General features: G+C 41.2%; 1 protein-coding gene across 1 annotated transcript; it reads right to left on the bottom strand.

Annotated features, from left to right (window-relative positions):
* Window positions 1-23,595: 23,595 nt before the first annotated feature.
* On the bottom strand, window positions 23,596-61,510 carry ism2a (isthmin 2a). The gene is made up of 6 exons (XM_070979483.1): window positions 60,982-61,510; window positions 42,057-42,305; window positions 32,954-33,254; window positions 28,016-28,150; window positions 26,073-26,141; window positions 23,596-24,782 (listed from the first exon to the last, which is right to left on the bottom strand). Exons 1-6 carry the CDS (start codon window positions 61,108-61,110, stop codon window positions 24,265-24,267), a joined length of 1,401 nt encoding a protein of 466 aa, XP_070835584.1. The 5' UTR covers window positions 61,111-61,510; the 3' UTR covers window positions 23,596-24,264.
* Window positions 61,511-70,156: the final 8,646 nt, after the last annotated feature.

The raw sequence follows: 70,156 nt of genomic DNA, 5'->3' as shown, positions 1-70,156 counted from the left end.
TGTAGTGTAACTGCTGCTGCGCAGCCCTGTCCCCTGTCGAAATGACATTTATATACAAATAATTTGAAATACCAAATACAAAGTCCATTCCAAAAAAGTTGAGATGCTGTGTGAAACCGAACCGAACTGAAAACAGAATGCAATAACTTGCAAATGAACTGAGTTCACAAACAAGTTTTGTGTTGTGTTCCTGAGCCTATGTAGTCATATCTTTTATCCAATCATGTGTTCACAAAGTGGTGAACCTCGCTCCATCCTTGCTTGTGAACACCTGAGCCTCATGATACTATCACCTGTTACCAATGAACCTGTTTACCTGTTTACAGGTGTTTTCATTCTTTAACTTTCCCAGTCTTTTGTTGCTCCTGTCCCAGCTTGTTTGAAATGTGTTACTGCATTAAATTTAGAATAAGCAGATATTTACAAAAATCTATGAAGTTGATAAGGTAAAACTTTAAATGTATTGTCTTTGTACTATTTTCAACAACATTAAATATGGCTAGTCTCCAAGATTATGTTCCCCAGCTCCTCCCACCCCCTACATCCACACACAGGCAGCAGGTTGGGGGTGGTCAAGAACTCATTACTTACATTTCCTGATGATTATAGATTTGTTTTATTTCTCTCTTAGAAAGATTCAGAACAAGAAAAAACAAACAAACAAAAAAAAAACATTCCCGGCTACAGCCCCAAAAGTCAACGGTGATCCTGTGTACAATCTGTTATTGTTAAAATCTTAGCCAGCAAACCCAAGTTCCTGTATTGCAGAACAAGGCTTTTCTAGGCTTTTTGTGTCATCATTGGCACAGTCTCATTTAGATTATGAATGTTCTGCTTGTACAGTGTTTGACAGCTAAACTTAGATACAAACTGCAGGTGGTCAAAATAATGTTATTTGGCATTTATTAAATGCGTCCTCTCGAATTGTTGGTAGTGATGAATTCAGAGGGATAAGACTGCTGTCAGCATAGCTCAGAGTAGAACAGAAGCTGCATCATATGTACCAAGGTTAATTGGTTAACTACCAGGAACATTTTTGACCAGTTATGCATGTTGGTCTACAGGCTAATTTGCATACACACACAGTGTGAAGAACTCAGGTCTGAGGCCATCACACAGCTGTGTGGGACTCCTGCACTTGTTCAGGGCCCTCCTCGTGCTTGACACCTGGACCAAAGTGGTGATCCAAAAGAGACTTGAGTGGGGCTGCTTCACTGCCTCATGGCCCTGTCTGACGACCCTCTGGCCCACCCAGCTGATGCTCCTGTGACTCCAAGTTGTCCTGGCTTGGGGGTTCTGGTGGGTCACCATTCCACTGCAAAGTCAAATCAGTGGCCTTCATGCCAGATAGCAACCTTCTCCCCATCTCTGCTGTGCTCGCTCCCGTCCTCTACCATTCAAGAGATTGTCCTTATTGGGACAAATAATTCAGCTCATCAGCAGTCTGAACCGACCCAAAAGGAGTTTAATGACCTTCTTAATTTCTTCAGTTCTTGTGTAAAGTCTGTTTTCATCTCTGGTCCAGTTCTCTCTCCGGCCTGAACAGCAGAGGTGACCAGGTGACCACCCTGAATCCTTCTACTATCTCTGTTCCCATAGAAGTGGGAATCACAGTGCATTAGCCCTGACCACTGAACGTCGTCGACTCTCCTCTCACCTTGAAGAAGTCTCTGACTGTCACAGGTATTCTCCATTCATAAGCAGGCCACCCTGACTGGATGAACTGCCTCACTACCTGGAGCTGGAGGTCTGTGGCTGTGGCCTCTTATCTCGTGCATCCTCTATGGTGTAGCTGGGAGGTGGCCCAGGACTGAGTCTAAATGTGCAGCCGCATCACTGATCATCTCGTTCCCAAAATTCTGCATTAAAGTGGACTGTGCATTTACTGTTCATTAAGGGTACCAGGGCTTTGTTGTCAGTGATCAATTTAAAGCTGTCAAGTCCAAACAGGTATTTCTGTCTGAGGTGTTCTGTTTGAGTACACTGTCTCCACAGCATCTGACCTCTTTTCTTTTAGGCTTTAGGACCAGAATCATAACGGCACACCGCTCTATGGGCCGTGACAGCTTCTCAGTGACGCTCTCCTCTTGTAACAACAGCAGCTCCTTTGTTACTAGATGTGTGATTGGCAGTGGTACGCATCGACAAGGGTAAACTGCTTATGACTGGACATTTTCCTTAAGAATCATTTTAATAGGTTCAATATTTTATTAGACCCATTTGAGCTGCTTCTGGGTGACTGAGCAAAATGCTCAATGTTCTCACTTGTTGCACTTTTTCCATGTACTACTAAGAGCACGGCATTTCTTTTTATCAAAGTCTTGGGTGTCACACCCACCACAGGATTCTGGATGTTTTTTTAGGAAAGCTTGTTGCTTCTTGTTCTGTGATTCCTTTCCTGTGTTGCTCCCTTTGCTATCTCCCACTGTTAACATTAGCCACATGCTGCTCTGGTGGGCTGTACTGGAGGCTAATTAGTTTAGCAGCCTCCTCAGACTGGCGCAGTCACTGGATAACCCACAACTTGTCAATCACAGATGTGTTCATCCCTGTTGTCTTCAAACTCACAGTTCTCCAGTAGCTTGTACAAAGCCCTTATATATGCTTCTGCTTTTTCACTGGTTAGTTAGGGCTACCTGCACCACTTCTGACACCATGTATTGTTTTCTTACCATCTAACAAGTTACAGTGGCGTTTAATACTGATATGCACAGAACGTGTTTAAAACGTTTAAAACGTGTCACAATAGTCTCCTCCTAGTCTTTCTGCACTAACATTTCACAAGCTTAAGTATGAGATGTGCTGATGCCTTCATGGCACCGTTACCGTCATAGGAAACCCCCATCATTACTACAACCAAGTAGTTTTATTGCCTAAATTTTACCAAGTATTTTTGGTGTCTGAACCTAAGCAAACTGTGACCTTTTCACAACATTAACGGTGTGGACAAAGGTCCCGTGCCATGACGGTCTGCCTCCAGTGGTGATATATGTTGTTTTGAGAGTCATTGGTAATCAACCTGTTCAGTACTTTATTAATTTTTTTGGTTCTGTAAATAAGCAGCTGCTTGCCAATACATTCAATTTTCTCAAAGATGATGTGTCAATATTGTGTTTACAGCTTATTCTGCTGCCCTCTCACAAAATGTTTGTGCCTAAAAAAAATGTAAAAAAAAAAAAAAACATTTGGCAAAATGAAAACCATCATAATGCAGAATATTTCTTTCATTTTCAACCCAAACTTAAACCCATATCTAGACTCACAGGTGAAGTGGGTGCTCATACACAAACACGTTCCTATCTGCCTTCTCAGCAGACATTCGTACAGCCCTGTTTGGACTGGTACAATACAGGTTCCCTGAGGCACAGATCTCCCCGTCTGGCAGCTGATATCCATGGTCCTCACTCTGTGGACTATACACACATCTGTCCCGTGAAGCCCTTCCTCCCTGCACACATCGTGTGGCTCAAATGTGGTATACATGTGTTTGGCCATATTTTCCCCTTCTAACTCCCATTTGGGCTGAGTCACTTATAAATTATTAATTGCTTCACCATGTCTGGCTATTAGGGTCTCAAGCTTTATATATCAAGAGCTGTCACGCAGAAAGCCAGATGGCCAGCGTCATGCTCAGTTATTTGTCAGACATTTAGATGACCCTCCAGGCCACATCAGTCATGAATTTGTGATGAAGTCATCTTGAGATGAGCTTAGGATATATTTTACACCTCAAAATTAAGTAAGCAAGTAAACCTTTGTTTCTATAGCACTTTGTAAAACACACACAAAGTGCTTTCCACACAAAAAAGATAAAAATGAATAAAGAAATACTCTAAAAATACATTATATTTGTGAATATACATAAAACAGCACAATGTAAGACAGACCACTCAAAAAAAAAAATGTTTAAAGATAAAATAAATCATATCTGTCCTTTTTTCACAACATGATATCTGGCTTCTGAAATACTATTCAAAGTTTGCTTTTCAATGACGTTTGTGTCTATTTGAGAGGTTCTCAAACAAACAGACAGACAGTTCAGACAGACAGTGGATTGTTCAGTGCCATCCATTTTATGCAGCAAAAAGGGCCACTCACTGCCTCACAAAATGTATCTTGTGTGGAAATGTATTTTTCATTTGTAATTTGAAAATTAATCAAGATTTGGCAACACCATAAGGGAAAGCTTGCCTTAAATTATTTAAGGAAAACAAATTTGATTTGACTGTTTTGATGAAATAAGAGAAGGTTGCATGCAATGCATTAAGTTTTCCCATTACAGTCAGATTCAACCCTGTCTGCCAAACTTGACTTCTGTCTTTTGAGGTTTGTGATATTTCCACTTCTCTCTGCTCTTCATAGGTTACATTTTACAAGTGTAGTCTAAATTTCTCTAAATCTCTTTTTTTAATGAGGAAATGTTTTTAATTTCTGAACATGTGCAAAGTCACAAAATGTCCACATTAAATGTATCTGCATTCAATGATATATTTTATTTGTTTTGTCAAAAATATTTGCTTATGGCAAAATATGAAGGATGATTAATATTTTTAAGCACTTAAGGTTAGGGAAAGATCATGTTCTTATTTTAATATCAAAAGAGTCAACAGCACCTTGAAGCACAAGACAACCAAGACCATGATCTTTCCCTTTTCTTACCTTGACCAAAGTGCTTTATTTGCTCAAACCTAACTGTGGACTCAGGTACCACAGATCAGTGAACCAATCATCAACAAGGAGCTGTGAGCTGTCAGCATAACCACAGAACTTCACATTTCTAGAGGCATGCGCCAGGTCCATGTACATACAATTATGTAATTGTCAGGGTTTCCAACAAGAACAAGACAAGAGCAGTGCAGTGGATCTTACTCCTTGTTCACATTGAACAATTCTGCAACACATGATTTTCCTCCAATACCACTGCTCAGTGCCAGTACAGGACGCAGTGTGTTCTTGACACCAGCACTGGAGGCCAGGTCTCCCACCAATAGTAAGTGTTGCTTCTCTTCATCGTCTGACCACCATGATGATCTTACCTGAGCTGATGGGCTTGAGTTGTTTGAGTTGCTAAGTTTCTATGTTTTTGAGAAAGCCCAAGCAGCATGCATTCAGGTTCAACAATCCTTTCACACAAGCAAACCAATAGGAGGGAGTAAGATCAGGCCAAATCGCTGTCAAAGGAAGGCTGTAGAATTTATTAGGAATATTCATTCCTTCTTGAAATTGTAAGGAACAAACTGGTGAGTTTTAAGGTATGCGGACGAGCAAAAGGCAAGTCGAGAACCCAAAGATGCAGACTTGACAAAAAGGCTGAGCGGAAACAGCTCAAGTGATTTATTTAACAAAATATAAGGGCAACAAATTCCACTCAGGACAAAATTCAAAAACAAAAGGTAATTCCAGAAGGACACACACAGACTTAAATAGACAGGGAACTAATCAGACTCAGGTGAACACAACCACACAATCACAGGGGTGGGAAAAATACAGGAAGTAAAGTAAAGTAAGACACATGAGGGATGGCTATCAAAATAAAACAGGAACTAACAAAATAATCTAGATCCTAACAGTGAGTGGTTTGTACGGAAAGCTGGTCAAGGGGAAAGCCATGAGAGGACATTCCCAAAGTTGAGAAATGCAACTGAAATATTGAAAACATCTGTAAACTGACCTCAGCTTGGCCCTTTTACTATTTCTACTTCTATTAATGCACACTTAATCCTCGGCTTCTTCTGGATCTCCAACAAAGATGGCAGATAGCTCGCACTGTTCACATTACGTGTGGCACTCTCAGATTCCATTTAATCCCGGAATGAACCTGGCCTTGAACGGGTTTTTACAGGTCCCCTGACAGCTATCAGCTGACATTTAAGAGTAACACGCAGTTATCGCACTGTGCCAGGATACCTTTGGCACTGTAAACAGCAGCTGAAGTGACTGAGAGGGACTTCACTGCTTGAGCTGTGCAAACTCTCTCTCCCAGCCACCGCACCTCTATTAAGACCCCTCAACTGCTCGAAATACTTTTAAAATATTTACTTACAGAAGTCTTGACATCTGTCAAGGCATTCAGGTTGGATCCAAAGACACAGACGCAGTTTTGTTCAAAGCTCTGGTTTCACACCCTGCCTTCATTCGCTAGAGTTTACTCTGGCCAAAAAGTTTGGCAAGACAGACATTAAATTAGATAAGTTCTGGGAAGTGGCTCAGGAGTAAACACATCTCAGCGGCACTAATGGCATAGTTCACACACTGATCTGCACTTGAATGAGAGGGAGCTGTGTTTTTGGCAGCTCACGCACACACTTGCATACTGGCTCAATCAAGAAGAGAAGATTAAGTATCAAACTGATTCCTAAAAACTGTTTGAAACCTGTGAGAGATCAGTGTGTGTGTGTGTGTGTGTGTGTGTGTGTGTGTGTGTGTGTGTGTGTGTGTGTGTGTGTGTGTGTGTGTGTGCCTGTGTGTGTGTGTTGTGAGATCAGACATCTGGTCTTACGGCCTCTATGCTCTCTATCCACACAGCACAACAAGCCAATATTTACTGCCCCTCCAACGGCCATAAACCACGCATGCCTGAGTATGTGTGTGTGTGTGTGTGTGTGTGTGTGTGTGTGTGTGTGTGTGTGTGTGTGTGTGTGTGTGTGTGTGTGTGTGATGATTTCTGCCTTCCTTTCTCTTTCTTTTCCCTCTCTGCTTACTTTTTTTTTTCTCCAGAGCCAAATTTCTAAAGTTTTTATCGCTGGGGAAAATTGGAGAACTCCCGCTCTTTCTCTCTCTCTTTATTCACTTCTCTCCATCTTCCTCCTTCCTCTTGTTTGCTCTTTCAACATCAGTCCCCTGAGAGTTCCTTCAAAAAGATATCCTGAAGTGCTTTTCAAGTCCTGTGAAGACTACAACAGCATTCAGAGACAGAGGTTTCAGCAGGAACCCAGCAGGAATAAATCAGTGAGAAATGTACTGGATAAGTGGCCTTTCAATCCACTCACATGTGCATTATCTTCCATGTGCTGTAATTGGCTAAACATCACTTGCCTGGCTCCGTCTAAAGTTCTAAATCTGCTTACAAGCACTACTAAAGCTCATCATGCTGCATCTTATTCAACTATATTTATACTTAAATTATTCTTCAGTCATTTTTGTCTTTTGTCCTCGAACTGTATGTCCATTTTTCCCCCTATGCAAGTACATTGTATTCCTGCACTGTATTGCATCGTCTGAGAGCATTGCACGATGGCTTGTGATTTTGTCAGGCTTGCTCTGGATGCTTGACTGTGTGACGCAGTGTAGCACTGGGTGGGGGTGCTTGGTGCTGCAGCAAAATGTTGGACAGGAAACGAGTTGCCAATAGATGGAGCTGAGCGCTTCCTGCTGTTTGATGAAACTCTCCAACTAGCTGTGCAAAAGTTTTAAGTCACCACTCACAGCTAAATGTCAACACTTTCACAATCATTTTTCATCATTATTCCACAGTGTTTGTCCAACGAACTAAGTGGTAACAGATGTTTAAGGAGTGCATTTAGTGCATTTGTGCATTCTCCATAAACGCAAACTGGTCAATACCACTGAAAATGGTGGAAGAGTAATCAGTGGTTTTGCCTTTCACATGCAGTATACAATTCCCCGCAGGTCAGTTTTCAGTTCTGACAGGGAAGGCAGTGTATATTTTTAGATTTTTAGATTTTTATTCAGTATTGTTCAGTATTCAGTTTTATTCTTAGGCTTCTATCTATTCATTGTGTCTCTACACTTCTATTTTGTTTGTTTTATAGATCTTTATTCAAGGAGTTTCTGACTTATTAGAAAAACCTGTCATTCTTCTAAGTGATTTGTAAAGTAAAGTAATCAGTCAGGAAATGGAAACTGTCATACTTTTACACTGATACTGATACTGTCAGTAATTGCTTCAGCAGATGGTGTTCAGCATGTCTATCTGATACATACAATAACAGTGGGATTGCTGTAGCTTCCACTTGATCGGCAATGAAGAAGACGATCACTTTTTCAGCCATTGTGTCGAGTCGAGTAAATTCTGAGCTGTCATGTGTCAGGTTTGATACATTCCCTGACTGCAATCGGTTAATCGTGGCTACTTTTGAGGCAAGCTGCAACTCATCTCAAACAAGCCCAGTGTCTCCAGCTGAACCTCAGGTCCCCAGATTTAGTACAGGCAATATGCTAACAAAGCTGGGAACCTCACAGCAAGACTCCAGGAAGCTGTGCTTGTTTGACAAAAAAATGTTCTTGAACATAACTTCCCTTAAAAAACACAAATTGTTAGTTTTACTTTTCTCTTTTGGATGTGAATAAACAACATACAACATGATCATTGGAGACCTTTAGAGGTGTTGGTAGGCACTTTGTTGCCCCGGCTTCCAATCTTTATGAAACCATACTCTATGAAAGCAACATGATCATTCATATAGAGTGCTGCTTGTGTCCAGCTGATGAATTAAGTGCAGTATTCATTCTCTTTTTAACTTGACCAGCTCCAGAGGGAAATGTGTGACTCCATAGCTGCTCACTGATTCCCCTATGTTTACCAGTTTATCTCTAACTATGTCTTGTACTGCGCAGGTAGTGTACAGTGGGACTATAGCGCTTTTCTTGGTGAGGAAATCTACCTGCTGTGGCCCAAAACACTATGAGAGTGGTGAGAGTGAACCAGGATAATAAAGTGACCTCCAAACAATGAGCTGAAACTCACTCTAAAGCTCCGTATATCTGAGGGAAGCAGCAGATTCAGCTGTAGGTTCATCAGTTACAGAGGCACACAACACTGTCACATTTTACACACTGCTGTCGTAAAGGAGGCCTGGCTCTTAGAAGTTACATTTATATAGAACTAATGTTTGTTTACTGACAATATATTTGATTTGTTTTCTGACAAGCTTGTAATGCAAGATCCACTCTTAGTGATGTCTTTGTGGTTCTGTTTAGGCACTGAGAGCACTGGGTTGATGTTGGGGAAAGATCATGGTCTGTTTTCATACTGAAAAAGTCAGCAGCAATCTTTCCCCAAAGTGCTACCTAAACCTGACCACAGTCTGGATGTGAACTTTGGATTCTGGTGTCACAGTTCTGTACTTTGTACAGCCACCATCCACCCAACCACCTCCCTGTGACTCCAGTGTGTTACATAAATACAACATAATCCAGGCGTTAGTTGGTCGGCACAACATAATTTTGAATGCAAATTAGTTGGATATAAACAGAATTCCTAGGTGATGTATAAAAACATCCATTATACAGATGTATGTGTGTAGTAGTTTAGGAGTTTTTCATTTCCCTTTGAGTCCATTATACGCATTATTTTGGGTTATTTTTTTAAACTTTCCCTTTAACTTTGAAATTGAAGTAGCTAAAATGAAGCAAAACAGCAGTAATTCATCTTCCTCAGAACACACAAACATGAACCTGGTTCTTAATGTCTTTGTTTTACTGTTTTTATGAGCTGATCTCTTGTTACTTAACCCCACTGACCAATTCTCACCGCTTTGTTTTTATTTTATCTCCCGGCAGGAAGTAAAGCAAATGCCTCTGGCCCAACCCCTGCTTGTGTTCCCACAATGCCTTGTTTTCAGTCCAAACAGATGCCCATCAAGGTATCATTATCTTGGACCCACATCCTCCCCTCTGCAGACTTTTAAGTCAACATCAGAGGTGTAAAACATTGACACTGTGGTTATCCTCTTTTTGAACCCAGTGGTGGATGTCACCTCTGTTGTGGAGGGTGCTCATGTTGCAATGGAAGAATGTTGTGCTTCACATAAAACTGACAAAAGGCTGAAGACTTTACAGAGGATGCTTTCCTCACCCACAGAACTAAATGTGAGATATACAATCACTTCAACTAATATTATAGGTCAAATTAATTAGGAACTAGTTACACTAAATAACTATTTTACATATAAAAATAAAATCTTCGCAGATGCCACCAGTCTGCATCTCTGCAAGCAGTGAAGTAACATCCACAGCTGGAATAAAATCACCAGATCTAACTGAAATTTCATTTTCTGGCACACACAACACAAAACAAAAGTGTCTGAAACTGACAATCCAACAAACATGCCCCAAACATGTCTACTGTCTACTTTCATGTGTACAACCAAGAGCACACTGTCTGAAGGTGTTCAAGGTTCACACTTCATCTCATCCGCTGCCTCAGTAAGGCCGGCTGTGGCTCAGGTGGTTCGGTCATCTACCGATCAGGAGGTTGTCCTTGGCAGTCCACATGGGCAGTGTCTTGCCCAAGGATGCTGCGCTGAATTGTGAATTGTGTGAATTTGTATGTAATGTATTTTTTGGATAAAAGTGTCTGCCAAATGACTAACTAAGATAAGGTATTGCAGCAGCAATAGTGGATAGCAAACATAGAGGGCATCAGTAAAAAGTAAAAATGACATTAAATATCAAACCAAACAATATAAACAAGGAATAATGAAATATGAACAAACAATACTGATACTGCACATTGATATGACTGATATGATTGCACATTGATATGAGTATGAACAATCAGTACTGACATTGCACATTGAATGACAGTACTCCTGACTGGAGTATCAATCAACCAATCAATCAAACTTTATTCCTATAGCACCTTTCATACATAAAAATGCAGCACAAGGTGCTTGACAAAAGATAAAAACATAACATAGCAATATAAAAGCAACTACCCCTCCCAACACACCCGCAGACATACGTCATGCACACACCCACCTGCACACAACCACACACATACACATACACATACACATACATATACATATACACATACCCACACACACCCACCCCAACGAAAATGGCAGGGCACTGAGGCATCATGAGAGGAAAAAGGAAAAGAAAATCACCTACGGGGAGCTCATCTGCACTGCGAAGGATCACCGGCTGTGGCCACAGGGAGCGCCGCCGCACAGAGACCCCCAACCCAGACAAACCGGGGTGGACTCCACATGCAGTGCAGAGCCAGTCCTCTGGGCCCGAGGGGTCCCCAGGACAACGCCCCGGTGGGCAGACCAGACACCCCTCCCAGTGCAGAGGCCCCCCATGAGGAAGCACTGGAGCTAAAACCTAAAAGACAATAGAATTAAAAGACCTAGAACCTAAAAGACAATAGAATAAAGGACCTAAAACCTAAAATTGAATAAAATAAAATCACCTAAGAGCTAAAAGACAAAGTACTCGGATAAAACATGTCTGAGTTAAAAGAGTATAAGAAATCAATTGAAAGCTAAACTAAAAAGGTGAGTCTTGAGCCTTCTTTTAAAAACATCAACGGTCTCTGCGGTCCTGATGCACTCTGGCAGGCTGTTCCAAAGCTTTGGACCATAGCGGCTGAATGCTGCCTCCCCGTGGGCTTTGGTCCGAACCCTTGGAACAATCAAAAGGCCGGTGCCGGAGGACCTCAGGATCCGCGAGGGCTGATATGATAAAAACAGGTCAGATAAATAAGATGGCCCAAGACCGTTAAGACACTTAAAAACTAATAAAAGCACCTTAAATTCGATCCTGAAACAGATCTAAAGCGATTCTAAAACCGGTGTAATGTGCTCCCGCCCTCTGGTCCTCGTCAGCACACGTGCGGCTGAGTTCTGGAGTAATTGTAAGTTATAGATAGTCTTTTTGGGAAGACCAGAGAGCAGGGCATTACAATAATCTAGACGGCAGGAGATAAAAGCATGCATCAGCGCCTCCGTGTTAGCCTGAGAGAGAAACGGGCGGAATCTGGCTATATTTTTAAGATGGTAAAAACCAATCTTTGTTATATTTTTAATATGAGGAATAAAACTAAGCTCAGAGTCAAAAATGACGCCCAGGTTCTTAACAGATTCTAAGGGTGTAAAACCTTGTAGTTTTGGTAAAAGTGTCTCTCTCTTGCCTTCAGGACCAATAACTAAAACCTCTGTTTTATCCTGGTTGAGCTGTAGGAAGTTTTCTGCCATCCATGACTTAATGTCTAAAATACAGTTTAAAAGGTTATCAATAGGCCCCATGTCATCAGGAGACACAGCAATGTAAAGCTGTGTATCATCAGCGTAGCTATGGAAGCTGATGCCGTGTCTCCTGATGACATCCCCAAAGGGAAGCATGTAAAGATTAAAAAGTACTGGACCTAAAATTGACCCTTGGGGTACCCCACATTTCATTTCATTTGATAATGAATAGGTTTCTGTATTGCACTGAGTCAAGGGGGCGTCCCAGAACAGAGCTGGCCTTCTTGATCAGTTTGTCAAGTCTCTTCCTGTCAGCCGTCGAGATGCTGCTCCCCCAGCAGACCACTCCATAAAAGATGGCTGATGCCACCACAGTGTCATAAAAGGTCTTCAGGAGTGCCCCCTACACTCCAAATGACATCAGCCTCCTGAGCAGATAAAGACTGCTCTGGCCTTTCTTGTAAAGTGCGGTTGTGTTGTGAGTCCAGTCCAATTTATTGTTCAGGTGAACACCCAGCTACTTATAAGATGTCACTATCTCAATGTCCGTTCCCTGGATGTTCACCGGTGTCAGGGGGCAGAGCGGTCGTCTGCGGAAATCCACCACCAGTTCTTTGGTTTTCCCTGCGTTGATCTAGAGGCAGTTCCACTGGCACCAGTCTACGAAGTGGACACACAGTCCCGGGTCCTCACGTACTGTGGACGGTTGGTGAGATAGTCCAGAATCCAGTGTGTGAGGTGATGGTTCACCCCGGTGTGCTTCAGCTTGTCACTCAGAAGTGCAGGCTGAATGGTATTGAAAGCACTGGAGAAATCAAAAATACATGATTCTCACAGTACTTCCAGGTTTCTCCAGGTGAGAGAGAGCTCGGTGTTGGAGGAAGATGACGGCGTCGTCCACCCCGATGCCAGGCTGGTAGGCAAACTGAAGTGGCTCTAGTGATGTGCTCACCAAGATGAACAAGGACCAGCCGCTCCAGGGTCTTCATTAGGTGGGATGTTAGTGCCACTGGCATGTAGCTGCTGAGGTCCTTGGGGTGCGGAGTCTTAGGCACCAGTACCATGCAGGGTGTTTTCCACAGCTGTGGCACTCTCCCCAGCTTCAGGCTCAGATTGAAAATGCGTTCAACAATCCCACACAGCTGATCTGCGGAGGACTTGAGGAGCCTGGAGCTGATGCCATCTGGGCCTGCAGCCTTCCTCGCCTTGATCCTCCGGAGCTGGTTTCTCACCTGTGTTGTTGTGAGGGACAGGTTGGTGCAGGGGGGCTGTGTGCTGGAGGGTGTGGGTGGGGGGGTTGAGTTGATGAGGTGAGCAGTGGGGGGTGGCTGTGAGCTGAGTGTTGCAGAGTGGGAAAGGGGGGGGCTGCAGCATGGAAGACTGGGCTGGGGGAGGGACAGATGACTGATCGAATCTGTTGAAGAATAAGTTCAGGTCATTCACCCACTTTTGGTCCCCTGCAGCTTGAGAGTCAGGTTCCTTGTGGCCAGAAATGGTTTTTAGGCCTCTCCAGACTCCACTGACAGTCCCCAGAGATAAGAAGGAGGGCCTGTGGGTGTTCTGTCTGCAGCCTGCTTGTGACAGAGTGGAGAACATCACAGGCTGCCTCAGTGTTAGCAGAGGGGGGAATATACGCAGCTATCGCGATAACATGCAAGAATTCCCGCAGCAGGTATTATGGCCTCATGCTAACGGATAACAGTTCAATGTCCTTGCAGCAGAGTTATTCTTTAATAGTGATGTGTCCAGTTACACCATCTGTCATTCCCAAACACTGCCACACTACACACTAATTGTACTTGTAATTGTAATTGTCTGTAGGGTCCTGACACAAAGGGGTCTAGCAAAGACAAACAAAACCCATGGTCAGCTAACCAAAAAATAAAAAATAAAAACATTTGCTGTCAACATGCTGCAACACCAATCGACAATGCACAGCACTGGCCAGTCAAATATGCACAGGCTCACATACATTATGTGATTGGACAATGTCGTGATACAGTAAGCCTTCAAAGTAACTGATGTATGACTCAAACTACACCTTCTGTTTCTTATTTCATTTGCTCTCACACCTCCTCAGCCCCATGCAGTTAGAATTTCACTCAATCAACACGACCTCTCAGGCTGAAGGTGCTTGATATAACACATTCATATTAAAATGCATGTAGAAGACAAGAGAACTACCTACAAACATGCTGAACTCTGTTGAATCCAAATGACCTAAACATATCAGACTCTCTGTCTTGCCACAAACACTTTTTCTCTTGTTGTGATTCTGATGCATCATGTAATCCGGAGCTGATAGAGTTCCACTCAAAGCCATTCAGACCATGAGATCTGCAACAATACAAAGGAACACAACCCAACCTGATTATGGCGAGTATAATCTGGAGCAGACTCAGGTCCCACATCAGGTCTTGGTTGATAGGATCCAAGTGGACCAGTGAAGCCCTTGCTTCTGTAGCATGGTATGAATTTCTGCTGTGATTTCAAGCATGCTCCTGATCTGACTGGACAGAAACTGGGTGGGAGGTATCTTTACTTATCTTAACCATTATTCAACATTTTTTCTTTTTTTTAGCCACAGCTGATCCTCATCTCTATAAACTGTACAAAACAAATCCATGCTGTCAAAGCCAAAGATATCATTCTCAGGTCATTTCTCACAATCTCACAGATCCACTGACAGTTTGGTCAAATGTATTTATTATATTTTCACAACACATTTAAGTTACATAGAAGGAAACAGTGTGTGAGAGAGATGCTCAACTACTCTTTAGTGTCAAGGAGTAAATATTAGACAAGCATCTTTTGCCTTAAGCACCTTAGATCATGTTCAAAATTTACACATTATACCTAAAACAAATCAAAGCATATGTTGTTATATAAATCATACTTTACTATCCTTTGAAACTGAATTAAGAAAAAATATTTGCCAACATTTTATGATAAGGGCACAAAACATATGCAAAGTAATGCATGACTCCTGGTCATATAATGCATGGATTAATGCATTTAACAAAACCAGATATTCACTGACGGTGGCTGTAACATATTCATCAGCTTCACTTTCTGTTAAATGTTAAAAAATAACAAGGTATTTCTCAGTAAACAAAATCCTTTGTTCCTGGGCTGTAAAGCTTTGAAAGGTAAACATTCACAAAGCTTGTTACTGAGAAACAGTATTGAGTTAATGCCAAGTCTAAATTGGCAGTGAATTATGGTGCCAGCAGTGTGAGGGAGAACGCATTCTTGTGCAAACAAGTGAACTCTAAAACAGATGTTTTTTTTATGCACCTTTGGTATTAGACAAACATTAACTTTTGTTTGTCTCATTTATATGCTATGCTCTTTTTATATGCTTTTCTCTGGTTTTACATCCCTTTCTGTGCACAGATTGGATTACTCACACTCACTGCTGGGCAAGTGAAAAGACACATTCCTAGTTGTAACCTCTGAGCCCTGGCCTGCAGCACCTCCCTCCACTACACAGGTGCTATATCTTTTAGCAGCTCTGAAAGAGGGGAGCCACATCCATCTGCCGTGTGACGCACATTTCCTTATTTAGACATCATCTCGGAAGACAACGCTAAGCTACAGGCATGCCCGAATGACACTGAAGGGGCTTTCCATAACCTTTTGTTCCCATTCTGCTTTCGCCAAAGTTAGGTTGTCAATAAAAAGGTAATAAATGAAAAGTGCAAAGAAATAATCACCTCTGAAGTTATTTTCTGCACCTAACAACAAAGACCAAAGCTCGGGTGTCTGCATGCACAGTGCTAACTTCTGTCATTCTGTGGCATCATGACTTGGTACAAATGAACATTAATGTCTTTACATTAGCAAAGCTAACCAAAGGAAAATACTGGTATAAAGATTTCAATAGAAATTATTAGAACTTAATTTAGTGTGTAGAGCTGCAGGTTGGAGGTGGCATCTGATCACAGCTTTCCCTTTACATCATAGTATTATTCTATTTGTAAAATGAGAAAATGATAATTGTACAGACCACATGACAAATTGCTGCGGTTACAATAGTAAAACCTGGACTAGATTAGCAACAAGAGCTCAAGATTGTTTTAAACCACCGTTTAGAGATTTGTGGAGCATTTAATTAGCTCAAAAGTTTTCACAAATCTCAAACAGGGTTTAAAAAAGTCTTTGGCTTTCATTATACCTGTTGAACAACTGAGTGTGGGCTAATAACAAAGCTGAGATATATTTCCGTGCAAGTTTCCGTTGAATTGCTGGATCAGAAGCTTTGATTCTGATGCCAGTATGAACAGGCAATAGCCAGTTAGCTACCCAGCAACTCAGGACACTGATTTACACTGGGAGCTATCTGGACTGTAAAGGAGTGTTCAGACAAAATGCAAAGGGAATTCTAGAATTTGATTACATGCAAAGTCCATGCAACAGACTTTGGCTATGAATAGAAACGAACTGACCTGGGGTGGTGCAAACTGGGGCAGAGACCCCTTCATCCCAGTTGAACATTTTTCATTGTGAGTGAAATTTTTTGAGAACTGAGATTAAGAGGAAAACAGAATGAACAAGAGTTCTTGGTGATTTCTGGGATCAGTCACACACACACACACACACACACACACACACACACACACACACACACACACACACACACACACACACACACACCTGTACAGTCATTGGTTATTTGGGGTTCAGCAGCCAAGTTATGTGAATAACATCAGGCCAGTTTTGACGCCATGTTCAGACTCAACATGGTTCTTCTATTGCATGTTTTGCATGCAATTAGCACTACTGTACCAAAATCAGCTGACCACAATAGAAGCAGACACGATGATGATATAATAATAATAATAATAATAATAATAATAATAATAATAATAATAATAATAATAATAATAAAAACAAATTAACTAATTTGAGTCAGCTAAAATGAATAGAAACCAACAGGCTGCCTGGAAGGACAAACTGGCACATATTTAATGAGGGAAGTTATTAGGAATAACTGCTTATTCCTGGAGTCACCTCAGCAGTGCTCTTATGAACAAACATTTAGGTCATTCATTTCAATCCTTGTCCCACCCACTGTGTCAGTTCCGATCGGAGATGCTGCATGAAACCTGAGACTGAGTGGATTATCCGCCGGGTCCTGGACTTGCTAATGCACAGAAATCCCAGGGTTTATTCAGCTGGACCAGCTGGAAGATGACCTACAGCAACACAAGGATCCATTACTCCAATCCAACCTAATAACATACAGACTGTTACCAGTCAGCTGGTCATTGCCGCTGGGGGCCCTCTTCTGTTCAAGGTGAAAGGCTGAGTATTAATTAAAAGTTGCATATTTTGATACTTGGATGAGGACACGATGGATCCAAGAAATTATTTGGCCCCAAGAGAGATGCAGGCATTATATCTTAGGTACTTAATACTGCCAAACAGCAAGGCATTGAACCAGAAACTGCGTGGTTTCATTTCAGAGTTTCATCCCTTCATCTCTCTGGGTTACTATTCCCAATGTTCTGCCATGCACAGGAATGAGATTTTTCAGCACTTGCTTTTTGTCGTCTGGAAATACAAATGTGATGATGATGAACTTAGTCTGACTTGAAGTGTCGCCAGGAGAGTAAACATAAAAAAGAAGACATGGATAAAGCAGTTTGTATGGCAGCATGATTTTAAGGTTCTTTTATCCTGGATGAGATTTCCATTTCTTTCTGTTTGCATTAGATGATTGACAGGAGGCTCAGCACAGAATGCAGCACTGACATAACAATACTGAACTTGGTCAAATGAAAGATGGATCAAACAGAAACTCTGACAAACACAAGTGAACTTCATATTTACTCTGACAGATTCATACCGAGAAATTTTTCATGCTGTGCAAGAATAAATAGCCTCTTCTGAAAGAAGGAAAACAATATTGTAATGCATTGAAGTGTGCAGACAACAACAGGTACAACAGACCAGAGGGACAGCTTAAATTATAACATGAGTTTAACAAACACACATCTTAATGAGCCAGTTCAATGTGTGGTTTGATTGGTATCTTTATTCCACTCTGTTTGGAGTAAGCTAGCTGCTGATCACCATGGAACAACTTGAGATGGCATCAGATAAATAAAGAGAATAGTTTGCACTGCTGATTGGTGTGTGACGAATCATGCTGGTACAAAAAGATCATAAATCTGTGTTGATTCCTGCAGGCATCAGCAAATTTAAGCCGCGACCACAGGAAAACAGGTTCATTGGTAACAGGTGGTAGTGTCATGATTAGGTATGAAAGGGACATCCTGGAAAGGCTCAGTCATTCACAAGCACGGATGGAGGGAGGTTCAACATTTTGTGAACACATGATTGAATAGGTTACTAAATGGGCTCAGGAACACTAAACTGTTTTCAGTAAACAGTTTGTTTGCAAATGATTGCAATGATTTTTATTTACTACACTGCTACTGAAACAGTATGTTTGCATGCACTGAGGTAACCTGGTTACTCAGAGAAATCAGGTTACACAAGCAATTGGACAAACTGTTTATGTGCACTGTAATAACCTGGTTACTGTCAGTCTGTGTAAACATGCAGCAGGTCAGTAATCCGATTGCTACCACTGACCTTATTTTGGAAGCATGGTTTATCTTTGTTATGTGTGTTTATTGACAGAAGATGCTGCTTGTTTCTTTGTTTTTGTCCAACTGTGACCCAGACCCTTAAATGCATCTAAATGCACTGAATGTCCAGTCTAGCATTACAATTGTATAAAAAGGAGGGGTAAAGGGACAATAACTAGAGTAAAATGACATAGTTAATCCAATATTTCCAGTCGCTCAGTGCCAAAACACAACTGCTAGCCTGCTTCTAATACTCTGGGTGCTCCTTGCTACCTGAGATGAGAAGCCATCAACTTGTAACTTTAGTTGCATCCATCAGAGTAAATTGGCATTGGTTTGAGAGAATGACTCACTAATTTGTGTGGACAAGTTATGAGAGACATGTCATCATCCAAGCAGCTCCCACATTTCAATCATGATCTGACATGTAAGTCCAGGCTGAACTGATTCTCTGTGGATGTTATTAGACTCAGACTTCTTAAACTTAAAACTTAAAGACTTAAACTTCCTAAACGTAAAAACCTTAAATCAAGCTCTATAACCTTCTTGCATTCAGCATAACTAGAGTGCTTTCTTTGTTCTGTCTGAACAGAAATGCACAGTTGTTTTACAGTGTTGCTGAACCTTGTTGTGGTTGACACCCTGATAAGCTGTAATCTCTGAAGTCCACTGTAAACAGATATGCCTGGACACATGTTGTGCCTCAATGTACTGCATATGTACATGTGAGAGACAGAAATTATGTAAGTCACTCAAGTCATTTTGCGTGTGTGTGTTCAATGTAATGTGTGATCATCAAAGGCAACCTATTGACATTCACGAGGGAATTCTTGTGTCCTCTCATATATGTGATGAGACAGACTGACAGATGGACAGACAGAACGAGATTAGAACAGGAAACAAAATCAAGACCATCCTCTACATCAAAGCTCACTGTGTTCATTTGTCTCAAACAGACCTCAATATCAATCAAAGCCTGAATAATGTACAACGTTTAAAGCCTTTAAAACAACACACTGTCAGTGTCTTCACCCAGCATAGCCAAGGACAGGCCTCAGCTAGCAGGAGGGAAGGAGTAAGAAGGAAGACGTGTCAAAAAAGAGTCAAGTAAAACAAAAAACAGTGAGTAAGAGGAAAACTGCTTTGATTTTTGTCAACTAAACATCATCTGTTATTCCAGTATTATCCCCCCCCCCTCTCCCACACACACACACACACACACACACACACACACACACACACACACACACACACACACACCAATCAATCTCATTTTCCTCCATCAACAGTCTCACTTTTCACCCTTCCTTTCAAACCAATCTTTCAGAGCTTCTCTCCAAGCGCCAAAGAACACTCCAGGTTTGTGTTTGACAGAACGTAAAGTCCTAGAAGAAAGGAAAATATTTCAATGCCAGTCGGCTCTTCAATGGAACAACTGAGTGCAAATGTCTGTGAAGATTCTCAGTCATCCAGGTCATGGTTATCCAATCAAGAGCAACTGGACTTACTTTTCGCCTCTCATCCAAGTGGCTTCTTCAGTTCTAACTAGTTGTTGCAGGTATTTGAGATGTCAGTCATGCATTTGTTCAATGGATTTTTTTGTGGTGTTTGGTGATTTTGTGTGGTGTTTTTCTCCATTTTATTAGCAGTAACACCTTTATTCATCCGGTGCTTAAAATCTACAATCCAATTTTGTATCGTGTGCAAATCATATGAAGTTTTTTTTTTTTTGCTTTTTTATCTGAATTACTGATATATAGTGAAACATCATCTGCATACAAGGCTATTTTGTGTCCCCTGTTGTTGACCGTGTCATCTCTTATTGCTTGTGCCAAAGGTTCTATGTAAAGTGCCAAAAGGGATGGTGAAAGGGGCTAAAGGGGGTATCCATTTTGCATTTTTCCATTGCTGTTTTATGTTCTCTCGTCATTTTTTTTAAATTAAACTGACAGTTTTAAATATTTGCCACTACCTTGAAATGTTCACCCAAACACAGTGACCTCTTTAGGTAATCTTGATACAAGCGCATACTAGATCACACACTGTAGATGAGTACAGATAATAGTTTGAAAGGAGTTGGGAAAACACATGTACATGTATCAGAAACCACTGACCATCTGATGAGTGGACGACCTGTTCTCCCTGCCAAGCCATAGCTCAGGCCCACTGTTGACAACAACTTCTTGAGTTTACCGTCGACACAGCCTTCATTACACACAGTTATTTAACATGAGAAACAACCAATAAATCCCTGGCTGTCTCAATCTGTGTTTGTTATTAGCCCACTGCAGTTCCAAGGTCCAAGTGTTCATGCATGGTATTGACTGCTTCTGTTAACAAGTTAAAAACTTGGCTTTCACTGGATGGGGTCCTTCCTTTACCAAAGGAAATGATGCCATGTACAACACACACTACTCACAAAAAGGGATATTTGGCTTATGGGTGAAATTTATGGAAAATGTAAAAAAGTTCATGCTACAGTGATATTATATCATGAAAGTAGGGCATTTAAGTAGAAGCATGCAATGGTGATTTCCTCATCTCAAACAATTTATTGAAACAAAAGCCAACAACAGTGGTGGGTATACTACAACAAAAATGTGAATGTCTCAATAATTTGTCATGTGCCCTTGAGCATCAATTACAGTTTGACAATGACGTCTCATGCTGTTCACAAGTCGACTTATTGTTTGCTGAGGCATGGCATCCCACTCTTCTTGAAGGGCGGCCCTCAGGTCATTGAGGTTGAGTTATGAGCCTCTACACAGCGATTCAGCTGATCCCATAAGTTTTCTATGGGATTCAGGTCTGGAGAAAGTGCCATTCCTTAATCATGCGACCTCAATGAGCTGGAGCATTGTTGTCCATGAAGATTAAGTTATTGTTGATTCATGGATCAAACACTTGTGAATTTTGCCCTTCAGCTCTGTGTTGAAGCTGCTGTATGTAAAATTGAGAAGAGAGCAGACTTAGCCTGAAAATTTGAACCAACACAAGTTCCACGTCACTCCCCCTTCCTCTCCGCTGCACTCATGCCCTGCCTCCAAGCCCCTCCTCCCTGTGGCGTCTGCGTGGCTGCCGTGACAACCAGTAACATTAGCCTAACAACAAATCTGCCCAGCCACTACATCACAGTCGCTAACATACCGTACGCGCTGCGGAGTGTTACTGTAACAATCACCATATTAGCTTATTTGTTGTCTTAGCCATATATGCTGTTGTTGGCAGCAGCAGTATAGGCAGTTTTCCTTTGCAGGTGGCTGTTGCTCCGTAGCTTTCACTAGCCTCACAGAGCTGTTTGACTGAGCGGCAGCCGACAGCATGAGTGGAGGGAGGGGGCGATTTGCAGCGTGTGTGAGTAATGATTGACAGATGTCAGACACTCCCTCAGATGCTCCTTTGGCTCTGATTGGTTGTTTTATGTTGGGCGTGGTGGATTCTTACAAATCGTAATAGGAGCAGTAGGTGGGACCAATGTGATTACATGTTTCATGTATGTCTGGGCATAGGGACAATTTTAGCAAATATGACAAAAAATTACTTTTAGAAAAAGTCAAATTAAGTTCACCTGTAAAGGTTATAGTGAATTTTTGGTTCATCCTGAAATTTCACCCGAAAGCCAAATACCCCTAACTTTTTGTGAGTAGTGTACATATAATGTTTAGATGGGGCTACTCACACCTGAAATATTTACTTGGGTTCAAATTTTGGATCCAAAAAACTATACAAACTCTAACAGTTTTGACTCCATTACCTGAAATTTTCCAATCTGAAATCAGATTTAAAAAAAAAGACTAAAATAGTAGAGTTTTTCTTATTTCTTATTCTAAAATAAGACTTTTAGTCAAGTAAAACTTAACTACAAAGAAGGATGAGGCTGACTAAATATGAGAGAAACTAACAAGGACAAAGACAAAAACTAGCAAATAGCTGACAAAATTAAGGAATGTTTAAGTTCCTCTCCAGGCATTGATCACACCCCTAGAAACTAATTTCTGTTCATTAAAATTGCATATTTAGAGGTTATTTCATGCCTTACACTGGCTTAGATGTAACTCTGAACCTTTGCCTTCATGTAGTATCTGTGGATCCGAGTAGTCCCCGACTCTATCTCCAGCTCTCCCTCCGCTGCTCACCTGCAGACACTGTACACTGTACAAAAACGACACTGTACAAAAACACAAACCTCATCGGTACCTTACCTGTCTGACAAACTGTTTTAACGCTTACCTTCCTTGTCAGCACACCCAAGCCATACTATATGTCCTGTCAGCTTTTGACATGAATCATCATGTAACTTGGCAGGTTAACATTGGCTAACATTATGCTGCAGAATTGTTTCGACACTGTCAATGGATAAAATATGAGACAAAAAAAACTTGGTGATAGACCAACTTTGGATCACGCTCGCTGTGTGCCCGGGATAAATGGATGGAACAGTATTGTCTTTGGTAAGTTTCATATATAAATTTCATGGCAAAACAATGCTCTGGAGAAAAGGCTGCTAGATACGTGAAGACTCACCATTACTCCTTTTGCTACTGTGCAATCAAAAACAAAACACATCTCTGCCAAACATTTTGAAAATAGTGAAACTTGCTAAACGCTCATATGTAGCTACTCTTGGCATCTCCTGTGATACACCTTGTTTCACCAAAGCTCCACCCTATGATTTGACAGAACTGGTTGCTTACATGTGTTAATGAATCCACGGCTGTCTGAATCTTTGTTTCCCATTGGTCCACTACAGTTCCAAGGTGGAAGTACTCAGACATGGCCCTGACTGCTTATTTTGCATATGATTTTCTTTTTTTCCCACGTCTTGTAGCAAATTTTAAAAAAGACATAGTAACAAGGTTGAAATCTCGAAAACAACATGAAAACTGTTGAAAAAAATGAAGCCATGTACAACATATATGTCATGTTAAGATGGGGCTACTCACACCTCAGATTTTTACAAATCCTGATGCAAATCACAAATCCTGACAGAAGAAAATTCCACATCATGCTCTGGCAATAATTCTATGCTGTAATAACCCTGTTTTTTGTTTTTTTTTGTTAATATGAACAACTAGACAATTTATAGTCCAAAGGTCTATTTAATAGTATTCCCTGTTTAGCAGCTTGACAGGAATGCCTTTATTGGGACACTATATTTGATTAGTAAATAGTTCAGGGGCTAATAAATAAGCTCATCCTCTGTACACAAACATACACTCAGACACACATACAGTACACACACGCCTCGGCACATCCCAACAGAGTAGCAGCAACATACAGGTACAGGGACAAGCTGACAAGAGTCCAAGTAGAAAATACTTAGCAACACTTCAGCAGTGACTTTCATTGTCCTTTCAATGGTGACACACCAGTGTTATTTCAATTCTGTTGCTGTGAACAAACAGTCTACATATGAGTATAAAAACATTCCAGCAATATTAGTTGTCCATGTCTTCCATTCATATTCACATAATAATTAAAATTATGTCCTTTTACTGAGTTACAGTGTGTCAATTGAGGAGGCCATAAGATCACAATGACCAAAACTCTGAACTACACCAAAGTACTTTAGCTGGCAGGAGCTCACATGCAGTGAATGGACTGCGAGTTCAGTTTTTCTGGAAATTTCTGGTGCAGCAGGCAAGAGAAATGGCAATTTGAACTTCCAACCACCATGTATGTCTCCCTGTTGTCATCACTTCTTGCTGCGACTCGACAACTCCACAGTGTCAGTACTCCCTGGCCTCTTTAAGTTCCATCTGAAACACTTGATCAGGGGGGTTATCTGCACACTCCAGTCCATTATTGGGTGGCCTTACTGAGTGAAACTGACTCCAGTCCCCTTTGCACAAAATCCAAGGTAGTACATCCACCTTGTAATGCAGCTCTGGTGAGAACTCTGTACTGATCAAATTTGGTGCTCCTGCTCCTTTGCCTCGTGTTATCAGTCTCATCTGATTATCGTAGCAGCAATGCTGCGCTGCCAGAGTTGTGCTGTCATATGACAGCATTGAGCGGATGCAGAATCTGGCTGAAGGTTTGTAGATGTCCAGGCGCTCTTTGGGTCCACTGGCATCTCTCCAGCGGTAGGTCTTTCGAAGTCTGGCATCCTGGATGTTGACGACACTGTAAACAGCCTCAGAGGGGTAGGAGCAGGGGCAGCTGGGGAGCTCTGTGAGCACTTGGTGCAGGTACTTCTGTAGGAAGTCATTTTTGCATTTTAGCCACTTCTCACAGCTGTCTACATCTGGATGGAGGGTTGAAAAATTAGAAAAATTAGAACTGATTACAGAAAGTAGCATTACCATTGCTATTATTCAGTTAGTTTTCATTCATTTCATTCGACCTTTTGCTGTGAGGCACACGCACCACCTGCTGCCCCATCGTGCCACCCTCAGTTAGTTTTCTCAAGTCAATTTATTCCTGCGGCTCATTAGTTCCAGATGGATGTGTTATAAAAGTACTGTAATTATTTCCTTTGTGAATTGTCATGTGTATTATGTGATGTTTGGCTGTGCACCAGAAATTAAGACAAAGGCACATTAATTTTGAAGAGTAGAAATATACATTTACAGTATATGTCGTACTAGCATATCATTATCTTGATCTTCATCCTACACCTTTAATCTTAAATGACAGGCTTGGATATTTTGACCTGCTTCCAATTTACTGATTTGGAAAAGAGGAACGGGGAAAACAGGCTGAAAACTGTGTCTTGTCCTCATTCTCCAATGAAGCAAGAATCACTGTCCCCAACAAAACTGTAAAGAGGGGGAAGGTCCTTCGACTTCCCAGTGAAGTTGCACTTGGATTAGCTGATTGTATGATATACCTCATGCAGGTACATTATGGCCACTATACACTTCTATCACTCTGCTAGCAGGCTCATGCTAAGAGGTAATGGTTACGGTCTAAAATATGCAAGACAAAGCCGTAAAATATTTTTGATTTTTTAGCTTGCTTTTATTACCAAAATGGAGAGTGCCTGTTTGAATAAGGGTTCTTTGAAACCCACAGTCCAGTTTGAAAACATTTAAGGGTGATTGTAAGTGTGGCTCAGAAAGAAAAATCAGTTAAAAGGGTCTTTGGTCAAATTAAAAGCCACTCTATATTTGCTTTCTACAGTGGATGTAGGGTTGAGAGGCATAATGTTCGACAGGGGATCGTGTTTTCCTCTCCTTCTGTATCCTTTGTTATGTTTGTAGAGTGAGAAAACCTATCATGTTCTCTGGCTGGTGCATAGCAGCAGGAGAGCAATAAAATGGAAACTAAAAAGCAATTCAAACTTTTCTGGGAGGTGGGGTGGGCGCTTCATCAACACACTCAGCAGAGCAGCTCTCAGCATGCTGTGAAGGGAAATTTCTAAATATCAAAACCAGGCACTCACGGTGTGATTGAGTTCGTAACTCACCACTGAATGGACCATAATGTTTCATATACATGCCAACACCCTCTGAAAACATGGAGTGCAACCTGTTGACTCTTGACTGGATGCATGGAACAATATATGTAATTCACCCACACACTCCATACGTACTCGTGTCCAGGGAGTCTGTGCTGTTGGCCGTCTGGATGGGTGTCAGTTCAGTCACTGAAATCGCAGAATCTACATGTCAGAGGGGGAAAGAAAGGAGCTGTCTAAGAGGTGCTTATTCACAGCATATCTTGATAAACATGAACACAAACACACACTGGGATTTTACATCCACATTAATGAACAAAACAGGAATAATAAGTATGAACAGTATTGGGCAGTAGCAGTGCTAAAAGAAGTGGCGTTACTACTTTGACTACATTTCTCAGTAGCGTGGTGGTAGCATCACTGTTTTCTGAAACAAATAGCTTTTCAGTACACTATTTTATAGTAGTATAGTAGTAGTAGTTCAGTAGCACACACACAAGCTACATTTCCCAAGCATGTGTGAAGCTCAAGTGACTGCTGCTGCTGTCTGAAACAAAACTCTTAAGGATAAGCAAGCGAGATACTACTACTACTTTTTCCAGTTGCTGTAGCTTGCTACATTTCCCTGGGGGGTGGTCTCAGTGTATTGAAGCTCCATTTAATGTGAAATAACTGGTGGCTTAGCTCACTATACTTTCCAAGTAGCTTGCTGTGAAACACTGTGCTTCTGTTTTTCAACTAGGATTTTGGTCTCTTGCACTAAAATGGTTTTTTCCATCACTCATATCTGTGCTCTGAAAAATGTGGATATCTGATTGTCAATCAATCAATCAATCAATCAATCAATCAATCAATCAATCAATCAATCAATCAATCAATCAATCATTCAAAATGCAGTTGTCCAGCAAAAAACTTTACCCTGGCTCTGCTTTTGTTGCAATGCAGTTGGACACCATTCGGAGAGGTGCTGCATTGGTCAATCAAGTACACCGTTTGCCTCGCTATCATCAAGAAGTGTTTACTTTGCGATTGTCAAAATTTCTAATGTAATTAATTTCCAGAGTTGTAAAATCCTGTCTGTGAGTTTTAGAAACCTCTAAAAAAGTGTTTTAGCATCTGATGACCTGTCTCAGTCTATTACTCAAGCTGGACGTCTTGGATTGAATTGGATTGAGACCTGAAGAAACATGACCCCACCCCACCTTGTGCTATTTTAATGCAGGGCATTTTTTCAGTCTGAATACCCACTTAACTTCTCCTGTAAACAAAGCATAGTTGTGTTTACATTTAATATTTCTCACCAAATCCCATTGAATGTATCCTTGAGGTCTAACAAATGTGTTAAATTTGTAAAACATTATGCAAAGCTGATGTTTGAATATTTTAAACCTAAACTGGCATCTCTGGGCCTGGCTCTCACCTGGTTAAAATCTCATCGAGCTGACAGTTTGTTGTGATGTGAAATATGGAGTACCTCAGGGCTCTGTTCGTGGTCCTCTGCTTTTCTCTGTTTAAATTTCACCTCTTGGCCAAATTTAATATCACTGCTACGCTGATGATACTCAGCTGTATATACCTGTAAAAGTGGATGATTATTAGTCTTTACTCTTTTGTATTCTTGTGGTAGTTTTTAGGATGTCTTTCTCAAAGGAATTAATATTTGGCCCAGACATAAATGCTGGTCATGTGGCATGTCAGTCTTAGGATGAGATGAGGGGAGCTCAGTTGGTTGCACTTTACAACCTTGCCACTAGATATCCCTAAATCCGACACACTGAACCTTACAGTTATCCCACTTCTTGTCAGATGTGAAAATATTAGAGAGCTGGTTTTTAGGTGATTGATGACTGATGAGGAAAATAATAATTCATGCTTCAATTGTTATTAAAATCCCTTAAGGAGAAGACAAATTACTTTATTAATCCATGTCTTGCTCCTGGCACCTCAGCAGTGGCCAGGAGATGAACTGGCACCTCTCCAGCTACCAGTCCACAGTCTGTACTGGGGTCTGTGCCTGACTTGAACACACAAGTGAAATTTTTGCAATCTTACTCGATCACAGAGTTTGGGCTTCTTACCAGCACAGCTCTCCAGGTCACATGTGCGTGACTCGGTTGCTGTACATGCGTAGCCGCAGGAGCGGGTACGTTTCTGGGTGCCATGTCCACAGGTGACGCTGCAGGGAGCCCAGTCACTCCACTCCTCCTCATACTCTGAAAATACAGAGAGAAAAGATGGCTGAGGGGGAGACAGCACAGAGGGGAGAAAAGAAAAACTATGGAGTAATATATTAAGAGCAGGCTTTGAAGTTAGCCTTGTGAATTCCTTTCCCAGCTGGTGTATGTGTGTTATGCAATTAAAGAGCGGTTGAAAAGAGCCGGGTAACGACAGTGTGGGACCTCTGAGACGTGGTCCTCTGTATTTAAACAACGCTTGCAGGCGGGAGGGGGAGAACTTCAAAAGACTGAGAAGGAAGGGGAGGAGGAGGAGGGGGAGGACAGGAGCCTGCAGGACTGAAAGTCTTCCTGCAGTGAGAGTGATGACGGCTGTATGATAGCAGCACTCAGCTTTATGAACGGTTTGAACTGAGTCAACTTCCAACATTTTATCAACAACTGGAGCTTAGTACAGGAGCTGAACACATATTTTATTGTAGATTAAATTGTTTCAAAGGTATTTCTGCAGTGTTGACATAGCATTGATAGATTATATGCCAATATGAAAACGCAGCGTATCAAAGACCTGTAAAACACTGTGAAGAGTAAAATGAAGCCTTTTGAAATTGGTCAGTGATACCAAGCTTTCCTACCTGTTCTGATCTTTGGGCTGCAGGCAAACATGCCAGTAAGTTCTGCCTGCCTCAAAGAGCTAGAGCTATTCCCTTCAGATCAGTTTCTACACAGAAGTTAATGATACACTGCAACTAAATGAACATTGCATACTTTTGGGGAAAGTCATAATCGCGCTAATGATCAGGCAGGAAGTATGGCCAGCTGGCATTGTGTGTGTGTGTGTGTGTGTGTGTGTGTGTGTGTGTGTGTGTGTGTGTGTGTGTGTGTGTGTGCGTGCACGTGTGTGCGTGCGTGTGTGTGTGATCAGAGGGCACCATGCAAGTCAGACAGTTGTATGCTCAGACACTTGGAGTGCACTGTCCCACAGACTGTTTGCACTGGCTGAACATCAGTGACTTCTCCTATGACCCTCCTCAACATACACTGGCTTGAATACATCCCCCCACAGACCAAATACAGCATTAGCCAACTGAAGCCAACAGTTTATTTTAATGTCTAAAACACTTAATTCAGAGGTAAATATGAAAATATGTCGACAATAATCCCTTAATGCAACTGTCCACACAGCTACACTACGTGTGGTAGGTAAACTGTGATGGATGTTTTAAATTAGCATCTCCTAAGGAACCACTATGTCCAGCAATAGCACTGCAGCTAGCGAGCTTATCTGCTGGTATGTTCTGCCAGCTGGACAACTTTTTGTTGGCAAGCTATTTTAACAGAAAGAGAGAGAGAGAGAGAGAGAGAGAGTGATTTTATAGACAACGCCGGCTGGGGCTATGCTGAATACATTTCAGCAGTGTCTAATAGTTGTTTTACTGCAGTGGCACTGAGGTGCGTCAGCTGTCCGTTGAGTGGTGGTGACATACTCATGTTTACACTATCCCCTTCCGGGATGAAGACACAGATCCTTCAGAGGAGATTAAACTATGCAAGACACCTGACTGGACTTGATCCGTGGCCGAGGTGTGTGCAGATCAGTTGATTCACTGACATTTTCAACCTGTCACTGCTCCAGTCTGTTTTCAACTCAACTTCATGTACATAGCATCTTTCAAACAGCACAGACTAAAAGGTCAAAAGCCGAGAATAAATTCTATTTTTCGAGACTTTAAAAATCACTGTAAAAAAATCAAATCAAATAATTATTAGTGCAGCTTGAAAATCTTGGCTCATGTGTGATCATTGGCAGAAAAAGCTGGAGCATGCAGAATGTGTGCATGTCACATCATGCAAGTCATGGATATGGATAATGTTCAGCTTTACTGCCTGTTATCATTTCTGTGCAATATTACCTAAAGCAGCATGCACAAACCAACAACAGCCACAGTGAAATGTATGAGGGTGAAATAACAGAAGAATTTGATAGGAGCACATAGACGAGTTCGCCGGCATCAGAGGCTGAGGCCTGCAGAGGGGAGAGCAGAGAGAGAAGGAAAACATATAGGAGGAGAACAGGTTCTACAGAGAAGACCACAAAAAAACACCGAGCAAAGGTGTTAATGACATGCAACACATGTTGGCGTTTATTACAGCAGGCAAATTCCAGGCCCTCATTAATAGAAAGATTCTATTAACACATTTGATTTAACAAATGAAGGTGGTGTCCTGCATCAATACCAGTCACACCAGACGATACCACCACACACACCACCAAGTGATTCCCACTGTTTGTCATCATGGCCACTCATCAATATGAGCAGCATGGCTTCGAACATAATGAGCCTGAAGCTCTGTGTGGGACTTGATCACACATATGTTTTGTGCTATATGCTGCTGTTGTCATGGTTTTAGATTTCAGTTTACTTATTTCATGTGTAATTCTTTTGCTTTATTTCCCATCTTTGTGTGTTTTCCCGCTGTTGTGATTGTTGATTAGTTTCACCTGTCCCTTCCCTCCCTTGTGTATTGAAGTCTGCGTTTTCCCTCACTCAGTGCCAGTTCGTCTTAGTACCTTGTGTATCGAGCGTTCCAGGCCTTCCCAGTGCTTTTGGATCTTCGCTTGTTTTCCTGGACTTTTCTTGTTAATGATTTTTTTGATCTAAGCCTGTGCCCTGTTTGGATTTGTTTACTCGTTTGGTCTGCCATCTTTGGATTTGACCTTTGCCTGCCACACCATCCCATAAACCTTTTGGTAATTGCCATTTTTTTTAAGAAATCATTTGAATGGCACCAACTCTGACTTCAGAGTCTGCATGTGGGTCCTTGCCCTTGTATTCCTTGTTTCCCTGTATGCACACACACTGTCCTCCCTTTTTAAATATATTGCCATAAATTGACTGTATTTTTAACTTCTCTAAAATATGCCATACAGATTTTAGTGAATCACACAGAGGGAAAGGCGACATGAGCCAGCATGACAAACGTGCCAAGCAGAAACATGCTCCACTAATGAATGAATGTAATAAATGTATGGTATGGTATGGGGTATGTGGACAGTGGTTGTGGTGGGGCTGGGGCACAGGTCACCATGACCACACAAAACACATTTTTGGACAAGAATTCATACAGCGATTATGACAAAATTGCACATAAATGTCACTGTCACTGGATAGTATGATGAGGTGATGAAATTTTATATCCAAAAGGTCAAGCGTCATTGTCACTATGACATCATAATGTTGTGCAGAGACACTTTTCTGTCCATTATTTACACCATCACTCAGGAACATTGTGACCATATTTCACATTTGGTCAGATACTGAGTTGGTGACACTAATCTTGGGTGTCCACCTTCAAACTGTGCTGATTGTTTAGATCTTCTGTGCTGCTGTTTTGAAGATGTGTGAAGCATCATGTTTTAGAGTTCGTAGCTTCTTTGCAGCAGCATCTATATTTAAATCATTGTAGTCCAGCTCAAGCTCATTGGTTCAGCTGATATTGAGCTTCAGGTTATTGTTGTTGCACCATGTGATGAAGATCTCTGTCAGTCCTCTGTGCTTCTCTGGAAAAATAGTCTCTAAGTGAAGACAGCATGTTTCTACCTGGACATTATTCACTGGAATCATCAAGTCAATATATTGATAACCTCCATTTCACCAAAGAAATACACTTAATAGCTTTTATTACATTCCTTCAGAGTCTTCACTACATATATTATATGAGTTTGGGCTGATATGGATGAAAACTGCAACTTGACTGATTGTTGGAGGCATGTTGAATTTTGCATGTACAACACTGAACAAAGCCTGTACAATGAGCTGGCTTTGAGTAAAGTATCCTTTGTGACTGTGGGTGCGTGTTTGACATGTTTAACATGACATGCAGTTGGCCTTGAAGGAGCAGACCCTATCATAAATCATGTCATGCTGGACAGACACTGTGTGTACTTGTGTGTGTGTGTGTGTGTGTGTGTGTGTGTGTGTGTACGTGAATGCATGTGGGTGCATGCATATGTGTGTATGTGTGTTCGGAACTAGCTGTATAGTCCCTCATCTGTGAAATGAACAGAACAAAAACATGAGCCCGTGTGCCAGGCCTAATTGACCCCCACCCTTTGGGCACACATGCATGCACGCTTGCACACGCACACACACACACACACACACACACACACACACACACACACACACACACACACACACACACACACACACACACACACACAAAGGAACACACTAGAGGTTGACTGATTAAACCTGGGTGGTTGCTTGTATAAAAATATTTTTAGCAGAAAGCTCTTCAGTGTTCAAGACATCACTCAGAAACCTTCTCTCTCTATTGTCTTGGAGTTGTGGAGGGGTGAGGGTGCAGCCGCTCTCTTCTTCTGTGATGGAAGATACCAAGCAAACCTTCAAGCATCCAGACCTCTGATGTGTAACAGGACTCCACCGACATACACCTCTTATGATCACTTCATGTGGCCATTGGGTTTGCAACCATCTTTACAAAATGAGGAATTGCAACCTAGGTCAATAGGTCATTTCTAAATGTTCGGCATTTTAAAGGTATTTTTTCCACTAATCTACAACTAAGAACAGGTATTAAATACAGTATATAATGTTAGCACTTAAGTGACAAGGTCCATGGGTATGTGGAGGATCAGAACTACTAACTGCACTGATAACATGGAAACAGTTCAAAAGAGGTCAAATGGACCAGTGGTTCTTAAAGTGCATGCCATGATAGCTTTGAGTGCCTTGAGAACAGGCCAAAGGTGCTGCAAGATTTGTCACATGACCCAAAGCTGAAAGACTTAAGTTGGTTTTGAGAGAGCATTCTTACCATAGTTATCCTTTGCATCCCAGTCTTTGTTCCACTGACCACCCCAGTCTCCGCCAACTCCACTCAGGATGGGCTCCTCTGGGTCGTAGTTGTAGTCCTCAGACTGTTCCTCCAAACTGGCTCTTCCCAGCTCGTTCTCCGCCTGCTCTGGGTACTCCCAGAACAGCGGCCAGAACAGTTTCTTGTGGCTGTTGGCCCACTCTGAGGACGACACTGACCAGTCATTACGCTGGCCCTCCTTGGCCAGGTCCATCTCTACCTCCGTCTCAGTCTGCGTGTCATCCACCACCTCGATGGTCACCTGAAGGAAACACAAAATACTTACTGGGGTGTTTATTCTGGAGAGTCCAGTGACTGACATTAATGCAAAGGGCCGACGAATTATTAATCATTAATTCAGTGTCATGGGGTCTATAATGCAGCTACACTCAACAGTCAATGGCCCACAGTTGTTGAACACAAGCTTCTGTTATATGCTGGAGTGTGTGTGTGTGTGTGTGTGTGTGTGTGTGTGTGTATGTGCGTGTGCGGGTGTGTGAGCGTGCACGTGTTGGCATGTGTCGGTTATATGCGAGGGGATGCCGGTGTGAAACTGTAGTGGGGCAAACTGAATGGCAAATGCTAATGTTTCAGCTAGATTGCAAGTATATTTAAAGCAGCAGTTGGAGCGTCAGTCTAAAACGAGTCATGAACAACAGCCTAGCATGCACCTAGCTTACTCGCTGATGTAGCTTGGCATTTAATGACAACAAAACACAGTGTTTTTATGACACATGTCCATCACATTACCATTAAAATTTATTTGTTTTGATATGGCAATTGACACCTTCAGACCACGAGACCAGAAACTTTCTGTAAAGCTGCTTTTTTTAATTCATAGTCTATAATTTATCCAAAGATTTAAATTTAAATGTATGTGAAATAAAGTTTGACTGAAACGACAAAGAACTGGACTAGATGGGCTGAAGTGTTCAGTATATGATATTTTTGTTGACTAAAGCTAACTGCACTGAAATAGTAAGAGTTTTCTTTGATTAAGATGAGACTAAAATGCTCAGTCCTTTAGTCAACTCAAACGTGAGTAAAAAACAGGATGACCAAGTATGATAAAAACTAAAACCAAGCCAGGAAGTCAGCTTGCATGCCAACTAGTGTACCTGACAGTCAGTTTAATCCACACACATATTTATAGCATGAACTTCTGTCTCATAACTGTCTGCCCACCATGCCTGTTTTGTGTTTATACTCCATCAGAACAGCGTTATTTAAGTCCAAAAAAAGTTGGAACAGTATAAATGAAATAAAAAATGATAGTTTGCTAATCTGTTTTGACAAATACTCAACTGAATACAGTGCATAAACAATATATTTCATGTTTTACCTTATCAACTTTATTGAGTTTTGTAAATATGTGCTTATTCTGAATTGAATGATTTAAACACTGCAGACTGGCATGGGACCAGGTAAGAACAGGTTAACATGAAAATGTGTGGTGCATGCACAAAGACAAAGACTGTGAAGCATCGCTTTTGATAACTCAACAGAATGAAGGCTAAAGCATTAGTGTGAACAGTCAGACCTCGCTGCCAATCCTCCTGTCAGACATTCAGTACAGTGACCGAACACAAGAACTCCTCAAAAGTCCACGTAATCCTGCACAGCCTGTGTGAAATCCACAGTGGCAACAGTAAACAGCTCTACCCTGATCTACACATCATGATATCATCTGACTGCTTGCTCTGATTATGACCCACATGATTCCTCTCCAGTGGTGGTGAGGGTTCCTGTTTGCTTTCAGCCCTTATGACTGTTTACCTGTAGAAGCGAGGAAAACCCAGCAGCAAGAATGGAGAAGCAATATGGACTATGTAACAATAAAGAAGCCCCGTTTGTTCATAGATGCATTAAAGCTGCATTCAATAATGTTTCACCAATAGGGGACAGTCCAAAAACAAACACAGGTCTGACATACAGCTAATCCATTTGATGCAGCTTCCATTCATTCATCACCACCTCATCACAGAATTCATCTGAAATATATACAGTGTTTCCTCTACATTCATTTAGGAGTGGCGGGCCACCATTCCTAAATCCTAGCCACCACTCCTTCAAATGTCTTCTTTTTTTTTTTTTTCATTTTTTAAATTATTTATTATTCGCAAAATATTGATGGCCAGCTAACGTTACGTAACATATCGGTAGCTTAAGTTAATTGGGCCCGCTGCCAACTCAGTGTTGCTAACATGAGTAAACTAATTGATAGCATTAAGCTAATATCTACACGCCATGATGTAACTGCTGACTGCATTTTCAGATGAGCTTGTTCAAATATTTGTCTAAGAAGAGAAAGACAGCTGATGAAGATGATGCTAGTCAGTAGTGATGTGTCGGTCACGAACGAAACGGCTCTTAGAGCCGCTCTTTGAAGTGAACAATTGGGGCCGGCTTGGTTGTTTTTGTTTTTTTTCTCGGTGATTGGTCAACACACACACACACACACACACACACACACACACACACACATACACACACACACACACACACACACACACACACACACACACACACACACACACACACACACACACACACACACACATTCAGCCTTTAAAAAGCAGTTTTCAACTGGCCATTCAATAAATAGGTTGTAAAAGTAAAATCTGCAGTCAAGTGTCATTTGCCCCCACTGCTGAAAAAAATCCTAGAGGAAACACTGGTATGTCTGTTCAAACTGATTCATGTTCATTAAATATTGAAATTTCAAATAGATCAATAAAAATGGTGTATAAAAAAAATGGTGTAAAAAAGTCTTCATGTAATACATGACAGCTACATAATATGATAGAAGCTTGCAGACGTGATGAGGGGGGTGATGTCCCTGCTGTTTGGTTGAAGATCAGATTAAAAATGTAATCTCCATTTATGAAAGAAGGTTATTGTGCAGCGGGGGAAGGGACAGAGAAATGGATGAAAAATAAAGTGGGATGGAAAGATGGACTGATAGCTGGTTCTGACTATCTCATTCACATAAACAGACACAGGTCTGGACAAAACCCAGGTTGCTCATGTTTCCAGCAGCACGTCTGTTTGAAGACGGAACAGCAGCTAAGAACAGAGATTCCATCGTGATGCTGACTATCTGAGAACAGAGAGGATAAACTACTGTGCTCTGAAGCTTATTCAGTTCAAGTGATTAGACGTAGGTTTTCCCTGTACTCTGTACACTCTTTTAGTAAGTAAGTAAGTTTATTTATATAGCACCTTTCACAGATAAAATCACAAAGTGCTTTACAGCAATAAAAGCAGAAGGATAAAAACAGAAATGGTGTCAATAAGAATATAAGTATAAGTAAAGATAAGACGGAGTAACAGCGAAGAACAGAACAGCAAAAAACAATAAAATTAATAAAAGTGAATAAAACAGGTACCGGTCAACCAAAGTCCTGTCTGAATAAAAACGTTTTCAGCTGCCTCATAAAAATTTCACTTGAGTCGACCAATCTCAGTGTTAGGGAGCACAGCTTCGGTGCGAGAACTTGAAAAGCATGGTCACCACAGGTTTTCTACTTGGATTGGGGTCCAACAAGTAGTTTTAGTAGGCCTGACCTAAGAGCTCTGTTTGAGGCATACAGGAGAAGGAGATCTGCAGTATACCTGGGTGTTTACCTGGGCAAAGCCTTAAAAGTTAGCACCAATATTTTAAAGTGAACGCGATAAGTGATCGGGAGCCAGTGCAGAGAGGACAGGACGGGGGTGATGTGGGATCTTCAGTTTGTTTCTGTCAAAAGGCGAGCAGCTGCATTTTACATTATTAACAGACTTCATTTGAAACACTGAATCAGTGGCAGTGGAAGCAGTTGAGTTGATGATGTGTTGATTGTTATGTATAGAATATCATACAGGGTCTGTTCAGTGTGAGGCTGTCTCACACAAAAACATACATTTTGGAGCTCATGCTACTCTGTGACTGTGGCCAGCAGTGGAAATGTCTGCGGAGAAGTCACGGCATCAACAACAACACACAGCATGGGGACCTGTCCAGGGATTTTTTGATCAATTGGTATTGACTGGATCATGTCCAATCCATTTCAAACTATTTGCATATATCAGAATATGCCAGCTGCCAAAAATGTTCTATATTCATGAGACTGTGGGTACGAATTGATTGCTGAACCTCTTTTCTTCATCGCTCAGCCTGATGAGCTGGGGATCCATTTGCAGAAGACAGACTGAATATTGCAAAAAACTCTACAGACAACTGTGTCTGAGTGAAATTAATCTCTATTATGGAAAAAAAATCCACAACAGCTCCAAAAGAATGATTTAATCATCCATTTATTCAATGGCCACACGTTGTTACAGCAGAGAATGCCGTGACCATATTTTCCCCCAAATAGCCTTCAATTCTGAATGTTTTCCAGTCCAGAAAACAATTTGTGACCCGGGATCATGACTGAACCACAGCAGTGCTCGCAACTGGGCTCTGAATATTTTGGGAGCCTGTCTTTGTTTGGGCCCTCTGCAGTCCGCTCAGTGGTTAGATTGAAAGGTTTAAAGTGTGATTTGTCGGTCCATGCTATGTTCAGCTGATAGCCGTATCCATTTCCAACAGAGCTAACCCTCGACTAACCTTCTGTTTCTAGTTTCAGTTTTAAGAGTAGCTTTGCTAAAGCAGCACAGCTGTTCATCTCAGCTTGTTCTAGACATTATTGTGCTCTCATCACTGAAACAGGAACCTGTTCCTATTTAACTCTGACTTTGATGCCAAGCTTATAATTTCTTTTGCCAATGAAGCTCAGTCAGTGAAGTTGACATGGCACATTTCAGCACAGGAAATGTTATTGTCTTGTCTGTAATGCTATGCTATGCTATGCTATGCTATGCTATGCTATGCTATGCTATGCTATGCTATAACCTGCACACTGTGAAGCTGACTGGCTGGAGTAAAACTGAACTCTGAAACCTACTGCCTGAGTGTTGTGGTTTAAAACAGTGAGGTGATGTCTCACATTTGTTGTCTGTGTTCAGCTGTCCTGCTGTCGAAGCAGACATTAAAGTGGACCACGTTCCAAAGACAAAGCTGTCCCTGTGCTCTGGGTGGACACTGTGACCTCAAAGCGGACTTGCTCCTGAGAGTCGAGCCTCTGCCAGTTTGAACAGGCGGTCAGTGTAACGATCAGGTTTATAGTTAACGCTAAGTGTAACCAGACAGCATACTACAGTTATCTTCAATCTGATGCATTATTAACACCATACCATAACTAACAACCCTATCATCTTCATGATCTATGAAAAAACTGTCATATATAAAGTTCAATTTCATTTAAATACAAATTACAAAGTTAAATATCCTTTAAATATAAATGATCTGAGGTACACAACGACATTAACTTGACTTCTATACATCGATCTTTGCTCTATGTGATTCCCTTCTCCCTCCCCCACGTCCTCTCTGCCTCTGCTATCCATTAAAGGCAAAAATGCCAAAAAATAATAACATTTCTTTATCATTATAATATAGCAAAGAAACCTTGCTATGTCTATGATGTTTTTAGTAATTCCTCACCGAGAATAAGAAAACCAGGAGCCTTTTTATCAAAGCATGCATAGAATAAGCTTTAAATGTGTGTGTGGGAAGTGTCCGGACGATGACATTTCGTGTGGCTCTATCCTTTTCTTGACTCTCTCTTGCCTGACCAGCAATTGTCATTAACTTTTTATTGATGTCATTAATTCATCCATCTCAATATTAGGAGCCTTCTTCCAAACACTGACCTCTTCACAGCCTGTTCTGTAATGTATAGTCACTGTAATGGAATAACATACAGTATCATCTTTTCCTGAACATGAAACAGATGATGACATGATCTGAAATTGAGAACTATTTTGTTTGGAAGAAATAGAAGAACAATAAACATTTACATAAACATTTCCTTATAGGAGACTTTAAAATACTAAATGTATTTTGTTTACAATTGGCTGTTTTACTGTTTTTTACTGTTTTACTTGAATTCTCTTGATTTCTCCTCTTCCAGTGACAAAACAGACACTTAGCAGAGTTGCTCAAACATCTCTCATCATGTCTGCTGACGTGTTTCTCACTCAGTCAGGATTATTAAGTCAGGGGGCTTTCTGCTTGTTTGACTGATCATTCTGTTATTACAGGATTAAAATCCTACATCTTTCTCCAAGATACATAAGTGTGAGGCAGTGTAATGAGTGATTTTATTCAAGTTATTGATGAACATGCCCCTTGGAAAACACTGAAAATGAAAGGTAAACATTAACCATGGATTAATTCCCATCTGATAAGTCTCTTCAAACTTCGAAATGAGGCCTGGGTGAAATACCAGACAACAAGGGGCCCAGCTGAGTGCCTAAATGTCCATCTGTCTTCCTCCAGATTTTCGTAATTCTAAACAGTTTTGGAACAGGATGAAAAGAATCTGTAGTCCCAGTAAAGGCTCTGTTGTGCAGATGCGCGTCCCTGATTAAGTTGTCCATGACCTTGCCATTATCGTGAAAGCTTTCAGTCGTCACCCCTTCTCATCAGAGAAATGGTGGTGGAGAGAGAATGCTGCAACAGCCACAGATGTGCATTTGAGCGCTGCCTCACATGGAGGCATGCATTGCGCCTGGCATGAAGGATGTAGAATTCTTACGGGCTGTAGCTGACCCTCTACATGCAGACAACAGGGAAGACAACAGTTTGTTGCATGACCATGTGGTACTCTGCATCCAGGTCACAGAGAGGTCATACCAAGCTGCCTTGTCTGACCCATCTCCTGATCGTCAGGGACAGCCGAGGGGTTTCATTCAGCTGAGTACAGGTTACAGCTGCTGTTGCCCTTGTTAAATGTAAATAGTTTGTGTGCTGTGCAATAAACTTTACAAAGATGTTTTTGACAATTTTTTTTATGTCCAAGTTGTTTTATTAAATATCTATGCAACCTCATTATTCATTTTACAAAATGTGTCTTTGAATATTCCGAGTTTCTAATGTCATAAACATAAATATGTGTGTGTGTGTGTGTGTGTGTGTGTGTGTGTGTGTGTGTGTGTGTGTGTGTGTGTGTGTGCGTGCGTGTCTCTGGCCTTGATAACAGCTTGCATTCTTGCTGTCATTGTTTTTATGTACTTTTTGACCTCTTTTGTTACTGAGTTCCAAATAGTTTATAATAGTAAAAATGTATTTCTGTTCCCACAGACTTGCTTTAGATTAAACTTTTGTGTGATCTTTAAATCTACTAAATCCCAAATTTGTTCAATAGGATTCAAATCCGGACTTTGACTTGGCCAGTTCCAGTTCAGTACTCCAGATTCCTTTTTCTTGGTCAAATGGTCTCTGCAGAGCTTTGAAGTATGCTTGGCGTCATTGTTTTGTTGTATATGAATCCACGCCCAATCAGATTCAGTCCAGAAGGGATTCCATGATGCACTAAGATGTTGTGGTAGACGGTCTTGTCCATGATACCGTCGATTTTCACTAATTTGCTAATGCTGTTTCCACAAATGGAACCCCATACCATAATGGACAACCCCAACCGAATCTCCACCGTGTTTCACTGTGGGTGCAATGCATCTGGCATCAAAACGTTCTCCAGCTTTTCTGCGGACATAAACACAACGTTGCTACCAAAGAGTTCAAACTTGGACTTGTCTGTCTAGAGTACCTTCTTCCAGTCATCAACAGTCCAGTGTGGCAAGTCTGAGGTGTTTCCGGATGTTTGCAGGCCTCAATAATGGCTTCTTAGCAGCTATTCTTCCCTTTAAGTCTTGTTCCGTCAGTTGTCTGCTTATAGTCATTCTGGAGACTTTCACAGACTCTGATCTAGAGGCATTCATCTCTGCGTTAAGATCAGCAGTGGTCTTCCTTCTGTCTCTAGTACTTAAAATCTTGAGGTGTCTGACATCTGCTTCAGTTAACTTTCATTTCCTGCCTCTTCCTTGGTGCATTTTGTCAGTACCAGTCTCGGCAACTGACTCTAACGCATACTTGACTACACTGTGGGAACACTTTATGTCTTTCCTTATTTGTCTCAGAGACCATCCAGCATCATGAAGTGCTTTAATACGGACTCTTTTTCGGTGAGCTCTTGATGTTTTACCATTTTGAACAGGAATGAGAAATTTCAAACTGAATTCATCTTTTTATACCCAAACTTGAGCCGGCTCACTGGGTTTCTCTGAGAAGTCAGAAATTAATCAAGCATAACATTCAACCACTGAAACAAATTTTTCCGTTCACGAATGCAAGTAAATTACTATAATTTGACATCAAGAAATAATAATGTGCTTCACTATTTTTTTCAGTTTTTAAATTTGAAAATTTATGGATAACAATAATAATTTTATTTTAGCATTTCAAATGTCATTTCGGTTAAAGAGCTTCTACATATTAGTGTATTAACCATTACAGAAATATAAAAAATTACCATTTACCAATGCTGTTAATTCAGGGCAGCTGTGGCATAAATCTTACTTTGGGTGGTGGTCTAATAAATTTGTTAAGCACTGTTTACACACACACACACACACACACACACACACACACACACACACACACACACACACACACACGTCTCTGTGAAGTTCAGAGTCATTTCTGCTTAAATCCATGCCACAAGTCATAACACCTTCTTAGTAAAGTCCACCAGGATTCAGCTTCACAGTCGCACTAAAAAAGACCCTTCGACCTCTTACATTCGGCTATCATATGTTTTATATTTTCCCTTTTTCCTTTTTTTCTGTTATTTCTCGACACCCTGTGTAGATGTCTGAGGGTCATGGACAAGTTGGAGCGCCCCACTGTTAAAGTGCTGCATACTGTAACTTAAGACACTGTCCTGACTCAAACCAGCTGTACAGTGAGACGGGATGTATGGAGCAGGAGAGAGATACATGGTGTAGAGGACAGAAAGAGAGGAGAGAGCGATGGAAGAGGACTCTGACACGTCTCCACCTCCTCTGATCTCTGGTTTAATCCAGGCACTTCTCTGATGGTATGAACCCTTCGTGATTTCATAATAGTGATCTAAACCTACTTCCACTGATATAATGAGTCAGAGAAATATTTCCTTCTCCCTACATGCATATTGTCTACCTGGATGTTGGGGTTCTGTGAGGTCATGTCCGCATTGGCCAGCTCTGGAAAGTTCCTCAGGTCCAGGATGAAAAGCTCATGGTCCTCCTCGGGCTCCGGCAGGGGCAGAACACCCTGGTGATGATGCTGAGACCAGCGGTGTCTGGACCTGGGGGGAGATGGACCAGAGGGCAGAGTCTGCAGCAGGTTCTCCTCCTGGAGCTCCTGGAGAGTCTGATGATCATCGCCATGACTATGCTCAGCTATCACCTGTGAGATAAGTGACAGTGAAAAGACGTGATTCTGTTGTCTACCACAAGTGATACTGTGCCAATAAAAGACAATAAGGCATAGGACAGGAATGAATGATACAAACACAGTAGTGTTACTTATTGTCCTGTAAGCCATCAAGAGCACAAGGAATCACTACGTCCCTCATGTGTCAAAGTTTGCTTTACTTCCTGTGTTCTCCCATCCTTGTGATTGCTTGATTGTGTTCACCTGTATGTAATTAGTTCTCCTCCCTTGTCTATTTAAGTGAGTGTGTTTCCCATTGTCTTTGTCACATCATCACTTATTGTGAGTACTCCTACTACAGAAGCAACAAACAAACGATGAATGCAACCGGGGTTGACAACGATACTGACGGAGAGAAAACATAAATAACAAAAACATTGCCTTCTGCAGTAAATAGAGCTGAAAATGTGGAAGACTTATTGTTTTTATTTTTTTGTGTTTGGAGACCGGCTGGAGTCTATCCCACTGTGCAAAAACCTCTTTTAAAGTCCCTAAAAAGACTTCCTCCTGTCTGTGAGGAGGCAGAGAAGGATCTGTTTTGATCTCATGACTTTTTCCTGGAACTGCTTTCTTGTTTTGGAATTTGCCTTTATTTTGTTAAATTATCATTGGAACTGCTTCCGTCCTGCCTTTAAGTCTGCATCATTGGTCTCAGGTCCTTTTTTTTTTTTTTTAACCCAGCCACTAATGGTAACAAGAATAAAAGGAGGATATAGATATCTCTATATTCAGTGTGTCCTGCCTCAGCTCACATCGACAAAACATGACTGTATTATACACATGCACAAAGTGTGTTTCTGTCCACACAGGTTATGTTTCATTACAAAACACAAAGCAGAGTAATAGCATGAACAGGCTTTCAGACATAGAAAGATCGCTGTGCATTGTTTTTGCAGCAGTTTAGAGTGGAACACTATGACAGCCATGATTCAATTGAATGGATATATTTGGTGAAACTATGTGCAGGTGAAGTCTGTCTGCCATTCATCTGCCTAGGAGTTAATAATGCCAGTTCAGTCTTGTTGGCCAGACTGTGAAACATGCTGCCACGACAGATTTACATTAAACCTAAGGAGTGAACGTCAAGCCGGATATTATGTTTGCCAGCACATTTAAGTTCTGGTGTATAGATGAGAATGTGAGTGTGTGGCATGTTTCTGACAGCAGAATTGACGTTTCCCCTGTCCCTGTCCCCTTCCTGAAGACACACTTTGCATGGAAACATGTAATGAGTTAGAGACCCTACAAAGTGTGATTTGACACCTAGGGATGGATTCTGATTGCAGTTCTAGAGAAGGAAATGACAGTCACTCCACCACTTCGGTCCAGACTGAATTCTCAACATAGTTAAATGCCTGCACAATTATTGGATGGCTACACAGGTCATTTATAAGGGAAAATGAACAATATGCTGTAACACAAAGCATGCTAGTGAGTGGACTGTGTTTTTTATTTTATTTTATTTTATTTTATTTTATTTTATTTTATTTTATTTTATTTTATTTTATTTTATTTTGAAGTTCAAGACCAGCAGAGAGTCAATTCAGGAAGATTTAACAGTTAACTTTCAGTTTTCATCTTATCAACTTAACAGTTCTGCATCAGGATTTACAGTATTTTGAGTGGCTAATATAAAATAAAGTACAATAATTAGCAGCTTGTTATTCTAACATGATACATTTAATCAACATTTGCTTTTTAGTTTCTTAATTTTATTTTCAGGTTGTGAACAATAATTAGACAACCACTAAAAACTACTGTTGCTTGGCAATGAAAAAAAATGGATGAGCAATAATTTGTTATGTTAAATCAGGACAAAACTGAAATCCTACTAGGCCGCCCCAAAACAAAAAGGGAAATGTTGTTTAACAATCTGGGAAATTAACTTCCTGGATTAAATCTCAGGTTACAAATCTTGCTGTTACCGTAGATCACAGGTCTCAAACTCATTCCACAAAGGGCCGAGTGGCTGAAGGTTTTCTTTCCAACCAAGCAGCAGCACACCAGACTTGACTCATTTCATCAGCTGATCTCAGTCTTCAGACAGCTGATTGGTCAGACTGCGTGCTCTTGATTGGTTGGAGGAAAAACCTGCAGCCACACGGCCCTTTGTGGAATGAGTTTGAGACGCCTGCCGTAGATTCACATCTAGCTTTCATGTTCCACATCAACAAGGTGACAAAAACTTCTTTTCCACCTTAAAAGCATAACGAAAGTATGACCATTTATAAATAAAAAAGGTGCTGGAATTACTGTAATTCACTGTATTTACTGTAATTTACTGGCCTCAAAAAAAACAAACAAACAAAAAAAAAAAACACAGCACATCAGTCCAGTTTTACCTGCTCTGCACTGGCACTACAGGATTGATTTTAAGGTCCCCCTCCTCTTTTACAAAGTCCTTAATGTGCTAGGACCAAGCTACATTGCTTCTTATTAATTGGAATCAAGGTTGTAGAGTTGTGTGGTATTAGCTCTTACTGACATCGCATTTCTCACTGTTTATTCATGTTACTCACATGAGTAAAGCAAATAAACACAAACAATCATCCCTTGTGTTTTTTCACTCCAAACAGCCAGAATACCTGTAAACTAGCAACCATCAGGAGGCACTGACTGTAACTGCAGTTGTGCGTGTGTGTGTGTGTGTGTGTGTGTGTGTGTGTGTGTTTGTCTTTATCACATGGTGGGGTCCAGCACCTGACAGCACAGTCACAGTGTGGGGTCCAAAATCTTTGTGGGGTCCAAAATCCTGGACCCCACAACGATAACAGCTAATTCAGTGAAAAGAAGGTCAAAATAATGCCCTGTAAAGTTTTCAGGCATGACCTCACAATGCACTTTTACCAACACAGTGTGCTTAAGTGTGCTTAGCAGAAGTAACTCAGTATCGGCCTCTAGTGGTCGGGGCCGGTAATGCACAAGCACACTTTTCACACACATTCGGCTTACTGAGCATGCTCAAGCAGCCAAATTACAATTAGTCATCCTCAAACCAGGAAATACACGTGCAAGGCTTGCTCATCTTATCCTGATGTTAATTTCCCTGGGGAAATTTCGAAAGGACCATGGGGGCTACTGCCGGAGTGTGTAAATTATGACAATGCTAAAAGCGGCTAATGCCAAGCTAACATTAGCATGTCAAATAGCATATTGAAAAGATCTCAAACACCATTAGAATGCATTTAAGAATCATTTTACTGTAGGTTAGCATGTTAGCATTAGCATGCTAATCATTAGCATATTAGCACAACAACCTGATATGAAAAGTCAAACCTGTATGCACCAACAAGTTCATAGGACCTCATGTTAGCATTAGCCGCTGTTAGCATTGTGGCTAATGCTAACAGAACAATATCACTCATTACATTACTACCATTTCAAACTCACCAGTAATAGTAAGATAAGATTAGTGGCTCGTTATCAAGCCACTGCAGAGCTTGATGACGAGTTGATCATTTGAATCAGCCACATAGCTGCAGCTGAAGCTACATATGTGTTTGTGAGTGTGGCAGAGGAGTGCTCAGAGAAGGACTGAGGCTCAGAGGTTGCCACAGCAACTTGAGGTGGTTGCCATTGACGATAGGGGCCCCCCAGTCAGATAGACAGGGGCAGACAGAAACGTGGAGGGAAAACAGCCATTTTCTGCCTCTGCACTAGTCTCACATTTGGGCTTATGCTGACTTAACCGTAACTCCTATCAAAACAAGAACATGAACAAGAACATAGATGTAGAAAGCATAAAAGGCTCTCCTACAACAAGCTAAAATAATACTGTTTTTACTTGAAATAAGGCAATAAGAGTTGCTAATGTTACCATCACTTAGGACTGAACAATGTGACAATGGTCTGTAGTTCTGACAATATTCTGATATGGAATGACTGAGCCTGCTTCTGTATTTTACTCAATCCAAATTAGCCACAGTACAACCAAATATATTTAAACACCACATTTAATGCCACCAACATAGCTTGAGGGCCTATGCTATTTATACAATATAAGCAACTACAATATATACCAGACACAGCTTATAAAACAATCAGATACTACACTGAATGGGTTTTTATTCAACATAGTTTCACCTTATTACAGGGTAATTTGCTGCTCATTAGAAGAAAACTGTACTGCAATCTAGGGTGAAGCCATATCACTGTTATTAGAATTATTAGTTATTAGAAGAACAATGCATCTTTATTTTCCATTCTTATACCCTTGTTAGTCTTTCTTAGAGGGTAATTTGCTACACTTTACACAACGCAATGGTACCAAGTTGGAGGTAATGCAGGAATAGCCTTAACTTAAAATACACAAGAGTGTCAGCCATGTCCATCCTCACCTGCTCTACAATGCTGTAGTACTGACTCATACACAACAAAGCCTTTAACTGACCTTTTCTAGCAAGATTAAGCTCATCAACTTAAATCTATTAACCAAAATAACAGTAACCTTAACCAGTGCTTTCCTCGGGTAATGTAGCTACTGCTACATACATTAATAAAGGATATTCAGTCAAAAGTAATGTAACCTCAGAGGGAGAGAGAGAGAGAGCATCATTTAGTTGGCAATTTGAGGGATGATGAGGGGGGATGCCATCCCACTTGTTAACAAAATTACCACAATGCCTCCCCCTTGTAACCTGCCATCTCACCTCTCCGTCCCCTAGTAGTGGGCAGAGTGCAGGGGCAGAGGGGTTGTTTAGTTGAACATGTCAGTCTAGTCTGCTAACTCATCCTTTATCTGACTGAGTTTTGTGCAAGTTAGAATCTATGACCCTGACCATGGCTCTGGAAGATCAGTAGCCTACCTGTGCTGTGTATTGATAAATCCATGGCCCTGTAGTAGTAGACGGATTTGTGATTGCGCCCTTTTCTCTCAGTTCGGCCGTTCTGTTCATCTCGGATCTATAATATTCTCTAAATTAGCCTATGTACTATAAATACTTAAGTCTATACTATATTGTAGTCTATATAGTCTATCCTAGTGTCACCTTCATCCTGAAAATGACAAATAGCAACATGTATTTGCAGAAGAGTGAGAGGATCATTTACACACTGCTTCCTGTAGTATTCCTATAATATTGCTATAATATAGTGTTTGTTCTGCAATACACCAACAGGCCAAGCCACCTCTGTAACAAAATCCCACTGGACCATCCCCCCTGTTAAAAACTAACAAATCAACACCCCTCTTATGGTCAGCTTATAAATACAAAATAGCTTCCAATATTTTCTGTCATTTGATTAATTTTTTAATTAACCCTTATTATTTTTTACTATGGACATGTTTTTTGAAAACATTAACTAATACTGCAACATTGACTGTGGTGCCAAAGTGTGTTGCTAAATTAGCAAACTTAGATTTAGGATTTACAGTCAGTAGGTTGATAACTTCCTGTTAAGCTGCCATGTACATTGTTCTCACCTCTTCCTTGCCTGGGAGCTCCAGTTGCCAAAGTGTTGCTGAGTCTGATATAGTAAAGACTGCCGCAATCCTCCAGTTTGGCCGAGTGTAATGTTAGCCACTTGGCCCGCTGAAGCGACTTGGGAGTTGTGAGGCCTGAAAAGTTCTCTCATCTCACTTTCCACTGCGCTGCGAGTAATGTTAGGTGCAGATGAGCCTGTTCTCTGGCACTCAATGGACAAGGACAAAGATGTGACAGTCTCAGGGGAAGATAAAATATTTCTTAAAACCCCAATGGCCTGCTGCAGCCTCATCTCTCCTGTCCATGCTGATCTGACCTGAACATGACCCTGGTCTAACTTCTCAGTCAATCAAAGTGCGATAAAATGACCTGCCTTCCATTTCCACTGTACTTCCTTTTCTATTATACTCTGTCCCTCACACATACATACATCTTCTTCTTATATACATATATTATTCAAAATATTAAATATACATTGGCCACATGTGCATGAGAGCAAAATGTATGAATTTGTGAGTGAAAATATCTAAATATGAGTGTTATGGACAAGGGTTCGAACTGGAGCCACACAAACCACCAGGAAACAGAGAGAGTTCTTAATTAATTCAATATTAAGATTGAATTGAATTATTTTTTCTTAACATAATGATGATGATGATGATGATGATGATGATGATTGCCATGGTTCTAAATGAAGAAACATGTTATAGTAAATGGTGAAACAACATGAATTCAGCTTTCAAAATGTATGAATGTGTCGGTGAAAATATATGAATATGAGAGTAAAATATATGGAGTGAGTGAAAATATATGAATATGAGAGTAAAATGTATGAATGTGTGAGTAAAAATATATAAATCCATCCATCCATTTTTTATGCCGCTTATCTCTTTTGGGGTCGCGGGGTAAAAATATATAAATATGAAAATAAAAATGTGTTGGTGTAAGAATGAAAATAAATTAATGTGAGAGTAAAAATATGTGTCTGTGAAAGGACAGTACGTGAGAGGGCCTGAATGAATTATGGCTTGCACGGCCCCTCATAAGATTGCGTTGGCGGACGGCGGAGTCCTACAGACGACAGCATTACCACCCTTACAGGATGTGCTCACTATACAAAACAAGTGCTCCTTGACCCGACTCACGTGAGGAGCTAACGTGGAGAGAAGCAATTTACGTGGGCGTGTTGGTGTGTGCGGATGGCTGGGACAAGTGTCTGTGAAAAGGTAAGTTGTGCTACGTGAACATTAAGATACGAGTGAATTACCACAGTTATCATTTCTTGCTAGTAACAGAGGTGGTTACGTTTTCAAACAGTTAGTAAGCCAACTGGAGGGACAGCTACGTTATGCTACCGAGGTCAAGCTAGCTGGCTAATTGGCTAGCTGGCTAATTGGCTAACAGTGTGGTCGCTGCTGGCACGTGTCAGGTTAAAACGGTGGTTAGTATGGTCAGTTTCATCATTGCTTCAATTAATAAAACACTACACAAGTGTGTGATTAATGTAACTCAAGGAGGGATTCATTCTGATTTGACATGAAATTAATGGTGAAAGTGTGGCTTGACAACGAGACAGGCCAGCTTATTTTTGACGGCCCTGCGGCTGATTTATTAATAAAGAGGTCCTTCAATAAACTAATGCATTTGTCCATAATGACAAAAAAAATGTCAACTTCCCAAAAACTGCTGTAAAAACATATTCATATTTTCTTCCACTTTAGATGATTCAATATTTTTCAACTACTTCGGCCTGAAATATACATATCAAATATTAATTATATTTTGGGGATTTTAACCCTTTAGATGCCAGTATCCACTGTTTTTTTATAGAAAAAAAAAACAAAGCTAAAATGATTTCCAGATAATACATTTCAAGAATTATTTGATTATTATCATTATTATTCTTAGGCCCTGAGATGGGTCAATGATTGGCAGCAACATTAATTTTGACTCCACTCTCTTCGAGTGGAAGAGAGATTGTTGACGGTGCATATTGGCATGAATGTGAACATTATTTTAAGTTTTGCCTGGTTCAGGATAGCATTGCACTCTCGGGTAAAGGTTACTCTATACCACAGGTCTCAAACTCATTCCACAAAGGGCCGAGTGGCTGAAGGTTTTCTTCAACCAAGCAGCAGCACACCAGACTTGACTCATTTCATGAGCTGATCTCAGTCTTCAGACAGCTGATTGGTCAGACTGCATCCTCTTGATTGGTTGGAGGAAAAACCTGCAGCCACACGGCCCTTTGTGGAATGAGTTTGAGATGCCTGCTCTATACAATGTAGTAAAAGGTTTATTTACCTTAACTTCACCTCTCTCACACACTTGTCGGTGTCTTGTAGTTGTGGAGTACACACCAAGGGAATAGTATTGTACAGCTGCAATGCTAAATCGGTCAATCGATAATTATCGATAATTAAATGATTATTAAATTAGAAAAAAAACAACTGACACTTTATGGACCAAGCAACTAATCAGTTAATTGAGAAAATAATCAACATCGATTAATTGATGATGAAAATAATTGTTAGTTGCAGCCCTATAATATTGTACACATGCAGTTACATTACTGTCACTTTTCTCTCCATGAACTACTTATTATCTTTTGTTCTGTCTGTAGTCATTGTAGTTGAGTTGAAATGATGTTAAACTTATTCTTCAGGTTGGACAGTTGACTGCCAGTGCCTCCTCTGAGGCTGAACTCTCCACATCTGCCGAACAGGCCCCTCAGGGATCTCCTTGCTCCAAAATGCAGGTACTGATTTTTGTCTGAATTGTTTTACATGTCTTTAAGTTGCTCTTACTTTAGTTTTTAAGCTGTTTCTCTATGAATAATTGTTGAAGTGTTTGCACTTGAAGGTACATTTTGGCTGTGTTAAGGTCAGTGTAAGCACATGCTGGTTTTGGTCTTTTAATGTAGTTCAGTCTCTCGCAGACACACTTGTCAGGTCTCTTGTAGTTGTGGGGTCCAGTCTTTGGGCTTTTAGACACACCTCTCACACACACTTGTCAGGTCTCATGTAGTTGTGGGGTCCACGCCAAGTGAATAATATTGTGCATATTTAATTACATTCATTTCATTTTTGTGTCCATAAACTTAAAAAACTCCATGTATGACACATGTCCTTGAATCTGAGGTCAGTTTGCCTTTTATTAGTCAAAGCAGCAGTTGGTCACAGGTCAGTTTATCCTGCCAGACTTCACCTTTACTTGTTCTTGAGTGAGGAGGTTCCAGTTAGGGGACGTATTTATGACAGAAATCAGAGCCAACTTGAAAGTTTCAAAAGTAAGAATGATTATGAGTCAGATACAGGAAACATTTCAACATTTTGTCTTTTGTATCTGCCTGTAGTCATTGTAGTTGAGTTGAAATGATGTTAAACTTATTCTTCAGGTTGGACAGTTGACTGCCAGTGCCTCCTCTGAGGCTGAACTCTCCACATCTGCCGAACAAGCCCCTCAGGGATCTCCATGCTCCCAGATGCAGGTACAGATTTTTGTCTGAATTGTTTTACATGTCTTTTGGTTGTTCTTACTTTAGTTTTTAAGCTTTTAATTGTTGAAGTGTTTGCACTTGAAGGTACATTTTGGCTGTGTTAAGGTCAGTGTAAGCATATGCTGGTTTTGGTCATTTAATGTAGTTCAGTCTCTCGCAGACACACTTGTCAGGTCTCATGTAGTTGTGGGGTCCAGTCTTTGGGCTTTTAGAAACACCTCTTGCACACACACTTGTCAGGTCTCATGTAGTTGTGGGGTCCACGCCAAGTGAATAATATTGTGCATATTTAATTACATTCATTTCATTTTTGTGTCCATAAACTTAAAAAACTCCATGTATGACACATGTCCTTGAATCTGAGGTCAGTTTGCCTTTTATTAGTCAAAGCAGCAGTTGGTCACAGGTCAGTTTATCCTGCCAGACTTCACCTTTACTTGTTCTTGAGTGAGGAGGTTCCAGTTAGGGGACGTATTTATGACAGAAATCAGAGCCAACTTGAAAGTATCAAAAGTAAGAATGATTATGAGTCAGATACAGGAAACATTTCAACATTTTGTCTTTTGTATCTGTCTGTAGTCATTGTAGTTGAGTTGAAATGATGTTAAACTTATTCTTCAGGTTGGACAGTTGACTGCCAGTGCCTCCTCTGAGGCTGAACTCTCCACATCTGCCGAACAAGCCCCTCAGGGATCTCCATGCTCCCAGATGCAGGTACAGATTTTTGTCTGAATTGTTTTACATGTCCTTTGGTTGTTATTACTTTAGTTTTTAAGCTTTTAATTGTTGAAGTGTGTGCACTTGAAGGTACATTTTGGCTGTGTTAAGGTCAGTGTAAGCACATGCTGGTTTTGGTCTTTTAATGTAGTTCAGTCTCTCGCAGACACACTTGTCAGGTCTCTTGTAGTTGTGGGGTCCAGTCTTTGGGCTTTTAGACACACCTCTCACACACACTTGTCAGGTCTCATGTAGTTGTGGGGTCCACGCCAAGTGAATAATATTGTGCATATTTAATTACATTCATTTCATTTTTGTGTCTATAAACTTAAAAAACTCCATGTATGACACATGTCCTTGAATCTGAGGTCAGTTTGCCTTCTACTAGTCAAAGCAGCAGTTGGTCACAGGTCAGTTTATCCTGCCAGACTTCACCTTTACTTGTTCTTGAGTGAGGAGGTTCCAGTTAGGGGACATATTTATGACAGAAATCAGAGCCAACTTGAAAGTTTCAAAAGTAAGAATGATTATGAGTCAGATACAGGAAACATTTCAACATTTTGTCTTTTGTATCTGCCTGTAGTCATTGTAGTTGAGTTGAAATGATGTTAAACTTATTCTTCAGGTTGGACAGTTGACTGCCAGTGCCTCCTCTGAGGCTGAACTCTCCACATCTGCCGAACAGGCCCCCCAGGGATCTCCATGCTCCCAGATGCAGGTACAGATTTTTGTCTGAATTGTTTTACATGTCTTTAAGTTGCTCTTACTTTAGTTTTTAAGCTGTTTCTCTATGAATAATTGTTGAAGTGTTTGCACTTGAAGGTACATTTTGGCTGTGTTAAGGTCAGTGTAAGCATATGCTGGTTTTGGTCATTTAATGTAGTTCAGTCTCTCGCAGACACACTTGTCAGGTCTCATGTAGTTGTGGGGTCCAGTCTTTGGGCTTTTAGAAACACCTCTCGCACACACACTTGTCAGGTCTCATGTAGTTGTGGGGTCCAGTCTTTGTGCTTTTAGAAACACCTCTCGCACACACACTTGTCAGGTCTCTTGTAGTTGTGGGGTCCAGTCTTTGGGCTTTTAGACACACCTCGCACACACACTTGTCAGGTCTCATGTAGTTGTGGGGTCCACGCCAAGTGAATAATATTGTGCATATTTAATTACATTCATTTCATTTTTGTGTCCATAAACTTAAAAAACTCCATGTATGACACATGTCCTTGAATCTGAGGTCAGTTTGCCTTTTATTAGTCAAAGCAGCAGTTGGTCACAGGTCAGTTTATCCTGCCAGACTTCACCTTTACTTGTTCTTGAGTGAGGAGGTTCCAGTTAGGGGACATATTTATGACAGAAATCAGAGCCAACTTGAAAGTATCAAAAGTAAGAATGATTATGAGTCAGATACAGGAAACATTTCAACATTTTGTCTTTTGTATCTGTCTGTAGTCATTGTAGTTGAGTTGAAATGATGTTAAACTTATTCTTCAGGTTGGACAGTTGACTGCCAGTGCCTCCTCTGAGGCTGAACTCTCCACATCTGCCGAACAAGCCCCTCAGGGATCTCCATGCTCCCAGATGCAGGTACAGATTTTTGTCTGAATTGTTTTACATGTCCTTTGGTTGTTATTACTTTAGTTTTTAAGCTTTTAATTGTTGAAGTGTTTGCACTTGAAGGTACATTTTGGCTGTGTTAAGGTCAGTGTAAGCACATGCTGGTTTTGGTCTTTTAATGTAGTTCAGTCTCTCGCAGACACACTTGTCAGGTCTCTTGTAGTTGTGGGGTCCAGTCTTTGGGCTTTTAGACACACCTCTCACACACACTTGTCAGGTCTCATGTAGTTGTGGGGTCCACGCCAAGTGAATAATATTGTGCATATTTAATTACATTCATTTCATTTTTGTGTCTATAAACTTAAAAAACTCCATGTATGACACATGTCCTTGAATCTGAGGTCAGTTTGCCTTCTACTAGTCAAAGCAGCAGTTGGTCACAGGTCAGTTTATCCTGCCAGACTTCACCTTTACTTGTTCTTGAGTGAGGAGGTTCCAGTTAGGGGACATATTTATGACAGAAATCAGAGCCAACTTGAAAGTTTCAAAAGTAAGAATGATTATGAGTCAGATACAGGAACCATTTCAACATTTTGTCTTTTGTATCTGCCTGTAGTCATTGTAGTTGAGTTGAAATGATGTTAAACTTATTCTTCAGGTTGGACAATTGACTGCCAGTGCCTCCTCTGAGGCTTATTGAGGTTTTGCTTCAAATGTGAATGACTGCTCAAAGTGAGAATGTTAGTGTGAAATAAAACACTACACGTTGTTGTTTTCAATAAAGAAACATTTGCACATAGCAAGCCTATCCACCTCCATTTGCACCGACTAACCGATAAAGCATCGTTTGTGCTTAATTTGTAAATCAGGAGACTGTTGTTCTGGCAGTTCAGGTGTAGACAAAAACTCTCGGAATGCATCAAAAATCCACAGTGCCTCGACCACATTGGGCAGTTTCACAAGTGCTCACTGTTAAAACTAACCAAAGCTGTCATTACAAACAAGGGATTAGGTATTTACTTTTATTAATCAGAGCATCAAAATCAGCAGAGGAGGTGTGTAAAAACAGCTGTTTGCAGCTCTCTCTCATTGATTGCCCTTCATTCCACTTGTTTTCCTTCTGTTTGTGGATTGCACACAATGGGAGGAAATGGAATCAGGGCTAAAAGACCTATTAAAAAACACAAAACTGAACATATTGTGTCTGTCTATGGATCCCTTCCACTTTATACTATGGACAGTATTGCATCCACACAAGAACCCCCTAATTTGTCCTTGGCCTTTGTTCCTCAAAAAACACTATCATGGAGAAATACAAATGTTTATACTTTTTTATCGAATGTTTTACAGGTTGCCAAACTTTTAAGAATGTGGGAGAAAGAGGATGTCCGTGCTGTTGAAGCACATGATGTTCTTCATCACTTCATGTCGTGTCCCTGGGAAAAGCGACTGTGATAAGTGTTTTATTGTTGTTATTGTTTGTTTTATTGTTGTTTGGTCAAACCTGCGCTCTGGTATTTTTGTTCAAGACTTTTAACATTTTAATAATTGCATACTAAAGTGTAAATAAAGATTTTGATGTTTAAGATTCATCCAACAACCTAAGTTGTGGAGCAATCTGTTAAATTCAGCAAAATTAAAAAATACAGGACTGTACTGGTAATACAGCAACACGTGTGTAGAGAGTCTGAAGAACCTTGGTCTGACAGTTTTCATTAATAATACTTTTATGAGACTGATGTTGTTACAAAGTCTTGGGACTTTTGTCCTGTAATAATGACGACTTTAAATCGTGATACCTTTTATGAGTTCTTAATACAAGGTTTCGTATTGAAGCAAATTCTAATCATGAATTATATCCCAGAGCTCTAATCTATAGTAAGGTTTTAATGCTCAGAACATAATGACAAGACAGTGGTTGGCATGTATGGCTGTTAAAAGTTTACTATTTACACAATTGACCACAGCAGGTTAAAAGACTAACAATATAATAATACTGTAGTAGCACAAATAGTTCTTAAGACTTAATCAATATTGTATTGAATTCCAAATACTTAACCTAAGAACCTTAATTTTTTCATAACTTACCAGGCTCCAGCAGATGAATGTCATGTTCCACAAAGTAAGTTTAACCTGACTGTGTGTTAAACCCACAAAGACAGAAAACCCAGACAGTGTGTATATTGACCCCACTTATGACTAAAACCCTGACAAGTCCCCACACGGCTGGATCTGGTCAGGTGAAGGAATTTACTTTGTCTGATTGATAATTTGAAGTGACAGCTGTGTTGGTATCCACTACAGGATACTGCCTGATTTTTTTCAGTGCTGTACAACCTTCAGAAAGGGTGGATCCCACATTGCATGTTCTTGTCTTGTGTCCTTACAACGTAACAAAGACAAGGCTGTGTGTGTGTGTGTGTGTGTGTGTGTGTGTGTGTGTGTGTGTGTGTTGGGTTCAGCCTCTGACTGAACTCAGCACACATCAGAAACACTGGTTCCTTCTGTTTCCCTGCAGCCCCTCTTCTTTTCCCCTCTCCTCTCTGTATGTTCCAAGGTGAAGTACATTTCCTCTCCGGTCTGCAGTCAACATTGACAGAGAGAGTAATTACAAACACCATCAGTGGAGGTCAGCAGCACCGCTGCTGCAGACAGGTTGGAAAGCGAGACTGAAGATAAATCTACTTTTTAAACCTCTGAGCCCTCCTCACAGTAGCAAACAGCTCAAGATCAGAGCAGAATCCTGTGTGACTGCGGTTGCTTATTCTCCCAACAGCTCCGGCTCTGCCCCCAGCTGTCCGTCAGCGAGCAGCTCTGTCCCTCCACTCCGCCATGACATCCCAAAACCACACTCTGCAAAGTTCTGTCATATGTGCAAGTTTTTGTTGGTTGCAATCTGCAACTTCACCTCTAGATGCCACTGAATCCTACACACTGGACCTTTAAGCTGAGCACAAGCTTGTGTTCCTTCATTAAAAAGGCAAAGAATCCAGCGCATACACATGATCATCGAGTAGAGCATACATTCTGATACATAGATTATAATATACAGTTTCATCTGTACCTCATCTAGGGTGCAGGACATTTGAGAGCCATCCATCCCACACAGCCTATTCCACAAAAAAGCACACCACTTAAATTTGAACTGGCTCAAGAATTTGACGCCCTCCGTAAAATGTGGCATCAGCTTCAGCATGCCTCTTGGGAGGGAGTGGAGAGGGATGACTGTCTGTCCAGGATTATTGGGTTAAAGTAGCAACTACTACTTCAGGTCCCCAGTGACTTTTCAGTGAATGTGCTCCCTCTGCACCGCACTCAATATTTCCCTGTTCACATTCCTGTTCCAGTTTTGGATAAGTGGCTGTTTGTGTGTAAAATGCCAAGTACATATTGCAACCATGGACTGAGAGAGGCTTCAAGGTTCCCTGTGAGCAGCATGAAACCAAGCGCTTTAATAAAAACACAGAGCCCACAGTGAAGGAAGAGAGAGTGGGCTATGAGACCAGAGAACAGAGGAAAATACTTACGCACATTTATTTCCATAGATATACAGTGAGTGTGTAATGATGCACCGAGTTCACGGTTTACTATGCTGTACAACATTATGGTATACAGTTAGTGCACCAGGGCAGGGGAGACTCTGGTTATGCTCCTCTGTCATTACTTTGTCAATACTTTGTTAGTTATCCTGATGAGTGTCAAGCTGGCGGCTGAGGCAGCATGCATCCAGAAAGCCTCTGCAGGCACTTCAGGATATGACAGTGAATGCAGAAAAATAGGATATAAACAAGACTGGAGGCGTGCTAGGAGCCCCTTAAAGCTGCAATTTTCATTTTGTGGTGTAATATAAAATCGATGGTCGGACAATCCAGATTTACAGAAGTATTTGGTCATTCTCACACTTGTAGTTCATTTGACACCATGGAAACGTGATACATTGGTGAATTTCAGGTTTGAAATGCATGCTAAAATGTGACATCAAGAATGTTTTTGAGAACAGACTGTGTGGAGTTATCCCCATCTGTACAATTCATCACCTTGAGAATAAGACAAGAAATGTTCTTTGTGAGAGATTGGGGAGGCCTTGTGATGAAGCCAAGAGAAAGCTATGGTGATGGGCTATCCTTTGTGTAGTGTGGCCATTCAGAATTGGTATAAGCACCTTTGCCTTGGACATGGTCAGACAGCATATTGTATGATTGTTTGAAGCATAATGATCACTTTAGATCCAGCACCTACCAGGGCAAAAAGCAACCCTAATGTTCACCAAGATGTGATCGCACTGCTTTGACTTCCTCACCCTAACGGATGCAACCTAGCTCACCCATACCCATGGCTATGGCTGATACCATAGCCATATGACAGACCAGAACACAACAAAAACATTCAAGAAATCCACATACCTAAACAATGCCTTCCATATGGTTACGGTTTCATTCAAATTGGTCAGTAGAGCCATAGGGGAACTGCAGAGTCGGGTGATAGTTTCCTGTGGGTTTGTCACTATAAGCAACACCTCTAATATTAAAGGGTAGTAATTTTCAAATCAAAGGTGCAGATAATGTGAATAGTGAACAGCCATTATGGGCTGAAACTGAGGGTGACTCCTCAAACCTGATTTTTCTTGTTCTTTTTTTGTTGGACATCAAATACTGATATCCTTGATCATTCAGTGATTATGCTTACACAGTAACAGTTGATGCCAGTTGTCCTATGAGACAATGCATCTTCTGGACATCTTTGGATTAGCTTGAATGTGAAGAAGGAAAGCAATTCTCCTCTAGTGTTCTCTTAGCTCCCGCTTAGTGCAACAGGTAGCACGGGATGTTCCCAGCTACATTACATAGGATTGCTCAAACACATCTTGATTTATTAGCAACCACGTCCATTAGCACCAATCAATCTAGCACATCAGATTTTGGTCAATAATCATCCTCACAGCGGGGCACCACAGTGTGTGACCCATGTACTAAGGCTGTGTCCTTACCATACCGGCCCAGACTCAATTCCAACTGGAGATAAACTGCTGAGTCTTGACCTGAGGAGTTGGCCTTCCTGTGTTGAGTCATGCATTTGTTCATTGGTTGTTTGTTCCTGATATACACGTCTGTACATCCTTCAGTGCATTGGGCTGCATACACTGGATGTTTTTTCTTCTGTTTCGGTGTCTTTGGTCGTTCACGTAGTTTCTGTCTTCGGGTGTTGCTGGGTTTGAAAAACATAGGGATGCAGTGTTTGTTGAAAATTTCTCAGATACTCCAGACACACATGGAATGATGACGTTGCTGCATTTGTTGTTTTCTTCACCCTCTGATTGGTGTTCTTCCTGGATCTTGTTGCTGTTACACAAAGGTCCAGTTAGGGTATCCACAGGCATGTGTTGGTATGCTCTCAGCTCAGTGCTGCAGGGTTCTGATAACTTCAAACTCATGCTTCAGTGTGTGGTGAGAGTCAAAGAGTTAGTACTGGTCTGAGTGTGTCATTCACTGTATACTCTCTGTATAAGCTTGTGTCTTCTTTAATGTGTATGTCACAATCCAAAAAGGCCGAGCTGCTGTTTCTTACATCCTCTTGTGTGACCTTGATGTTACTGTTCTTTGAGTGTTCTGTGAAAGTTTACATCTCCTGGGTTTTGACTTTTTGACATTTCTTGACACATGTCATCCACATATCTAAACCAGTGGCTTGGTGCTGTTCCTCCAGAGGAGTTCAGGACTCTAACTTCACACTTAGGTTGACCACAATGTGAGTATCTGCCTGCTCTCTTATGTCTGGAAACCCCCTCAAACTCTACTGACAGCAAGTGGTGTTCAGACAGGGGTCCAGCAGTCCCCAATCATGGTCTGGTTTGGAGGACAACACTGTATATAATGTATATTCTGGACAAGCAGGACAGATGGCTTGAAAGAGGAGTAATGGAAGGTATTTACATAAAAACAGAGAAACTATCCCTTAACAGAAAAGGAGGTTTAAATCCCAGCTGATCCCCCACTTACAATGCCATCCTTTCATCCCTTCCCAACTAATTGAACAACTTTTTCACAGTTGTGACAACCTTAACGACTGTCGTTCACACAGCCAGCCACACCCAAGTGTTTTCAACGACTGTGATAACAACCCCACAGAGGTTAAATACCTGCAACTCCCCACCAGCCAGTCTGAACTGCAAAAGCCACTTGGATGAGAGGCCAAACGTTTTCAAAATTCAAGGCCTTGATTCACTCCTCCTGGGATAGCCATGACCTGCATGACTGAGAATCTTCACAGAAACAGCCTGAAGATATGTACCAAGCTGATTGGTGATTGATTATAATGGGAGGACAAATCACTGAGTTCTGGGCATTTTCCTCCAAGGCCCTCTTGTAACACTTTTTGCTTGATGGCAGCCATGTTTTCCGCCGATCTCAGTATCCCAGTGCTCTACACCAATTTTGGTGTTGTTACAGTAAAAATGCAACACATTCTATTCATATTAGTGTTTTCAAAGAATTCAAAAGGCGGAAAATCCATCATTGCAGACTTATACAGTCCAAGAGCCTTTTTGTCAAGCATATTAAACTGGACTTTGGAGCATTTCAAATCAATGGTGTGAGGGGTGTGGCTTTCTCAAAACTCTTAATTGAAGCAGGGCCATCTGGCCAATGGGGCTCATGTATCCTGGGAAGAATTTGTGCATCATTTCTAGTAATTTGGCCAAATATCGTTTTTCTATCCCACTCTAGCTTGCAGCAATTTGAGCCAATGTGGCAAAAAATTGAAAATAAAATAATGAACCGGCACTAAAACAATAGGATGCCACTCCTTCAGGGCTTGAACCCTCATAATAATAATAATAATAATAATAATAATAATAATAATAATAATAATAATGGTTACTCCAAACAGGGACCTATTTGGTCTTTTCTGTGTGTCTCTGTAGTGTGTGAATAAATACAAAGTAAAGTCTTCTGATAACTGTACTTGGGGATGAAGAAGGCACAACAAGGAAGAAAAAAGGAATATCACCCGCTTACTTTGAGACTTTAGTCAATCATTAATTTACAAAAGAAAAGTTTAATACTATGATTCACATAGTAAGAAAGAGAAAAAGCCAATCGACCCACAGAGATGAATGTGAACCAGAGGATGCCAAACACGATGCCACTGGTTTCAGCATTACACGATGGCACTCTGTGACAACTGGCAGAAGAAAGGTAACAGCCCTCAGAACACTTTGCCTTCTTTCAGAGTGTTTAAAGTTATGCCCACCTATCAGTGTTTACTGTGAACAGACAAAACTCACATCACAATCAACCCAATCACTTTTTAAGGCTCAGCGCTAAATTGAGTGTTCTACTGATCAAAGAGTTATGAGCTGAAATCAATATTAGAAACACACCCCGTCAACATTCAGTCTCAATAAGGTGTCTCTCAAACATGTGTGGTATTCCACCCTCATAATGTGGGAGCGCTTTACCTCAGTCTCAGGCGCTGTGGAGTTCTTGTCCACTGAAGTCTTCTTTGAGTCGGTGGGAAATCCGCTGACTGACACCAACACCACAGTGAGGATCAGCAGCCACAGATGCGACGCTTCCCTCCGCTGCATCTTTATCCAAACTCTGTGCTGATCTTTCCTCAAAGATGCACAATCCTCCACCCTGCGTCCTCAGATGGAAGAGAGGACGATCGCAGACAGAGCTGCACACATGTGCCTGTTCTCCGTGCGCTTCCTCGGCGCTGCCGCTCCGTGCTGAGTCTGCCTCCTCTAATTCTAACAGACCTAATACCTGATACCCGCTTCTAATGTTGCTATGTTCATTTCATGCACAAGTCCAAACAATGACCGGCGTTTCCAATCAGTGTGTCCCGTCCATGTGCCGAGGTGAAACTGCTGTTCGTGGTCTAACGCAACTTCCAACCCTCGAAACGGAGCGTAAACCACGTCCACATGGTTTCCAGATCTCCTCTCCTCAAACACATCGGCTCCTCTGGTTGCAATCCAGTTTGTAGTATTGGAGCAGCCCCCTCTGAGATGACGCGGTGCTGTAGATTCATCAGGCAGAGAGAGAGAGAGAGAGAGAGAGAGAGAGAGAGAGAGAGAGAGAGAGACGGGGGGATACGGGGGGGAGACGGGGGGCAGCACCAGCACAATATTCTTTCCTCTCATCTCCATTTACATGCAAGCATTATATGCAAATGAATGGTAATAATATTGATTATAGGAATTGATGACAACACCTGAAAGATACACTTTACCACAATAGGGACTGTAAAGTTTAAGTCCTGTCTTGTTGAATTTGGGGTGACTGACGTCATTACTTTGTTTATTGCCATGCCTTTTTCATGTACATCACTGCACTGTAGCCCCCTTCCCTGTGTGTTACTATGACTACCCATTAAACAGACCAGTGACACCATAACCTGCCTGGAACAGACTTTATCCTGTAAGTTATCCTGCAGAATAACTGAAGGATCTTATGAAGTCACCTGTTTATTTAGTTGGAAATCAGCTCAGTGACCAAAGTATCTGCAGCTACTGTGAGAAGTGCACTGTGTCCATGTTTCAGAGTAACTTGGAGCTTTTTATTTGTCACTTATTGACATATGTATGCCATGCCTGTCTGTTTGATATGCATTCAAAATACCAGAGAGAATATTGAATTACATAATATTGACTGTCATGTGTTGAATATATTCATTATTTACTATTCATTGTTACTTGTAAGACATATAGAGCATTACAGTGTAAGTACAACTGCTAAAGACTGCGACAGCTCATCACTGCTCAAAGCAGTGCTAATATATCAGACTACAGACCTGCACTCTGTGTCTCTGTGTTCGGATGGTCAGGCAGACAGCGTAACATTCCTGATAGTACCGTCCTGTAGGCAGGACACAGAGGTTACACCAACTACACAGTTCAATAATTAGAAGCTATTCATTCCATTATTGAAGAACAAACCGATTATACAGAACATTTAACTTTGAGTGTAACTTGTTTAATGGCAGACCAAAAGCTTGAAAATACCGTGCATGACGATAAATTCATCACGTAGCTGGATGTTTTTGAATGTTGTGTATGGTTTTGTTTGTGTAGTGTAGTGTAGCGCTACCCTGCTGTCATGGCTGGTGAATTAGCACCCAATTGCAAAACTGCTCATGAGTCCAAAAACAACATTGTTTACAGTGTTGGGGTGTGTGAGTGGAGGTAGTGCATCAGGGTCTGTAATCCCGTCTTGGGCTGCCAAGTCATATGGATATATGTTGTTTAATGGGTCATTGCTTGGCATTGCACTTCACTTTCTTCAGGAAGGCTCCTTTTTCTTTCTTTTCCCTTCTCCATCAGACTTTATGAAGTTAGTGTTGAAGAATAAAGACACTATCAGTGTTTTGATTGGTTCCCTATGAGCCGCTCTTTCACTGTGCAGTTTTGTCTGCCACCAGGTAAGATCTCCCAGGAAAATGACGGCTGACTTGAGATCCAGTCAGGCTGGCACCATTTCTATCTGCTTTCATGTCACCATTACTCCCCCTCCACCTGATGCCAACTCCTGCTGTAGTTACTTGTTTGTGCCAAGCAATTCTCAAACTGTGTTTTTAATCCATGTAAAATGGTAACAGTTCCACTTTTCTTCTTCAGTAGACATGCGTCTTTCTTCTCTCCTATTTCCAGAGTACTGAGGATTGTGTCTTCACAGAGATTTGGAAACATGCAGTATATCCTTTATTTTTGGTATTTGCTGGCCTGTGAGGAAAACAGACAGTGATGCAGTTGTCTTTGTGGCAGCGGTGCCGCCTGGAAAGGCTAGTCAAGTTTGAAAAGTTTAACCAACTTTTTTAGTCAAACAAAACGAAAGGTAAGCAGCTAACCATCATAGCAGGCACAGGTAACAGAGCGACTTCCTCGCAAGATGACGCCCCTTTCCCAACATGCAACACAGCTTGACATAGATTCACATTCCCCATAAGCATTATTTGATGTATAGCAACACATTTAAAGTGCTAGTTCTGTTTTCTGAAGTATGGTTGTATGGGATACTTATGCATTGTCAGTGTATCACCTACAGTACAGTAGATGGCAGTTGGAGCAGCAGAGAGCAGTAAATGGTAAATGGACTGACCTCAAAGCACTTCTACAGCACTGGCATTCACCCTTTCACACATACTCATATGAAGGCTTGGCCACCTGCTCATTACAAGCCTCTAACCATTCACACACACTCACACACTGATGGCACAGCATTGGGAGCAATTTTTGTAGTATCTGTCCCAAGGATACGCCGACCTGTAGACTGTAGAGGACAACCCTGTGCTGCTGTCGACAGGGTCAGCAGCAAAACTTATTTTATCCACCTAAACAAAGGCCCACCTAAAATAATATATATCAGTTTCAGTGTTGTTCTTTCACTGCTTTACCTTGCCATCAGACAGCCTGTTTCTCTGGCACTCGACTGTAGAACTTCCGTACTCCTACGCATAAGAGCAGCTGTGCCTTGCACTGTATCATACCACAGGGTCAGACTTTCAGCAGTTTGTGGAAGAGACAACAAGAAAATAAAAAATAGTGATGACAGCTGCAACGATGAAATGCTGTTCACTCTGGAGACAAGAGGAAATCTTTCTGAACAAATGAAAATCAGCCCAAAATACAGGCTGCAGGAAACAAGGGTGAATAAACTCACTTACAATCATACAATGCAATGAAATTTGTTCTATGCATTTAAGCTGTCCCTGAGGAGCAGTGGGCAGCCACTGTACAGTGCCGGGGGACCAACCCCAGTTCCATTCTGTGGTGCATGGAGAAAAACATGACTGCTCAACATCAATATAACCAATGAGCTGAAAAAGGAGGCAAAGACTCACTTCTCTGTCTACATCAGGAAATCTGCATCACAGAGAACCATTCATGGACGTCACGCATCTCTACTCTCTTAAAGAAACCTCAGAAAAGTCTGTATTTCTAAAGGAAACTAGAGTAGGCACAGTTCCTGTGCCATCCCGTTTCTGTTGGACGAGCAATACAAAGCGTCCTGACTGGAAACATTACATATTGGCATGGGCAGGAGGGTTCAGTAGCAGGTGATTAAAACCTCATATACCATCAGACTACAGAGCTACTTCTTTCTCTCTCCATTCATCCTCCTCACTACACCATAAAGTACTTGTTCTTTATTCATCATTTTATAGAATTTTTGTTTTATGAGTACCATAAAAGAACTACAACTTGCATTTCATTGTACAATCCTGTGCTGTAGAATGATAAATGAATGAACCTTTTACCTTGCTTTCAACAGGTTTGTTAGGCCTCCATGATGCCCGTAATATGTGTTGGTGAAAAACGCTCATTTCAGTGCCAGAATACGCTTACAGTCCCTCAAATAGTCTGGCGAGATATTCATTTAAAAACAAAGTGAGAAGACATCTAACCCTGTGGTTTCTGTGTTTGGAGGTCAAAGCTCTTCCCTGCCTGCCTGGCATGTGTGTGTACACACACACACACACACACACACACACACACACACACACACACACACACACAGGTATGCTTGTGTATTGGCGTACACACTTAACTCCTTCCAGACACAGGTCTAGGAGACCTGCAGTGACTGAGAAGGAATGGAGCGGGGGATGGGGTCAAGGGGTGAAAGAGCTTCCAGATGTGAGACTGTTTCTTTTTCAAATGAAAGTTCCTCCTCACTTCCTTTTCTGAGTGTGTGTGTGTGTGTGTGTGTGTGTGTGTGTGTGTGTGTGTGTGTGTGTATTTGCGCGCGCATGCATGTTTCTCATGTACAAATCTTTGCACTTCTTTTGATGATTCCCACGTTGAGATCAGTTTCTGCACTGCTAACACGAGTTTTGATGCCACACAGAGACACATAAAATCACTTTTTTTCTAAATCTGATGAGTCATCTCACTACATACTCAGAAATGTGTACACACAAATGCAAACACAGACTGTTAGTTAAGTTAGAGACACCTGGTGAACAAAGTGGAGCGTTTAGCAGCTGAAGAGTCACATATTTCCTCTGTTTATCACATACAGTTTCCAAGAGGAGAGGAACTCACTACAGTCAAGCCGCCTTTCTACCACTGAGTCAGTTACCGGGTGTGATTGCTGAGAGGTCTGAATTTCTTATCGGAACTCGCAGTGGGGAGGATGAGGCAACAAACATGTGCTGCGAAGGACACCATGCCATCAACATCAAAGCCACTTGAGATCACATTATGATGATAGTGAAGTGGTCTGGCTGGGTTTTTGTGTCTCAGTTTGCTCAGGGCCTTCCCTGCCAATCAAGACAACTAGAATGTTAACACCTTCATTACAGTGCCATCCAGTGGACCCTATCTCAGTAATGTAAAATTCTTCAATATAAGCCTCAAATCTAGTGGAGTAGCACCGTACCACAGCTGACCTGCATTGTTTAGAGAAAATATGGAATAGGAGATGAATTAAATGGCTTGTTATTTGTTGGCATCTTAGGAGATAATTTATTTCACAGTGGATAAATAGGATCGCATATGAGGAATATAAAGCAAAAATACAGCTCTGATTCTCTGACTGGAGATAACTACAGAAATGATATTGGCAACATATGTTTAAGTTATTATTATTATTATTATTATTATTCATTTTCGAAGTATGTCTGCTCTTTTCAGCAGTTCCCTGCTTTAGACTCAAATACACACACATTCAGAACTGAACATGTATTATAAATGCACCCACCATTATTACTGAGCTGGTAAGAGGCCAAGACTCACAACAGGCACGAACCTGATATAGTTCAACTTTTCCAAATATCAGATGGAGATCAAGATGCAGTGTCACAAGTGGAGGCTACCTCCAGTATACACCAGAGAAAGTGGTTTTATTAATAAAAGCAGCAGCGGTGCTACAGAACCTGTTGACTGGCAGACCTCTGGGACGCTGAGATGGACGCAGGCCCAGCAGAAGGTGATGAAGCTGAAGAAGTGCACCCGCAGGGAGTGACACATAAGAAATCAGCTCATACAAGATTTTTTTACAAGACATGCATAAAACATGGATGGAGAACAGATAAAATAACCTACTGTAAATTCTCAGTCCTAATACAAAATAAACACAGATAAATACAGACAAAAATGCAACACTCATATTTCACAGTTTCCCCTTTTTCCACAGCCGTTCCACAGTTCTGCTCTGCACGTCTCAAGTTCAAACTTTTGCCTTTCTAGCAAAAGTCTCTCAATTGCCAGTGTGTCTTTCTCCAGCAGGGCCACGGTATCTGATGGCCATTTTTATTGCTGCAAAATGAAATTATTATCATTGGTTGTAGTTATTATCAGTTTCACTTACCAGAGGAAGGTGTCAATGTGACCACAGCTGGTGACTTAGGACTGCTCAGCTCCTCCAAATCCACCTCTGTCAGCCAAGTCTCACAGCTGTCCCCTAAGCCGACTTCATCTCCACTGGGAATGCCTGTTTGAATATGTAATGTTGTAAAGGCTGTATGCAGCTAATGTATCATAATATAACATAATGTAAGGGCTATATGTAACAAAAGGGTCCTTATACAAGTGAAAGATAGGATTAGATCCATTAAGACAAGAGTGCTGTAAAAACATGATAGCATAATCATAACGCACTGTCCTGAAGAGATCGACAGTACAGCTTTCTACTGGGGTCAGTGACGGAGCACCAGAGAAGCCACCACAGCTTTCTTTTGCTCTTTGGACACAAGCGCTGCTTTCCTCTTTGCATCACTGTGCTCATTTTCTTTTTGATGGTATCAGTGCTCTGTTGGATGCCGGACATGGCAGAGACGGTGTCTGCTGTTTTTGCCATCTCTCTTTCTTTTATCTGTAGAGTTAGCATTGTTGTAAATTTCCTTTGCTTTTTTGCTCCATTTTTGCATGTTTCGATGTATGTTACAGTATGTTTCAACGAGAAAAAGCAACGGTTGTACAGTTGTCAGTCGCTAGGTAAAAAGCAGGTAACAGACATGAGGGATGTTGAATTTAGTATTTTGGATTTCCTCACCTGAGATCAGATAGGATGGAGTAAGGTAAGATTCCCAAAGTTAGTCAGCATTTGCTTCTGTACTGGGAAACATCCTATCTTAGACTCTTGCCATCTGCTGAGAGGGGACATTTCTGTAATATGGCCCCTGGTGTTGTTTATGCTGGCTCTCTGTACACTGTCATGAGTAACACCTGTGCTTCTGCTGCAGTGAGAAAGACCTGTTTGCAAGGTGGTCAGGTAAACTGCTTTCTCCTGGAACACTTGGAAAGGCAAGTGGAGCAGACAGAAGCAGTAGTGATATGAACAGGGGACACTGATGTGTGCTGCAGCAGTATGTTTGCACCTGTGTGTGCGTTTGGGTGCGTTGAGGGTATCTCCAATATGTTTATGTGTTCAGAGGACCTCACCAAAGATTCAGTCCCTGTGGTCTCTGGGTAATTGCTCCCATATTTGCCAGGTTTGTGGTCTGGGTGAACTGCTGTACCTGGTTTGTGTGTGTGTGTGTGTGTGTGTGTGTGTGTGTGTGTGTGTGTGTGTGTGTGTGTGTGTGTGTGTGTGTGTGTGTGTGTGTGTGTGTGTGTGTGTGTGTGTGTGTGTGTGTGTTTGCATCTGTGGAAGCCATCACTCTTCTTTAATGGGTGGTGAAAATGGAGAGCGGCAGATGGAAAAAAATGTCCTTCTTGCCATGTTTTCCTGTAAGGTCAGACCTGACTCTGTGGATGGCAGGTCATGGTGTGATGTGTATCTAAGTCTCGTGTGTTAATCAGCATTCTATTGCGCCTCCAAATAGTTAGTCTATGTTGGGCTTGATTATATACATCATGGAGAGAGAGAACCATTCAATCAATATACATAATGACAAAACATGCACATTTAATTATCTGTGCTTTGCAAAATTCCCTGATCATCTGTGCTCACAACTGTTTGATGGAGACACTCATTCACCCCCTTTACATGATACAGTGCAGATTCCATGAATGCTGAAAACCTGCTTGGCACTAAAGATGATCATGATTATCCAGACCCTGCAATGGGTACAATACAACATACATGAGCATGGGGGTCTGATTTGCTTTGTAGATGATGAGATGTACATGTGAATATTTCTCCTTTCACTGTATGCAGTCACAGCTGTAGGATTTCTTCAGTGCAGACGAACTGACGAAACCAAATATTATCGTAATGCTATTCTTTCTGAGTAATGCGATCCAAAACATAATAAAGAGATATGCGCACATGCCAAGTTTGAGGTCTACCTGGAGGTCGAGACCGCTCAGAGAGTCCTTGGAAAAATCTGAAAGGTCCGATTATCAAAGAAAATAAAAATATGTACTGCTGTTACACAAAATTATCCATCCATCCATCCATCCATCCATCCATCCATCCATCCATCCATCCATTTTCTATACCGCCTATTCCTTTCAGGGTTGCGGGGGGGCTGGAGCCTATCCCAGCTGTCAACGGGCGAGAGGCGGGGTACACCCTGAACCGGTCGCCAGCCGATCGCAGGGCAACACACAAGACAAACAACCATTCACGCTCACACTCACACCTAGGGCCAATTTTAGAGTCACCAATCAACCTAATGAGCATGTTTTTGGTCTGTGGGAGAACCCACGCATGCACGGGAAGAACATGCAAACTTCAGACAGAAAGGCCCGACCTGGGGATCGAACCTTCTTGCTGTGAGGCATGCGCACTACCTCACACAAAATTATGTTTTTTTTTTAAAATTATTTTCACAGTTCTTTTCTTGGGAAGTACTATACTACCTTTTCAGGTCTCGCAAAGTCCTTCACATGAAACAATATGCGATTAGAAGACCTGCAAAGACATTCTTCTTTTTCAGGGGTTCAGAGGCCAAAAACACTGGGAACCACCGATCTACACAGAACACAGCCGCATGGCAGTTTCGCAAGAGCATGACTCACAAGCAGAACATGGTCCAAAACAATGTACATGGCAAGTATTTAATCAGTAATAGATCGGTAGCGTGGTCATTTACACTTACACAATTCATTCTAACAGCGGGTTTGGGATAGTCATTTAAATTCATTAGCCTGCACTGCCACCTGCTGGCACTTTGTGAACAACACCTTCCCCACAAACATATGTACAAAAGTTAACTGTCTTTCATGCTCATACATTTGGAAAAACTGTCAGGAAAAATAAGCTTTTTTCTTCCATATAGAGAGATGTAACACTACTTTAAACATTCCTTTGCTGAGGTGCCTGTAGGCCCATGAATAAAACACCCAGTACACCTGAAATCAGCTCTCTGACAAACTCTAGTAAGTAAGCAAGGAAGCAAGCGGGCTGGAACAGTCATGTTAGAGACCACAATGTACGCAACACACAAATGTCTCTTAGTGATGAAGACATCTTGATTAAACTTTAGTATTGTCAAGTGTGCCTTTCTGAAAGGTAGAGAAAAGGCTAATTAGACAATTGAGGAAATTGATGACGCAGATATATTCATCATTCATAAAGCCCTCCAGTGTGGAGTGTTAGGCCATTTGGTCCATATACACTGAAATGACTGGAATGGAACTTTGATGGGCAAGCAAACTTTATGCTTAACTTAACTTTACACTAATCACAGATACTTCATTGTCACACTTTAAATATATTTTGTCTACATGTCATCCTTTT

Source organism: Chaetodon trifascialis, chromosome 14, assembly GCF_039877785.1.
Source record: "Chaetodon trifascialis isolate fChaTrf1 chromosome 14, fChaTrf1.hap1, whole genome shotgun sequence".
Classification (NCBI taxonomy): Eukaryota; Metazoa; Chordata; class Actinopteri; order Chaetodontiformes; family Chaetodontidae; genus Chaetodon; species Chaetodon trifascialis.
This window is presented reverse-complemented; position numbering and strand designations above follow the sequence as displayed.

Excerpts from the sequence above, each read along its gene's own strand:
- ism2a (XM_070979483.1), bottom strand. The coding sequence starts at position 61,110 with ATGCAGCGGAGGGAAGCGTCGCATCTGTGGCTGCTGATCCTCACTGTG. Across the intron at positions 28,151-32,953 it reads GGATGCAAAGGATAACTATG|AGTATGAGGAGGAGTGGAGT; the intron begins GTAAGAATGCTC and ends CTGTATTTTCAG. Across the intron at positions 24,783-26,072 it reads CACAGACTCCCTGGACACGA|ATGTAGACAGCTGTGAGAAG; the intron begins GTACGTATGGAG and ends CCCTCCATCCAG.